This window comes from Eretmochelys imbricata, chromosome 20, assembly GCF_965152235.1.
Source record: "Eretmochelys imbricata isolate rEreImb1 chromosome 20, rEreImb1.hap1, whole genome shotgun sequence".
Lineage (NCBI taxonomy): Eukaryota > Metazoa > Chordata > Testudines > Cheloniidae > Eretmochelys > Eretmochelys imbricata.
In genome coordinates this window covers 20048858-20116918 of record NC_135591.1, presented here as the reverse complement: position 1 = coordinate 20116918, position 68061 = coordinate 20048858, and the positions used below count along the sequence as shown (strand labels likewise).

The following is a 68061-nucleotide window of genomic DNA, read 5'->3' as shown; positions in this document are numbered from 1 at the left end:
CCATGTCTCTGGTTCCCCAAGCCGGAGCCCGGCTTGCCAGCGGTGGGGAGGGGAATCACATGAAGACAAGGGCAGAGGTGTTTCCTGGACCCACCCTTGGCAGATGCTGCCATGTGTTTTCTGTGGGACCTCTGCAGGATCAGTCCTTCCTCCCCGTCGCTCTCCCGCCTTCTGTGACCTTCCAGGGGCTCTGAGCCCATCCCCGAATCGGAGCGAAATGACCCATGCGGCTCTGTACTTTGAGAACAACCCCCATTGAGGGGCTCAGCCAGTTGCTCGGCAGGAGTTGGGCATGATGCACCATGGTGCTCTGGGGGGTTTTTCTTTGCCACCACCCTCTGAAGCACCACAGAGCAGCTGGGGCTGGGGCTGGAACACCAGACCGGCTGGGCCGTGCCCTGAGGCGGTCCAGAGAATCCTGTCTAGAGGCCTGGCCGCTGACTCTTGCTCACGTGCTCAGGCTCAAACTGATCATTAGATCATTAGATCTGGGCAGAAATTGTCCCTCAGCTCAGTGATCGGGGGTGTGGGGGGGGTTGGAGGGGGGAGTGATCTGGATCTGAAATGGGGCCTTCAACTGTCCCCTACACAATGCAACTTTCCAAAGAGTTTTGCTATGACCCAGGTCGGAAACTAAACATCTTCTTGTAAAGGTGTCTTAGTGGCCCGATAAGAGCATGCCATCTGTCAAAGTCTGCGTCCCGTGTCCTCCTGTTGGGGGACACACACCGAGCGGCTTTGATGTCATAGCTTAGACACTACCCCAGAAGGTGGTTTCAATATGAAACCATCCAACCCGCTCTGAGGCTTGGTAACAATCTGTTGCTGGGGTTTATCTACCCAACGGGACGTGCATCACTGTGGATTCCTTTTCAGGACCTGCATGGACCGGTTTGCTGTGGTGCTAATTAGATTACTGCAGTCCAATCTACTTTGGCCGCTGCCTTGCTGATTTGTTGGCGGCATTGTTTAGTTTCGTGCTGCCAGTGGCAGATTCCATTTCTATTTACGAACATCAGAACGGCCAGACTGGGTCAGATCAAAGGTCCGTCTAGCCCAGTGTCCTGTCTTCCGACAGTGGCCAGTGCCAGGTGCCCCAGAGGGAATGAGAACAGGGAATCATCCAGTGATCCATCCCCTGTCGCCCATTCCCAGCTTCTGGCAAACAGAGGCTAGAAACACCGTCCCTGCCCATCCTGGCTGGTAGCCATTGATGGACCTGTCCTCCAGGAACTTCCCTAGTTCTTTATTTTTGTTTGTTAACGTCACAACCTTTAGAAAAAGGAGCCTGACTGATCTTCTTTCATTGAGCAACATGGGCTAGAACCATTGAAAACTGGGCTGGTTACCTAGGAACCAAAGCGGCTGGCTAATTAACCTTTGATCATCAGATTGTCCAACCCCTCTGAGCCCCCGGCAGTGATTAGGTTTCAGAGTAACAGCCGTGTTAGTCTGTATTCGCAAAAAGAAAAGGAGTACTTGTGGCACCTTAGAGACTAACCAATTTATTTGAGCATGAGCTTTCGTGAGCTACAGCTCACTTCATCAGATACATACAGGTATCTGATGAAGTGAGCTGTAGCTCACGAAAGCTCATGCTCAAATAAATTGGTTAGTCTCTAAGGTGCCACAAGTACTCCTTTTCTTTTGGCAGTGATTAGCGTATTTACCCTTGTAAGGGAGGTAGGAGCCATTCCCATTTTATAGAGAGAAGCTCCCACCAGCCAGCAGAGCTTGAAGACTCTCTCCGAGAGTCTGGATGAGTTTTAAGGCCTTCAAGTGTGATCACACAGACCGAGATAAGGGCAATTGCGGCTCATGCTTCCTGGTTGAGCAAGGGAGAGACTGGCCCACGGCTGGAGGGACCAAATTCCCTTTTCCTCCCCTTCCTCCTTGCAGGTTGGCACAGTGGGCCGAGGCCATGCCAGGTTCTTTCCCTCTCTGCCCTTCCTCTCAAGTGTCAGGCATTAGCCACTGTTGGAGGCGGGGCGCAGGCCTCAGCTAGGAACCGTGAGCGTGGGCCACACAGCCAAGATGGCAGGTGAGGGATTTCCAGTGGGGGCAGGGGCACGTTGGTACTGTCCCCAGGGCCAGCTCTACAGGTTTTGCCGCCCCAAGCAGTGAAAAAACTGCCACTGCGGACGGCAGAAAGAAGAAGCTGCTGCCGATTTGCCACCACGGCCGGAGGAACTGCTGCCCCACACACCTGCTTGGAACGCTGGGCAGGGTGAGGCCCTGCTTGCATTGCTGCTGCCTGGAATCCTAGAAGGGACCTCAGGACATACCTAGTCCAAACCCCTGCTCAAAGCAGGACCAAACCCCAATTTTTGGCCCAGATCCCTAAATGGCCCCCTCAAGGATTGAACTCACAACCCTGGGTTTAGCAGGGCAATGCTCAAACCACTGAGCTATCCCTCCCCCTGGTGCCACCGTCAGTCGAAAGCCAAAGGCCTCCTGACGTAACGCCCAGACTGTTAAAACCAGGCCTGGGAAACGAGGGCAGCACGGGACCAGAACTCAATGGGCCCAAATTGGTGGGCTGAAAATGAGGCCTAAGGTGTGGCCAAAGTCATGGGAGGACGGGCTGCTCTGCCCCCGGCCCGCCTGGGGGTCTCACCATTGGACCTTCGCTGTCCTGATCCCAAGAGATGTGCTGAGCAGAGCAGGCCAGAGCAGGCGACCCAGAGGACACCTCCATCTCTAGACTGGATCCCAACCACCACCTGGCATATGAGCCCTTCCCACCCCTCGGGTGGCCTTTTCCTTCCGCACCTTCTAGTTCCCCTTTCCCACTGCTCTCCTTGGGCCTTTGGGTTGCTATGGGTCTTGTTCGATAGCGATTTTGCAACATTGCGGTTAGCCCGTGACCGCAAAGAGTCAGATAAAGCACCACCCAAAGCAGCCTGACACAGGTCTGTGTTTGCTAGGTCTTGGCACAGCTGCCCAGCCCGTGTGCCAGGCTGCTGTTTATCCAGTAATGAGGTGACAAGGAAAAGTTAACTTCAAAGACAATGAACACTGCGGTTCCTGTTCCTTCTTCCCCCTCTGGCTTGTGTTTCTCTGATTTTGTCATCTAGGAACCGCAGCAACACCTGCTCCAGCCCCGCTCAGCCCGTCTCTGTCCCCCAACCAGGCCAGGCTTTAATACCACCCCAGAAGGTCCAAGAGCGGGGCTTTAAACCCCTCCCCAGCTGGGGGCCCAGGGACCCAGGGCTGTTGTTCAAATGAAAACCTTACTTAATACTCTACATTTCAAATGCTTTAACCACCCCTCCCCCTGGCTCCCCCACCCCAGCTTTTCGATATTGTTAATAAAAGGCTCCAAGGCTCTTTGCTGGTGGGTTTGCCATGTGCTGAGCAGAGTCTCCGGCTCCCAAACCCCACCCCCCCTTGGTTGAATGTTGGACGGTTCCAGGGTCGCGTTAACACCTCTGGCTCTTAGGGTCCATTTATCCCAGCTCAGTTAATCCCCCAGACCCAGCGCTGGCTGCTGGGCACAACCCGTTGGGACTGGACTAAGGGGCAGGTTTTGATCAGGGCGGGTGATGGGCCAGGGCCAGGGCCAGGCCTGGGGTGTTTTCTCCCTCCCTCAGGCGCTTTACCTCGATCTCAGAGCTTTTCTCTAGCTCCACATGAGCTATGGGCTGGACACGGGGATCTGGGTGAGATTGTCAGGCCTGGGCTATGCAGGGGCAGGGGCAGGGACAGGGTTTGGGGGAAGAACCGCCGCCCTCCAGCTGAGAGACATGAACCAGGGGAGAGTTACCCCAACCCAGACACGAGGAGGGCGCTGCAGACGGGAGGGCCCTGGTGCTTGGACGGGGAGATGGTGCTAAAGGACAGTGAGGGGACTGGGGAGAGAAGGCCCCTGAGGGCAGGGTGAGGCCCAGGCTGGCATCAAGGCCCCGGTTGCATTGCACAGACACACGGCCAGAGACAGCCCCCACCCCAAGGAGCTCACTCTAGCTCCATGTCACAGAGCCCCAGCGAAAGGGAGGTTCGGGTCCTGGGCCAGCTACGCAGGCAAAGCTTGTCCTTGAGGTGTCACTTCCCCAGCTATAAACCGGGATAACGGAGCTACCCTGCCAGGTGTTACACTTGCGATAAAGGGACGCTGTTGGCAACAGGCTGCTCTGATTGCCCGGGGTGTTGGCTGCTGAGCAGCTGTTCCACACCCAGGAACCGGAGCAGTAAAAATCTTTCTAGAACTCTGGGAGTGCCCAGCTCCATGCACCAGCTTCCCCAGTTTAGAAAGCCTCTTCCCTTTCCCGCTGGGAAGCAAGGGCAGGGGGCGGGATGGCAGGATTGCAGGGGGGTGAGATCTGTTTAGAGGCATTCACGCAGGGAGCCATTAGCAGCAGAGGGGTCGGCGTTTAGGAGTAATAGACAGGAGTCGACATTTGCTTTACTAACAGGAAGGCAGCTATGGCAGGCTGCTGAGAGCAGCGGGCTACCCCCAGCTCTGGGACGAGAGTGGGGTCTAGAGGTTAGAGTGGGGGGTTGGGAGCCAGGACTCCTGGGTTCTATCCATAGCTCCGGGAGGTGAGTGGGGTCTAGTGGTCGGAGCACAGTCAGGGTTTCTATTCTACCTTGTGCAAATTCCTCCCTCGCTCCATGCCTCAGTTTCTCCTCTCTGTAAAAGGGGTGGGAGGATGGTCCTGCCTCTGTGAAGTGCTTTGAATTCCATGGATGGAAAGCACCAATGGCTCTTATCGCCTGTGGTGGGCTCAATACTGCAGAGTCACTAATGGCAGGTACTTACCAGGTGGCCCTTGGGGGTGGACTATCCCTCCATTTCACACAGGGGCCCCAAAGCGGCTCTGTGGCTCGCCCACAGTCCGACAGGGAACTGAACCCGGAGCCAGCCCAGTGCTCTAACCACTGAGCTCTCTACCCCCTCACCTACGCAGGGGGTGCGGGAGGGAGACTGGAATGAGCTGTGGGGCGTGAGCTGATGGGAGCAAAGGTGACAGCGGAAGCTGGAGCCAGGTCATCTGAGCTGAGCGAAAGGGCATGGGACAAAGAATGCAGGGCTGGGGGGAATCTGGTTAGAGCACATTTCGGCTGACTAATAACCTGAAAATGTGATTCCCCCTGCACCCCTGGGAAGGACCGGGGCCTGCTGCACCCCAACAGGGAGGGGGAAAGGATCCAACCAGGGAATTGATCATCTCTTTGAGGGAAGGGCCAGGGACTCTGCTTCTCCCTAATAGCTGGGGAATCGTCCCTCAGAAGGGTCAAGGGCCCCATCTCTGGGGCTAGTTAAAGCCCTGCTAGGATAGGACCAGAGGTGTGTGTGTGTGGGGGGGGGGGCGTTCATATCAGTTACATTCAGCCCCATCAAACCAAGCTGCAGGGAGCGGGCTAGAGACTCGGCCCGATCCTGGAAGCCCTGACAGGCGTGTGCAGCATTACTAGGGTGACTGGCCATCCCGCTATGATTGGGACCATCCAGTATTAGGGGCTTTGGCTTCTATACGCAACTATTCCCGAACACCCGTCCCCCCGAAAAAAGTGTCCCGATTTTGCACCCTTGTTATCTGGTCACCCCGAGCGTTACGCCCATGGGTCAGCCCCAGCTCGGGCCATCAGGGGAGCAGGAATGTGGCCGGCAGCTAAAACTCCCAGCGAGGCTTCAGACTCGGCAACAGGATTTTCTGGTTTTCCGTGCAAGCCTCAATGCAGAGTCATGTCGCAAATGTACCAGATGGGAATGTGAGGATGTGCGAGTGGAAGGGCTGGGCTGGGACTCAGGAGACCAGAGTTCAGTTCCTGCCTCTGTGTCCCTATGGCACCTGGCATGAGTTATTGCCACGCTCTCTGCCTCAGTTTCCCCCCACCCCTTGTGCAGTTAGACTGTCAGATCTTTGGGGCCGGGATTGTCTCTCACTCTGTGTATGTGCAGCCTCGGGGCCCTGATCTCGGTCAGGGTCTGTGCAGCACCTGACACAACAGGGCCCTGATCTCAGTCAGGGTCTGGGCCGCACCCGGCACAATGGGGCCCTGTCACGGAGTCCCTGGGCGATGCTCTGGAACTGCTCCCCATGAAGCCAGGCAGGACTCGGGTGAAGTCTCCTCTCTGGGAGCAGACTGTCTGCAGGGCAAGAAGCTCACACAGCTTCCACCTTCCTGGGGCTGACCTCGGAGCATTCAGCCCCTCCGTGTGCTTCCCACAGTGAGTCCACCCAGGCGGGGTCCTGGGGAAGCCAGAGGGTCCTGCCCCCCAACTCCACAGTCAGATGTGACTCTCAGCCAGCCAGTAACACAGAGGTTTATTAGATGACAGGAACATGGTCTGACACAGAGCTTGTAGGTGCAGAGAACAGGACCCCTCAGCCGGGTCCATTTTGGGGGGCAGTGAGCCAGACAACCACGTCTGCCCTTCACTCCATGTCCCCAGCCAGCCCCAAACTGAAAAACTCTCCAGCCCCCCTCCTCTGGGCTTTGTCCCTTTCCCAGGCCAGGAGGGCACCAGATTCCTTTGTTCTCCAACCCTTTAGCTCTCACCTTGCAGGGGGGAAGGGGGGGAAGAAATTCTGCTCTTACCCTCTTCACCTAGGGCTTGCTCTAGAGGAACACTTTCCTGAGCAACAACAGACTCTTTCTGGGTCTCCCTTACATCCAGAATCACCTCTGGCCCGTCCGGCGGATTCCTACACAATCCCCTTTCAGGCAAACTTACAGACTTCCTAGATAAAAGGTCAGAAGCATTCTCCTTCCCTTTGCCACACACATAAGTTCAGGAATCTTTTCCTTCTTATTACAGGTTTCCACACCCTCAATAGGTAACAGGATCAAATCATCTTCATGCTCTCCTTGTGCCCTGGCTAGGATCTCACCCTGATTAGTCAGAGTTGCGACACCCTTTCCCAACCACACACTAGCAACAGGCAAAATACAAGCACCAGAATTGTCTGGTCTCGGGGATTTTACATAGACACTAACTGGATGCGACCTAGTTACAGGGCCATTCTCCCGAGCAGACACAAACTTAGGACCCTTCCCCTCCTGGGCTTTAGCTGAATCCAGAACCAGCTCTGAGACAACTGCACGACCCTCAACCATCACAGGCTGAAAGGCCCCTTCTGTTGCTCCACAGACAAAGAAGAGCCGGACACACTTTCTCCTTTCCCAGACCCACAGCTTGGGATCTCATTCCCCTGGTCCCAGCACACAAGGCTGGTCACGGACAACTGCTTGGAGACCAGGGTAGCTCCCTCCATACGCAAGTCAATATCCCTGACAGACACGAGCACGTTTCCTTCACTGTCCCACTTCTCCACCCAGCTAACAGGTAAGGTCCAGGGACACTCATCTTCCACTCTCCTCACCTTCCCACCCTGCTGTCTAGACACAGCCATCAGCTCACAAGGCTGCCTAGGCTCATCCAGACTTTCCTTACCCAGCACCTTGCCACTCCCAACAGATCCCCTGCCCTGCCTGTGTCTCCCCACTCAGCTGGGGTCTCAGCTCCCCCTGTGCTCAGCGCTGCCCTGGCTGTCCCAGTGGGGGTAGGCAGCGAGCACGCTGCTTTCCTCACTGCATCAGAGCCAGCGTGAGCCCCCTGAGCCCCCTCTCCGGTATGCAAGGGGGCGGGGAGCATCTCTCTGTCCCATCCAGCCCCAGGGGTCTGGTTACAGGCAGGCAGGTAGCCTGAGCCTAGTGGCTCCTCCCCACTGCCAGCCAGGTCATCTGCATTTTCACTGACCATTTCCCTCTCCACCGATTGGTTCCCTGGATTCAAATTCAAACCCTTGGCCGTTACAGGAGCAGGGCCTGGATCCTGTCCCAAAGAGACACAGTCACCGCACAACAGAGTCTCGCAGCTGGTGTCCTGGAGCACCCCAATGGCCAGCCAGCCCGACCCCTCCTGGGTCTGCACAGGGATCTGGGCCATAGGCAGGGTGAGGGGCTTCATCCCTGGGACTCTCACCCAGCCCCTCAGCATCTGAGGCTGCACCACCCGGGGCCTGGCAACAGTTCTCTCTGTCCCAGGATCTCGCCACCCCAGGAATGTCTCCCCATTGACCATCACCTTCCGCTCCCACTGGGGGTCCGAGGGGCCTGGCCCCAGGAAACTCCACACAGACATATAGGTTGGGGTCAGGAGTGGGAGCCTGTCCACCTCCCCACCCATCTGGCTGACGGAGTCTACGGCCTTGGGACCCAGCAAGGGAGCTAGACACCGGGGCTTTTCCGCAGGGTCCCCCTGGTTCAAATCTCCAGCCTGCTCAAAGGCAGTGAGGTGGCATCCACATCCCCCCTCCTTAACCAGGGGCAGCAATTTACTCTTGAGGTTCCCTGCGGAACTGGCCCCCTGAGGTCTATCCCCACTCACCCCTGGGGGGTCCCCTAGGCCTCTCCGCTCCCCCACCGCCAGTTCATGCTGCTGCTGCTTCTGCAGCTCTTTCTCGGGCTCTCGCTGTCTCTCACAGTCCTCTTGCTCTCTCGGACTCAGCTCCAATCCGGTCCGTCTCCGATCCCCCGACGGGGAACCCGATTGTGAAGACCCTCGTCTGGTCGGGGACAGGAGTCTTGGGGATGCCTGGCTCCCACTCCAGCTGCTCCCAGATCCTGCTATAGCCCCATTTGGGGTCAGGAATCTGTTCCTTAGAGCGGTCATCCTCCTCCAGCTGCACGATGAACTGTGCTTTGGTGAACTTTCCAACGCTCAACCCTTCCTTTCTGCACAGGGTTACAATGTCCTTCTTAAGGAGATGGTGACAGGCCGTCACTCCGCTCTTCCCAAGTTGTTGTGGACTCACAGGCCTGTGTGCTCTCAGCTCCCCACGGTTTCCAGGGAGATCCCCTCGTCTGCCAGCCCTTCTCGAGGTCACCACCTCTTTGCCAGGGTTGAGCTGCAGACTCGTCCGCCCCTGGGACCGCTCGCTGCAATCCCCAGGGGACCCTGTTACTGCAAAAGTCCTTCTCTCTCCCAGGGCCAAGCTGCAGGCTCCTCCGCCCCTGAGACTGCCCCTGAGACTGCTCACCGCAGTCCCCAGGGGGACCCCATTACTGCACAGTCCTTCTAGCTGGTCACACACTCCCAGGGGTTAACCGCACACCGAAACCGCTCCTCTCTGAGCCTTCAGCACGCCTGGTCTTCGTCAATCCCCCTTCGTTTTACTGCTCCCCAGTCACTTACTGCAGGAAGCGCCATCCATGGGGTTCAGTACATCCCACCTCTGCCACCAGTTGTCATGGCGTCCTTGGGTGAAGCTCTGGAACTGCTCCCTACGAAGCCAGGCAGGACTCTGGGGAAGTCTCCTTTCTGTGAGCAGCCTGTCTTCAGGTCACACAGCTCACCCAGCTTCCACCTTCCTGGGTCTGATCCCAGAGCATTCAGCCTCCTCTGCCCCTCCGTGCGCTTCCCACAGCGAGTCCGCCCAGGCGGGGTCCTGGGGAAGCCAGAGGGTCCTGCCCCCCAACTTCGCAGTCAGACGGGACTCTCAGCCAGCCAGTAAAACAGGTGGTTTATTAAATGACAGGAACATGGTCTAAACCAGAGCTTGTAGGTACAGAGAACAGAACCCCTCAGCTGGGTCCATTTTGGGGGGCAGTGAGCCAGACAACCATGTCTGCCCTTCACTCCATGTCTCCAGCCAGCCCCAAAATGAAACTCCCTCCAGCCCCTCCTCCTCTGGGCTTTGTTCCTTTCCCGGGCCAGGAGGTCACTGGTTCCTTTGTTCTCCAAACCTTTAGCTCTCATCTTGCAGGGGGGAAGGGCCCAGGCCATCAGTTGCCAGGAAACAGGGTGTCGGCCATTCTCTGTGTCCAGACCCCTGCACCCACCTGCCCTCTAGGGCTCTGCAATGATCATACACCCTTGCCCCACCCTCTAGATACTTAAGAACTGCCTAGGGGAAACTGAGGCACCCCCACACTATTCAGAGAAAACATCAAGAACAGTCCCGCTTGGCACAGGCCCTGATCTTGGTCAGGGTCTGGGCCACGCCCGGCACGACGGGGCCCTGATTTCAGCTGGTGACTACTGTAATATAGGCAATACTGAGCCCTTTTCCAAGTCCCGTTTGAAGCTGGCCGGGGCCGTGAGAAGTGTGCAGGGAAGGAATCACAAGCAGTACCAAAAAACAGCCAGTGTGCAATTCAAACCTAACCCTTCTTCAGCCAGACCTCAGTGAGCCCAGCCTGCCCCGGGAGCTACTCTAACCCCATCCCACAGCCCCCCTGGAAGGATAGTTCCCATGAGACACCCCCCGCTCCCGAAGCCATCTGCCTGGTCTCTGCAGACACCCCACAGCAGGGACTCTCCCTCCAAGCACTTTCCCATTCAGAATTGCAGATCCAAGGCAACTCACCTCCGGGGATCTACATGGGCTTGTTGGTTAGATGCCCCCTCTCCCCGCCCCCAGCAACAAGGCCCTGATCCACCCAGTGCTTGTGGGGCGACTGGCAGCGTGGGAGGGCCAGGGTTAAAACCAGGGAACACTGCACACAGAGCGTCTGAACAGAACCCAAGAGCCCAGGAGTGCGTGGGGGTTTGCTCCTGACCCGTTGGTCAGTGTTCCACCGCGCTGGCTGGGCCCAGCAATTCCTCCGGCTCAGTGTGCGTGAGGGCCGGGCTTTTCTTCCCACCCCTTCACAGCGAGAGAGAGAGAGAGCGTGAGATTTGCCTCTAATTTCTGTTGCAATATCTCTTACCCTTCTTATCATCCCCTAGCGGGCTCTCAGAAGCTGCTTTCCTGCTCTACCTTTCGCTCTCTCTACAAAAAGAAAAGGAGGACTTGTGGCACCTTAGAGACTAACCAATTTATTTGAGCATAAGCTTTCGTGAGCTACAGCTCACTTCATCGGATGCATACTGTGGAAAGTGTAGAAGATCTTTTTATATACACACAAAGCATGAAAAAATACCTCCTCCCACCCCACTCTCCTGGTGGTAATAGCTTATCTAAAGTGATCACTCTCCTTACAATGTGTATGATAATCAAGTTGGGCCATTTCCAGCACAAATCCAGGTTTTCTCACACACACCCCCTCCCGCACACACACAAACCCACTCTCCTGCTGGTAATAGCTTATCTAAAGTGACCACTCTCCTTACAATGTGTATGATAATCGAGGTGGGCCATTTCCAGCACAAATCCAGGGTTTAACAAGAATGTCTGGGGGGGAGCGGGTAGGAAAAAACAAGGGGAAATAGGTTACCTTGCATAATGACTTAGCCACTCCCAGTCTCTATTCAAGCCTAAGTTCATTGTATCCAATTTGCAAAGGAATTCCAATTCAACAGTTTCTCGCTGGAGTCTGGATTTGAAGTTTTTCTGTTGTAATATCGCAACTTTCATGTCTGTAATCGCGTGACCAGAGAGATTGAAGTGTTCTCCGACTGGTTTATGAATGTTATAATTCTTGACATCTGATTTGTGTCCATTTACTCTTTTCCGTAGAGACTGTCCAGTTTGACCGATGTACATGGCAGAGGGGCGTTGCTGGCACATGATGGCATAGATCACATTGGTGGATGTGCAGGTGAACGAGCCTCTGATGGTGTGGCTGATGTTAGGCTCGTTCACCTGCACATCCACCAATGTGATCTATGCCATCATGTGCCAGCAATGCCCCTCTGCCATGTACATCGGTCAAACTGGACAGTCTCTACGGAAAAGAATAAATGGACACAAATCAGATGTCAAGAATTATAACATTCATAAAGCAGTCGGAGAACACTTCAATCTCTCTGGTCACGCGATTACAGACATGAAAGTTGCGATATTACAACAGAAAAACTTCAAATCCAGACTCCAGCGAGAAACTGTTGAATTGGAATTCCTTTGCAAATTGGATACAATGAATTTAGGCTTGAATAGAGACTGGGAGTGGCTAAGTCATTATGCAAGGTAACCTATTTCCCCTTGTTTTTTTCCTACCCCCCCCCCCAGACATTCTTGTTAAACGCTGGATTTGTGCTGGAAATGGCCCACCTTGATTATCATACACATTATAAGGAGAGTGGTCACTTTAGATAAGCTATTACCAGCAGGAGAGTGGGGTGGGAGGAGGTATTTTTTCATGCTTTATGTCTATAAAAAGATCTTCTACACTTTCCACAGTATGCATCCGATGAAGTGAGCTGTAGCTCATGAAAGCTTATGCTCAAATAACTGTGTTAGTCTCTAAGGTGCCACAAGTCCTCCTTTTCTTTTTGCGTATACAGACTAACACGGCTGTTACTCTGAAAGCTCTCTCTACAGCGGCCTTTCTCATTTGTCCTTGTAACCCGCTTTCTTTCTAATGGTTCTTCTTTCCTTTCATACAGCTTGCTTCTTTCTTTCTTTCTTTCTTTCTTTCTTTCACATTCATCCATTAACCATTTCCTTTTCTCTTTCCGTTCTTTCTAGCCATTTCTCTCTCTCTCCCCCACCTCTTTCCTTCACCGTCCTCCCAGCATCTGCCGCTCACCTGTGGGCCGTGCGGTGCCGCCCGTCTGAGCCCTGCTCGTCTCTTTCTCCTGTCCTGTCCCCATCCTGGCACAATTTATTCCACGCGCCCTGGGTGCGGGGGGAAGATTGCACAAGGTGTCTGACGACAAAGTCACACACCCTCCCCACAAATTTCCTGCTTCCCTCCCTTTCCCTGGGCAGGTCCCTGCTGCCCCGCTCCTTGGGGGCAGGGGATGGAGGTGGCTGGCTGGGCACCACACCTTTTACTTTAATACATATTGTAACAGGGTGGGATGGGCCAGCCACTTTCCCTGACGTCAAGGCCCTGCTGTCACCTGGCCCCAGGTAACCAGGATCTGGGCCCCTCCCGGATGTGGGGTCTGGGTCTTGTCTGCCCCAGGGGACCTTCCCCCATCCCAGTCATGGCCAGGTGCTGGGGGTTGGTGATCAGGGCTGAGGATCAAGCACCTGCCCCTGCACCGGGAATGAGCGGCAGGATCCAGCACCTGTCAGTCTCTGGGCCGCCCCCTTGCAGCCCTGGGGCCTGATCCTCCCCCCACCAGCCCTGGGCCTGATCCTTCCCCCACAGACAGCCCTGTCTGTTCTTGTCATAACCCCATTGATTGCCCAGCGTCCCTTCAGCATCCCAGTGGGGTCCCCAGGCAGCATTGGGGCTGCTCTCCCCTCCCTGGGTTGTCACCGGCTCTGGCAAGGACCACAGCATCAGAGGTCGGAGCCAGTGCAGGGCTTGGGGAGCCAGGAGGGGCTCTTCCCTGGGGAGATTTGCATTTGGGCCTCAGGTGGAGGGCATGTCCCTGGCTGGGTCAGGGACAGCGATGCGGGAGCTGGGCTCCATCCTAGAGGTAGCTGCATTTCAGCACTGGGTATGTGAGCCCCGCAGGCTGCCCCTTTGCTGCTTTCAGGCTGGAATCTGACTCCTCCAGCCCCACCCCAAGCCAGGGGCTACAGTACGCACCTGAAGGTAGCAGTCCCCGAACACTTTCTCCCAGAGACAGGGCTAGAACCCAGGAGTCCTGGCTCCCAGCCCCCCTCTGCTCTAAGCCACTAGACCCCACTCCCCTCCCAGAGAAGGGAGAGAATCCAGGAGTCCTGGATCTCACCTACCCCTGCTTTAACCACCAGTCATCACTATCTCCTTGTCCTGAGTCGCCTCGCCACCCTTTCGACTCATCTCGGCTCCAGCAGGGGAACGTGCCATGTTTCCAGTTGCTAATAGTGATGTCCACGGCACGGCCCTGCCCTGTGCACCATAGGCCCTGGCACTGGATTGAACCCCCAGGCAGCAGGATGCACTGGCCCCATGGGGTGGCAAATACTCCCACACCCAGCACCCAGGGAAAAGCTGCTCAAGGCCAGGTTACAGCTCCTGGGCTCTCAGCCAAACACAGCCCGAGGCCCTCAGGGACCTGACCGCACGCACCACTCGCTCCAACCATCCCGGGGCGGGACAAGTAGGTAAGGGCCAAAGAGCAAGCTGCACAGAGGTCGCCCCCACCAGTAAGATGTAGCCACCTCTGGGGCAGGGTGGGGCCAGAGGGCGCATCCTGGCTGTGGGCTGCGGCCATTCTCGGGCAGAGCCCAGGGCATTGTGGGAGCTGTCCAGACGTAAGCAACACCTGCTAATTGCAGGCCAGGTCGGCTCACCCACTTCCTGGCTTCGGCAGCTGTGGGCAAAGGCCCAAGATTATTTAATGGAACGATGCAAAACTTCCTTCTTGTGTTCCCAGGAGTATCCTGGTACCCGGCTGGCATACGGCCAGGATCCCGGAGCAAGCATCCCGGCGCTGAACCTGCCTGGCGACAGCGCCCCCTGCTGGCTGAACCCCGCCCCGCTCCCTGCAGCACAGCGCCCCCTAGCAGGGGCAGTGGCATCTCCTGGGTTCCAGCCAGTTTGGAGCTGAGTTGCTGGCGGCTGAGCCCGGCCCCCCAGTTCTCGCGCACCCGCAGCCATCCCTGCCCAGCCCAGCTGCCCGAGGCCGGGCGGGCGCCGAGGCCTCCCCCCGCCGGGGCTCGTTGTTCGAGGGAGCGGCGTGACAGGGTGAGGAGCCCAGTCTGGCCTGTGGCAGAGAACAAGCCAGGCAGGAACCAAACCCCCAGCCCTGCTCCAAGCCAGAACCGTGAATGCCCCCACCTCTCGCCCAGACCCCACCTGCTGCCCTTTCCACCCTGGGGTGGCCCCGTCTCCCCTGCACCTGGAGTCCAGGGCAGCACCAGCCTGGGCAGGGGAACAGCAGCCTTTCCCTCCCACCATGCCCCGCTGATGGGGCCCTCGCTCCCGGGCGGCACTCCAGCTCCGCTGGGGGGGGGCAGGGGGCTGCTCTAAGAGTGCTTTAGTGATGCTCACAGCCCCCACATCCCCTGGGGCCTGAGCCCCCTAAACCTGGGGGGGGGGCTAATGCAGAGCAGTGGGGGGGGGCCAGTGCTCAGGACCCCATTGGGAGTTGAGGGACCTCTCCCAAACTGGGATTGGGTGAATCTCCCTTGCTCCCCCGAGCCGTGCCTGCAGCAGCCTCTGGGCTGACTGTCCTGCTGGGCCTAGCCCATGTCCGTCCGAGCTCACCCTCTCCCCTGCTATCCCTCCAGCACCCGCACCCCAGGGGCACGGGGAGGGGTAAACGGGCCCCGGAAGAGAGCTGCCTGGCCTGAGGTGCCCCAGGAACCGGTGCCCTGTGATGCTGAGGGCAGCGGGGGGGTGGGGGGAGGTTGGGAGCTGGCCCAGGGGGGAGCCCAAACCAAGCTGCACCCGCAACACACCAGCACCATAAGCTGAAAGAACCAGGCGGCAAATCGAGCCCCGCTCCCTCCCTTTCGCCCGTGAGCCGAAGGGTTAAAACCCTGCGAAGGGGACACAGGTTGGGAGAGGTACTTAGACCCACGCGCTCCTGTTCAAGTAATCATGGATTTCCAACACCCCAGGCTGGCTGGCAGCCGACGGAGCGAAAAATCACAAGGGCTTAAAGAACCCCAGCCCAGCACCTCAGCTGCCCAAGAGCTGCGGCTTCCAGGGACGGCTGCACAGATTCGCTCACTGTTGGCTAAACAAAAGCCGAATGTCTCCTGTGATCACAGGACTCCGGGAGCTGGAGATTTGTGGGGGAACCCAGGAAATATGGCGAGATTCATGAACACGTGGGGAGAGGCAGGGCTCCCCCCTCACCACACACACACTGATGGAGCGTCTCCAAGGCAGCTAGAGAGGTTTATTGTATCTGTACATCTAAGAGCCCATGTTCACAGTGAGACCAGAGTCGGAGGAATCTCTGGCATTAAGAAGTCCCTTGGCCCATGTCCCAGGCCGGGGAGGGGGGGAGCTACATTCAACCAGTGGCGCGCGGGGAGGGAGGGGGGTGCCAGTGCATTTCCCAGCATGCCTGGCCTTGATCCTTTAACGGGAGGGGTGCCCACACGGACACTCCAGTCCCTGTCCCCAACCCGGTCCCAGCGTGGGAACGGGGAGCTGCCTGCGGGGAGCGGAGGGGCGCACAACCAAATCCAAGCTGGAAGAGAGACTGGGCCTGGGCTGATGCCAAGGAGAAATGCCGTAAGGGCCTTGGCATCCCAGAGGGCGCCCCCAGCCTGGGGGCCGGATTCCTGTCTCTGGGGCTGGAATGCAGGTGGCGTGGGACCCGTCTCAGCCGGTCAGAGCTGCAGGAAGCATGGGGCAGCGGGCACAGGCATAGCAGGGCAGGCCTGTCTGTCTGTCCCTTGGGGTTCCCAGGAGGGGGCACAATTCTCACAGTGCCCGATGGGTCAGGGCTGCCTGTGCTGGGAGGGACAGGGCTGCTCTTTCCAGAGCCAATGGGAAAACACTGGACCTGGAACGGGCACGGCCCCCCCGGTGCCAAGTTTTCTCAGGGCAGCGCCCCCATGGCTCCGGGAGCCGTATAGACTGGGGCCAGGATCGGGCCCGGTGGTGGCAGGTGCCCGGTGCCCTGGGAGCAGATCTTGGCTCGGGGGCTGGCAGAGTCCATTGCCGAGCAGGGGGTCACAGTGTTGGCACGTGTCTCCTGGCTGGGGTCACAGATGGGTGCTGTCCTTCAGGTCCTCGGAGTGGCTGACACTGGCTTTCCGGCTGGGGCTGCTGGCAGAGACCAGGGTCAGGGGGTCGGGCCGGATGAGATACCTGTGGGGAGACAAAGGAGATGTCGGAGGGGCCAGGGGCCAGGCAGTCCCCCCGCCAGCCTTCGTTCCCGTCCCCCCGAAATAAGCAGGCCAGCTATACCCCAGCACCTCCCCTCTCTGGGGGGGCTGCTGAGCCCAGCCCCCCTGGGCCCATGGGTGGGGGTGCTCCCTCACCAGGGGACAGCTGGGGGGATCCGGATGGGACTGGGGGCTGTGAGGAGGGCTAAGCCCAGCGTGGATTTGGCCCAGGGCTGAGGATTGAAGGGGAAGGGTGTAGGAGAGGGGGGAGCAGCCGCTTGCAGCTTGGGCAGAGGGTGTGGGTGCCCCCCAGAGAGCAGCCCCCGCCCCCCGCTGGCCGTGCCCCCGGCACTCACACCACGTCGTTGATTTCCAGCCGCGTGTCAGGCGAGGGGTTGAGCAGGATGTAAGACAGTGTGTTGCCTTGGTCCATCATGTCCACTGCAAGTGGGGGGGAGATGGTGAGACCCCTGCCCGGCCCCCCAGCCCATCCCTGGGCGGAGTCAGCCAGGCCAGTATCACCCCCAACCGCCGCTCAGACCCACGGGCCCAGCCCACCCAGACCTCCCCCAGCTCAGCCCGCCCGGACCCCGCTCCCAGCTCAGCCCCCGGGCCCAGCCCGCCCGGGACACCCCCCAGCTCAGCCCCTGGGCCCAGCCCATCCGGGACCCTGCCCAGTTCGGCCCCCCGGCCCAGCCCACCTGGGACCCCGCCCAGCACGGTCCCCGAACCCAGCCCCCGGCACCCCCCAGCTCGGCCCCCGGGCCCAGCCCCTGGCACCCCCCAGCTCGGCCCCCGGGCCCAGCCCCCGGCACCCCCGAGCGCGGTCCCCGAGCCCAGCCCCCGGCCCCCCCAGCGCGGTCCCCGAGCCCAGCCCCCGGGACCCCCCAGCTCAGGCCCCGAGCCCAGCCCCCGGCACCCCCCAGCGCGGTCCCCAAGCCCAGCCCCCGGCACCCCCCAGCGCGGTCCCCGAACCCAGCCCCCGGCACCCCCCAGCGTGGCCCCCGAGCCCAGCCCCCGGGACCCCCCAGCTCAGGCCCCTGGCCCAGCCCCTGGCACCCCCCAGCTTGGCCCCCGGGACCAGCCCCCGGGACCCCCCAGCTCAGGCCCCGAGCCCAGCCCCCGGGACCCCCCAGCTCAGGCCCCTGGCCCAGCCCCTGGCACCCCCCAGCTCGGCCCCCGGGACCAGCCCCCGGGACCCCCCAGCTCAGGCCCCGAGCCCAGCCCCCAGCGCGGTCCCCGGGCCCAGCCCCCAGCTCGGCCCCCGGGCCCAGCCCCCGGCCCCCCCCAGCTCGGCCCCCGGGCCCAGCCCCCGGCCCCCCCCAGCGCGGTCCCCGAGTCCAGCCCCCCCCCAGCTCGGCCCCCGAGCCCATCTCCCGGCACGCCCCAGCTCAGGCCCCCGGGCCCAGCCCCCGGCCCCCCCCCGCGCGGCCCCCGGGCCCAGCCCCCCCAGCTCAGGCCCCCGGGCCCAGCCCCCGGCCCCCCCCGCGCGGCCCCCGGGCCCAGCCCCCCCAGCTCAGGCCCCCGGGCCCAGCCCCCGGCCCCCCCCGCGCGGCCCCCGAGCCCCCCGTACTGTAGCCGGCGGCCGAGAGCCCCAGATGTCTCATGCGGGTCTGCACCAGGGCGCCGAGCTCCTGGCGCTCGGAGCGGCGGGACAGTGCACGGCGCTGCTGGCTGATGCGCTCGGCCGCCGTCTGGCTGGGGCGGCGCCCGCCCTTGCGGCTCAGCCGCCGGGCCCACTGCAGGCTCTTGCGGCGCAGCAGCGGCTGCTCGGCCGGGTCGCCGCCCGTCGAGTCGCGGGGCCCCCGGCGGCAGAGGCGGGCGCCGCGCGGCTCCCGCGGGTCCTCGTCGTCCTCCGCGCTGACCGAGACCTGCGGCTGGGGGGGGCGGGGGTCAGCGCGGGGGGGCCGCGGACCCCCCCACCCGGGGGATCCGCGGTGCTGGAGGTGGGGGCGGGGCACAGAGGAGTGGGGACCCCCTGCCCCCCACGCCCCGCCCTGGAGACCATCCCGTGGCCCCTGAACACACTGGAGGGGGATGATCCTGCTCCTGAAGGGGGGGGGTGAGCGTGAAGTGGGGGGGCCCCAGCCCTGCTCCGGGGGAGGGAGCCCTGATCCCGGGGGATGGGGGCCCAGCTCTGCTCCCAGGGGGAGAATGGGGGGCCAAGCCCTGACCCCGGGGGCGGGGGATGGGGGCACAGCTCTGCTCCCGGGGGGGGGGGAATGGGGGCGAAGCCCTGATCCCAGGGGGCCCAGCTCTGCTCCCAGGGGGAGAATGGGGGCCAAGCCCTGATCCCGGGGGGGGATGGGGGCACAGCTCTGCTCCCGGGGGGGGGGATGGGGGCACAGCTCTGCTCCCGGGGGGGGGAGAATGGGGGCCATGCCCTGATCCCAGGGGATGGGGGCCCAGCTCTGCTCCCAGGGGGAGAATGGGGGCCAAGCCCTGATCCCGGGGGGTGGGGTGGGGGCACAGCTCTGCTCCCGGGGAGGGGGGGAATGGGGGCCAAGCCGTGATCCCAGGGGGAGAATGGGGGCCAAGCCCTGATCCCCGGGGGCCAAGCCCTGATCCCAGGGGGAGAATGGGGGCCAAGCCCTGATCCCAGGGGATGGGGGCCCAGCTCTGCTCCCAGGGGGAGAATGGGGGCCAAGCCCTGATCCCGGGGGGGGGGATGGGGGCACAGCTCTGCTCCCGGGGGGGGGGAGAATGGGGGCCATGCCCTGATCCCAGGGGATGGGGGCCCAGCTCTGCTCCCAGGGGGAGAATGGGGGCCAAGCCCTGATCCTGGGGGGGGGATGGGGGCACAGCTCTGCTCCCGGGGCGGGGGATGGGGGCCAAGCCCTGATCCCGGGGGGGAATGGGGGCCAAGCCCTGATCCTGGGGGGGAGATGGGGGCACAGCTCTGCTCCGGGGGGGGGGAAATGGGGGCCAAGCCCTGATCCTGGGGGGGGGGATGGGGGCACAGCTCTGCTCCGGGGGGGGGAATGGGGGCCAAGCCCTGATCCCGGGGGGGAATGGGGGCCAAGCCCTGATCCCGGGGCGGAGGGGAGGGGGGCACAGCTCTGCTCCGGGGGAGGGAATGGGGGCCAAGCCCTGATCCCGGGGCGGAGGGGAGGGGGCGCACCTCGGCGGCAGAGAGCAGGTGGCAGTCGGTGCGGTAGATGCCGATCGGGATGTCGCCCGTGCTGGAGCAGAGCTTCTGGTAGAGGCGCCCGTAGGAGCGGATCCACAGGTCGTCCTCGGTCACCTTCAGCTGCGGGGGAGAGAGATGGGTCACCCTGCGGGGGAGGGGGCGTCCCCCTGCCCCCCGAGCCTGCCATCCCCTCCGCCATGCAGCAGTGACTGCTGCCCCCCTACCGGCACCTGCAGGGGGATGAGGAGCGAGCCCCACACCGAGAACAGAAGGGAAAGGGTGGGGGAGACAGAGAGAGGGGGGCCGTGTGTAGGGACTGAGGGCAGCATGAGGGGACCGACCGGGGGTGCCAGTTCAGATTTCGGGGGGCAACTTTAACTGTGATGCCAGGCCGGGGGCTACTTAGGGACCTGAAAAGTGTTTTGGCAGAGAACTTAGCAATTAGCTGACAGGAGCCCTGGATCTAATTCCTATAGAAAAGAACAAAGATTCAATAAATATTAGACCCATTCAGCCTTAACACTAACATGTTCTGACACCTCGTGGCAAGTCACCTAAGGGACACTGGTTAGGTTTAAATATTTAAAGTTTATTCTTACTTTGTTACTACTCCACTCTTAGTTGTCTCTTTTCTAGGAAGAAATATGGTGTCATCTTGGTGGGTTTGGAAAAGTGGCATCAAAATTGTGAGCTTATATAGGGAGAAATAATCACAGAACTGGAAGGGACCTAGAGAGGCCGTCCAGTCCAGTCCCCCACACTCAAGGCAGGACTAAGTATTATCTAGACCATCCCTGATAGGTGTGTGTCCAACCTGCTCTTAAAAATCCCCAATGATGGAGATTTCACAACCTCCCTGGGCAATTTATTCCAGTGTTTAACCACCCTGACAGGTAGGAAGTTTTTCCTAATGTCCAACCTAGACCTCCCTTGCTGCAATTTAAGCCCATTGTTTCTTGTCCTTGTTAAGAACATTTTTTCTCCCTCCTCCTTGTAACAACCTTGTATGTACTTGAAAACTATTCTCATGTCCCCTCTCAGTCTTCTCTTCTCCAGATGAAACGAACCCAATGTTTTCAATCTTCCCTTACAGGTCATGTTTGCTAGACCTTTGATTATTTTTGTTGCTCTTCTCTGGACTTTCTCCAATTTGTCCACATCTTTCCTGAAATGTGGCACCCAGACCTGGACCCACTACTCCACTTGAGGCCGAATCAGCGCAGAGCAGAGCAGAAGAATGACTTCTCGTGTCTTGCTTACAACACTCCAGCTAATACATCCCAGAAGGATGTTTGCTTTTTTTGAAACAGCGTTACACTGTTGACTCATGTTTAGCTTGTGATCCACTATGACCCCCAGATCCCTTTCCGCAGGACTCCTTCCTAGGCAGTCATTTCCCATTTTGTGTGTGTGCAAGATTGTTCCTTTCTAAGTGGAGCACTTTGCATTTGTCCTTATTGCATTTCATCCTATTTACTTTAGCCCATTTCTGCAGTTTGTCCAGATCATTCTGAATTTTAATTCCATCCTCCAAAGCACTTGCAACCCCTCCCAGCTTGGCATTGTCCGCAAACTTTATAAGCATACTGTGTATGCCATTGATCATCTAAATCATTGATGAAGACATTGAATAGAACCGGACCCAGAACCTATCCCTGCGGGACCCCACTCGTTCTGCCCTTCCAGCCTGACTGTGAACCATGGATAACTACTCTCTGGGAACGATTTTCCAACCAGTTATGCACCCACCTTATAGTAGCTCCATCTCGGCTGCATTTCCCTGGTTTGTTTGCAGTTACCTGTGTGCAGTTAACTGTCTCTCTGGGGCTAGGGCAAGCGCTGTGAGCAGACCTCAGGTGCAAAACTCAGGGGGGGCCAGAGCCCCCGCTGCCCTTCCTAAATGGCACCCATTGGACAGACAGAAGACTGCATGTGGGGACGGATGGATGGAGGGCTGTGTGAGGGGACCGATGGACAGACAGAAGGCCATGTGAGGAGATGCATGACTGGCCGGACAGATGTGTAAAGCAGAGGGATGTACAGGACAAGTGAGAGGCAGGCAGAGGGATGCAGACACAGATACCCAGATGCCAGGGTGAGGGGCAGGTGCCAGGCAGCGTCCGGCCGGGTACTCACCGCGCACAGGAAGCCGGAGCCTGGCATGGAGTCGAGCCCCAGGAGCAGGCGAGTGATGGAGATCATGTAATCCTTCACAAACGACTGCAGGACAGGAGGGAGGGTCAACTGGGAGCTTTCTGGGCCACCCCCTGCCCCCGATTCCCCATCTCCCCTTACTAGCAAGGAGGGGATGGGAGCAGATCTCACAGTGCAGATTGGTGAGGCCAGCCTGGCCCCTGGACCCAGCACAGCAGGCTCTGGGCTGCCCCTGCCAGGGCTGCAGGCTGGCATGTCCTATGGTGGGGTGAGGGGGGCTGGAACGTCCCACATGGGGACAGGCTGGCACATCCCACACAGAGGGGGGAGGCTGGCACGTCCCAGGTATGGTGGGGGCAGGATTGGGGGGGTTACCTGGTAGAGAAAGAGACAAGGGGATGCAGGGCTGGATGTGGGGGGGCGGGGCTCCCAGTAGCAGGGAATAGTGGGTGTCCCCAGGGAGGGTACCTGGGGGCAGGGAGGGGAGGTCCCTTGGGGGGTCCGCAGGGACGGGGAGGGGAGGTCCCTGTGGATGGGGGGGGTGATGTTCTGTACCTCGTGGGAATACCCTACACCCCCATGTTTATCCTGTTTGTTTCTTCTACCTGAAGCAGTGCGGTTGGTTTGAAGCGTGTCAGAGGCTCCCCTTGTGAAAACAAGCCTGGTACATCTCAATTTCTTTGTTAAATTGATGAACTCATAGAAGCTTGCAGCGTCCAGCAGCATAACTGGACAGTGCAAGACAAGGTTCCTAGGGTTGTGTCCAGGGCTGGAGATATTGGCCAGTGTCATTCGGTTGCACAATCCAAGGAGTAGCTTCCATGCCAGAGGCTGTGTGTGAACAGCCCAGGAGTGGGGGTCCTCACAGCAGAGCAGGGTAAGGCTGGCTCCCAGGGTCAAGAACTGGAGTGACCGAGCAGATCACCGGTCCGGATAACACCAGAGGGGGACGTCACAGTGGCAGAGCAAGCAGGGTGTATGTGCAGCTTGTTACTCCAAATGAAGTTCACACTTTAAGCACTGATATTTGTGATTTTAAGTGAGTCTTAAGCGCAGTGGTTAAGAACAGTCAGGAGGAGGTCAGAGGTTTGTTATTTTCTGTTTGCGTATTTCGGGAAAGGGAAGTTGGAACAGAAAAGCAGGAAAATGAGTGAAAGCAGTGAAGCGATTGCGAAGTTGGAGCTTTTTAGCCTGAGATTGCAGACAAGGAGCGGGAGCACCAGAGATTATTGCAACTGAAAGAACTGGAGATAAAAGAGAAAGAGAAAGAGAGAGAGAGAAGAAAGAGAGAGCGAGCAAAAACACCAACTGGACCTGCTAGAGAAGCAGAACCAGAACCTCCCGACCCCGACGACTCCCATCACGCCAAAAATCCACAAGTGGGAACACTTATGTCCTGCATTCAGTGAGGACGATGGTATTGCTGAATATCTGACTGCCTTCAACAGGCCTGTATGTAATACCAGAAATCCTTGATAAGAGTTCCTACTCTGATAGAGAAACTGATGGATGCAGCTCCAATGCCTGTGAGAACAGAGGATTTGAGACCTGGAAGTTGCAAGGTGGTCGTTTGGTGGGAGAGCTGTGGGGAAAAGGTGAATCTGATTGAAGGGTAAACACACCTAGCCCAGAGAGCGCGGATCACAGCCCTCTAGTCTAGGGGGCAGGGAAGGACTCAGTGCTGGAGGGGGAAACACTCGGTAACCCCAAAAGGGAAGCTGGATTTTCTGCATGTGTACAGTCCTGGGGTTGGGAGACCACTCCCCAAAGGGCCAGCCAATGTGCAGGATCCCCCTGAACACCTACCTTGCCAGACCCTGAGGCACCAAAACTCCAGAAACATGATTAAATTAAGAGCCCACACAGAGGGGAACACTGGAGGGAAGGAAAAGCCAGTGACTGATTCCATGGGAGAGAGTCAAAGGACACCATGGGTAATGAAAAAACTGACCTCAAACCAGACTATCTGAACAGAGGGCGTGGTATCACCTGTAAACGTCCATCTGTGATAAAATGTTTGGTATTAATGTTAAGTTTTGGGGATAAGAATTTTGACACGGATGTTAAACCTTATGGGAACGCTAGTTCTCAGTTAATACATGTAATCAGATTCAAAGCATATCACAGCAGAGAAACCATAACAAACCTGGTTTGCTGTGTGTGAAAGGGGAGACTGAGGCACGCTGCCTCATGGCCATAATAGCTGGATGCCAAGAGAACTATAACACAAACTGCCTTCGAGCTAGTCAGTGACTAACCCTCTTGCAGTAAACTGAGGGGAGATGTGTGATGCTCTGTACCTCGTGGGAACACCCTGCACCCCCATGTTCATCCTTGTAAAATGATTGTGTGGTATCCAATCCAAAGGTTGTCATGTCGGGTGTCTTCGGAAGGCTCATGATGCACTGAGCAGTTGTTATAGTAATTGTTGTTATAGGCTGTAATTTCATGTATATAGTTATGAGGCTAAAAAATGTGCCCTCATGGCTTAAAACAGGGCCAGGCAAAACTCTCTAAGAGCAGAGGGGCAGTTCACACCTCATCAGGGCATGTATGGGACAAACCCAGCCCAGCCTCACAGGCAGAAAGGACACTAGTCTAGGCAGCAACAAAGGATCTGTTGGACTCTGGAGTGAGTCACTGCCCTTCCTTTGGTCAGTCAGGGACGGCAATGAGGTAATGCTCCCCTGACCCTGAAGTGGGGAAGGGGGGCAAAGCCAGGAGGGAAGAAAGAACGTGATAAAAGGAAGAGATGTTTGCCAGGCTCTTCCTCGCTCTCCCACCTCCATCGACAGACACCACCACCAAGTGACTGAAGCGCTGATCAAAGGGGAGAGCCTGGCTGAAGGGCAACCACCAGCCTGTGGTGAGAAGCATCTCAGTTTGTAACAACATTGGAAGTGTTAAGATCATCTTAGAATGAGTTTTGCTTTTATTTCATTTGACCAAATCTGACTTGTTGTGCCTTGACTTATAATCACTTAAAATCTATCTTTGTAGTTAATAAATCTGTTTATTCTACCTGAAGCAGTGCGGTTGGTTTGAAGCGTGTCAGAGACTCCCCTTGGGAGAATAAGCCTGGTACATCTCAATTTCTTTGTTAAATTGACAAACTCATGGAAGCTTGCAGTGTCCAGCAGCATAACTGGACCAAGGTTCCTAGGGTTGTGTCCGGGGCTGGAGATATTGGCCAGTGTCATTCGGTTGCACAATCCAAGGAGCAGCTGACATGCCAGAGGCTGTGCGTGAACAGCCCAGGAGTGGGGTTCTCATAGCAGAGCAGGGTAAGGCTGGCTCCCAGGGTCAAGGATTGGAGGGATCTAGCAGATCACCTGTTCAGATAACCCCAGGGAGGGTCCCCAGGGGCAGGAAGAGGGGTCCCCAGGGGCAGGGGATTTCCCCAAGGAGGGTCCCTGGGGGCAGGGAGGGAAGGTCGCCAGGGGAAGGTCCCTGGGAGTTGGAGGGGGGTTGCTGGGGGTGGGGAGGGAGGGTCCCTGGGGGAGGGAGGGGGGTCCCCAAGGGCAGGGGGTCCCTGGGGTACCTGGTAGAGCAGTGTGTCTAGCATGCTGACGCTGAACACCTTCCCTGCAGCGAAAGGCAGGCGGAACATGAACACCAGGTTGGAGCCGTTCTCCCGCTCCTTCTGTGGGGACAGAGAGCGAGTGAGTGGGGTGCAGCGGGCCAGGGCACAGCAGGGGACAGGGAGATACAGGGGGGCAGCACGGGGCAGGGGGTGCAGGAGGCCAAGGGGCAGGGGTGCAGCGGGGGGCGTGGGACACAGCGGGGGGCAGGCGGGAGCAGCAGGGGAGTGTGGGGCAGCGCAGGGCCGGCCAGGCCGTACCTTCTCCAGCTTGGACAGGGCCAGCGCGTGGCGATCCTTGGCCTTGAACTGCATGAAGCGCATGTTGGCCGGGTGCGTCAGCTCGGTGATGATGTTCAGGCCTGGGAACAGCCTGCTCCGGGCACAAAGACAGGGTCAGACGGGCTCCTGAGCCCAGCCCCCACCCCCTGCTCTAACCACGGGACCCCGCTCCCCTCCCAGCGCCGGGGAGGGACCCCAGGCATCCTGGCTCCCCCAGCCCCGTACCTGAACAGCGTCTGGACGTTGACGATGGTTTTGGCGTCGGCCATGTAGTCCTCGTCCGCGATCATGGAGCTCTCCTTGTCCACGACCACCATGCTGGCAGCAAAGGTCACACCGCAGTGCAGCAGGTCGTCCAGGCTGGGGGGCGGGGGGTCAGCTGTTGTGCCAGGCAGTGCCGCCCCGCCCCACACCCCTCCTGCCCCACGTGTGCCCAGCCCCCCCCCATCAGCCCCCACTGGCTTACACCCCTGGGGGCCTCCAAAGCTACCCGAATTAGAGGGGGGTGAGGGCACAGGGCTCCACGACGCCAAGCGGATGGGGGCAGGCAGGAGGGGGCTGAGCTGGCCCACGCCACCGGCCCCCCAGCTGAGGCCGGGACCGTGCCCCAGAGCCCAGGGCCAAAGCAAGCGTGGCCGGAAATCCAAAGGGGACGAGTGGTTCCGCCTCCCTCCCTCCTGGGTCTGCCCCAGCCCTTGCCCCGGTCTGCCCCGTGCAGCACCTACTCACTTATCGATGGAGCCCACCATGTAATAGACCAGGGGGAACCAGCAAATGGCCTCCAGGAAATGGGTCTCTGGCCTGCAAGGGAAACGGGGGACGGCAGTGGAGGGGCAGACAGGGGGAGGGGCGTATCCCTGCTCCCACCCAGTCTGCATTACTCCACCCCCACCCCCCAGCCTCTGCCCCCCAACCCCACACCCCCAGCCTCTGCCCCCGCCCCACGGCCTGTACCCCCACATGTCCCTGTCCCACTCCCTCTGCCCAATACCCAGTGGTGTGCCGGCGAGCCCAGCACCCGCTGTCTGTCCCTGACAGCTCCCCCTCTCCCCCCAGCCCATGCCTGTGCCCTGGTGGCCCCCTCCTCGACCCCTTTACCCGGGGCAGGTCCCTCACATGTTCTCCAACAGCAGCACGATGGGGTTGAGCTCCTTGCGGGGCCGGTAGTACGCCCGCAGTGGCACGATGAAGTTGTACAGCCCGTTGCCGGCTCTCTCAGCCGAGACAATGATGAGCTTGTTCTGGAAGTGGTAGGCGCGGGCGTCCTCGTACGGGTAGTGGTGGCAGCTCTGCAGGGCCAAGCGGGGTTCGCCGGGGGGACAACCCCCCCTCATTCCCTGCCAGGGCTGAGACCGGCGCCGGGGACCCCCCAGGGATCTGACTTGGCTGGGGGTACAGCTGGCTTCTGGGGTGCCAGCACGGCAGGGGTTAAACCCCACCGATCCCCCAGCCCAGAGGGGACATGACCCATCCCCCATTTCCCACCAGCAAAGCGGGGGTTAAACCCCACCGATCCCCCAGCCCAGAGGGGGCATGACCCATCCCCCATTTCCCACCAGCAAAGCGGGGGTTAAACCCCACCGATCCCCCAGCCCAGAGGGAGCATGACCCATCCCCTATTTCCCACCAGCAAAGCGGGGGTTAACACCACCGATCCCCCAGCCCAGAGGGGGCGTGACCCATCCCCCCATTTCCCTCTGATCCCCAGCTGGAGACCTGGGGCTGAGGTGGGGGGGTGACCCCCTCCCTGTTCCTTCCTGGATCTATAAATTGGTGGGGGGGTTGTATCATCCTTTGCTCACTTGTGCCCTCTCACCTGCAGCCTCTTAGGGGGGCCAGCCATGTGTCCCTGGGGTGGCCCCAGGGGGTCACTGGGGCAGGACAGGGGCCCCTGGGATGGTGCTGGGGGCCCAGCCCAGGGCCCCTTGGCATCGCCCCCATGGGCGTCTTGCCCAGCCCTGGTAGTACCTTGTCCAGCCGCAGGCAGCAGAAGGGGATCTTCTCCTGGACCAGGTGGCAGAGGGCGGGGGAGCTGCCGATGTAGGGGGAGTTGGTGGGGTAACCCTTTACCCAGCTGGAAGACCAAGAGAGAGGGGGAAGGAGGAGCTGGGGGGCAGGGAGAGGGGGAGGCCAGGCCTTTGGGGGGCCTCGCTCCTCATAGCCCCAAAGCGCCAAGCCGGGCGCATTGGAGCTGAGCAGGATACACAGGCATCCCGCCAAGCCGGGCAGCTTCTTCCAGCTGGGTTAGTGCCACGGGGCATGGGTGTCTGTCTGTGCTCTGGGCAGCCCTTAACTCTTGGGGGTCCCTCGTGTACCCCACACCGCACGCTCACGTGCCTGGAGACACACACACATGCTGTCATTGGCAAACCCCCCTGGGGTCTCCCATACCGGGGGGGAGCATGTAGGCATTGGGGGATTGCGGCTTCCGACCCACGGACAGCCACCTCCCTCCCCACTGCTATAAACATTTTTTCCCATCGGGACCCTGCAAGGGGCGTTGCAGGTCCAGGCCTGAATTCGCGGGGGCAGCACCGGGCGTGCCCCAGAGGCAGGTCCCTACGTGCCCCACTCCCCTCCGTCCCCATGGCCTCTCCGTGGACGGGGCCAGTCAGGATGCTGAGACCCCCCCAGCTCGAGCCACGTCACACAGGGCCCCGTGGCAGGCACGGGCGGGCAGGTCCTTACGTGCCGGAGGCGGCTGCGGCGCCGTCAGAGTGGGTGGCCTCGTCCTCCGACTGGTCGCTCAGCAGGTCGAAGGCGGGGCTGGGGATGGCGTCCACCACCTCCAGGACGGGGGCAATGCTGCGGCGCTTCTCAGTGCCCGCCGGGTCGCCCGGCAGGCCCAGCGTGGTCCCGCCCACGCTGTCCGGGCTGCTGCCAGAGTCCGGCAGGTCCATGGCCACCGTCCCTGCACGGCCGGGGGGCAGGCGGGTCAGGGCACTCTCGGGCGGGGGCAGGACCCTGAGCCCAGCCGTCCCGGCTGCCCCCACGTGCCTCCCCCAGCCTGCAGGGGGGCATCTGGGGCCGATTCTGTGACACGCCCCCCGAGTGGGGGCAGGCTGAGCCCCAGCAAACTCGTATCACATGATGCCACCCAGCTGGGCTGGACTGGAACCCGGCCCCAGCTGGGCCCCGCCCCACCAGCCACCTGGTGCCCCGCCCCCCTGGTTCGGAGAGCAGGCAGCTGGGCCTGTGCTGGGTGGGGATTGGCTGCGGCAGTGCAAAGGGCTGGCTGGGGATTGGTGGGCCCCATGCTGAGTGACGATTGGCTGGGGAAGTGTGAAGGGCAAGTGGGAATTAATAAGGGAGAGTGTGGCCCAGTGCTGGATGGTGATTGGCTGGGGTAGTATGACAAGCCAGCTGGAGATTGGTGGGAGTTTGGCAGGGCCCCATACTCAATAATGACTGGCTGAGGAGGGGTGAAGGGCCGGCTGGGGATTGGTGGGGCACTCTGGGGGGAGTCCCATGCCGGGCGGTGATTGGCTGAGACCTGACAGGCCGGCAGGGGACGAGGGGAGAAAGCTGGGGCTCGGTGCTGAGTTCCGATTGGCTGCAGCAGGGTGACGAGCCAGCGGGGGATTGGTGGGGAACTGGCGGGCTGCGTGCCGGGGGGCGACTGGCCGGAGAGGTGTGAGGGGCCGGCCGGGGCTCACCCATGCTGGCGATGACGCTGTGCACGGGCAGGCGTGTCAGGCCGGGGTAGGCCGGGGTGGGCAGCCGGCTCGGGCGCAGATGCTCCTGCTGGCGGAAGATGAAGGCCGAGTTCTCCTCCTTGGAGATGTTGATGTAGAAGCAGGTGTCGGAGGAGGCCAGGATGTGGCAGGGCCCCGGGTTCAGCAGGATGTTGTTCTTGTCCTCCCGGCACACGCCGATCAGGCACACGCCGTACCTGCCGGGGCAGCCGGGGTCAGCGCCTGGGTCCCCCGGGAGGGGGCTCAGCCCTGCGGAGCTGGTGGAGGGAGGCGTGTGCAAGCCAGCTCGGAGCTCCTGGGGGTGCAATAGGCGTGCAGGCCTGGCTGGGTGTAAGTGTGCTCATGAACAGAGACCACGCGCAAGCTGGATCATGCGTGTGCACAGGGGTGCGTGTGGGCGAGGATGTCTGCGCACGTGCAAGGGCATGCAAATGTGTGTCTGCGGGTGGGGCACGAGTGTACGTGTGTACGTGTGTGCAAGCACACAGAAGAGTATGCCAATGTCTGCAAGTGTGTGCATGAGTGTACAAGGGCATGTGTGAGCATGTGCAAGGGTATGCACCAATCAATCAGTGTGTGTGAGCATGTGCACCAGGGCGTAGGCTTGCCCCCCTGCGTGCAAGCACCTGGAAGGGTCTGCCAATGTGTGTAAGCGTGGGCACAAGTGTATGAGCACGTGTGTGAGCATGGGCACGAGCATACACATGTGCGTGCATGTGCAAGGGTACGCCAGCGTGCCGGCATGCGGAGGTGCACACGCGGCACATGGAGCCGCCCTCCCCGGGCCCCGCGCACCTCTTGTGGGCGTGGAAGGAGGCATAGGTGAAGCTCTTGCCCTGGTATTGGCCCAGGAACTTGCTGTCCCCCAGCCGGACGTGGTAGACCTCGTTGGCCGAGCAGCGGCTGTACATCCTCTGCCATTGCTCCGGGGAGGCGGGGCCGTCCCTGAGGGGGGAGAGACGCCCCCCCATGTGCATCACAGCCCTGGGGTCGGGGGGGGCCCTCCCCCGACCCCCGCCCAGGAGGGAGGGGAGCCCTGGCCTGTGGACTCACCCCCGGTGTCGCTGGTGCCTGGGTCACGGCAGGGAAAGTCCATGGGGCTCCAGCCATTCACAGAACGCAGGGGGGGATGTCCCAGAGCTGGGCAGGGTTGGGGCCCCTCCCTCTGCTGCTCGCCTGGCTCTGGATGCGGGGGCTCCAGCCGGGGGTCGGCCCCAGGACGAGGGGCCCCAACGTCTCCTCCTGGCCCGTGACCCAGAGGCAAGTGCGTCCCCTCCCCCCGCAGCACGTCACCCACCCAGGCCCCAGCCCAGACTCACCTGGACAGGGGTTGCCAGGGGCCCGGCCGTGGCTTGAAGGGCTCCATGGGGGTGGTTCTGTCCAAAGGCACCAAGGGGCAAATGACAACCGACCCCATCCCTGCCACCCCACCATCCCCCACCCTGGCAATCGGCTCAGGCTCTCTGCACACTCAGGCAGATGCGGCTGGGGCTGGTCTCCCCACCCTGCTGCTGACTCCTGCCTCCCCCAATGCACCTAATGCTGTTTCCTCCCCCACCCTGGCACTGGCTCCTGCCCCCCTTCTTTCTCAGTGCTGCTGTGGGGGGGCACAGGAGGTCTCCAGGGCAGGAGGAAGTGCTGTGGGGCTCCCTGGTCCCACCCTACCCTTGACTGCCTTCCCTCCCAGAAGAGTTTGAGTACTGACCCCAGGGTGGGTGGAGAGACCTGTTGCTGGGGTGTGATTGGCAGGACCCCTAGAGCAGTGGGGCTGAGAATCAACACCCCACTGGGATGCACTGGGTGGGTTCCCCCCAGCCCGAAAGCGACTGGCTCAGGCTCTGTGCAGACCAGGCAGCGCTGCTGGGTCTAGTGCAGCCCCAGCCGGGGGCGGTCAGCCAGCGACGGGCACCGCTACTCACTGTCCCCGCGAGGTGTGGATCAGCAGCGTGATGAGGGTGGAAGTGGCTGGACACACACAGTTCAGAGCCAACATGGCGTACTTGAATTCTTCTTCGCAGACCACGTGATCTGCAGAGAGAGGCGCACACGGGCTGGGAGCCAGGGCCGAGGCTGCCCCGGAGGAGCTGGGCCTGCTCCCCCAGCTGCTTGCTTCCTTCATCCGTCCCTTCCTTCTTCCCTCCGTCCGCCTATCATCCTGCCTCTGCCAGCTCTCCGTCCACCCAGCCACCCGACCACCTTCCCTCCTTCTCTAGCTCTCCGTCCATCCCCGTCCACTCCTCTGTCTGCTCTATTCATCTACCCCCTGCCTGATCCCTTCCTCCATCCCCGTCCACTGTGTCTGCTCTATTCATCTACCCCCTGCCTGATCCCTCCCTCCATCTCCGTCCACTGTCTGATCTATTCATCTACCCCCCGCCTGATCCCTCCCTCCATCCCCATCCACTGTGTCTGCTCTATTCATCTACCCCCTGCCTGATCCATCCCTCCCCATATACATCCCCATCTCCCCACTTATCCACCCTCATTCATAACCCTCTATCCAGCCAACCCTCCATCCCCCCATCCCCATAGACATCCCCCATCTCTCTCCTCTCCCCCGTTGCCGATCACTGCAGGAGCATGGGGCAGGGGCAGGAGAGGGTGCCAGGGGCACAGTGGAGGCAGAGACAGGACAGCGGGGGCCGTGTGGGGGCACCTCACCTGCGAATTTGATGTGGAACTTGTTCTCGGGTTTGAGGATCTGCACGTACAGGGGGCAGTTGGGGGCAAAGTCCTTGACCGCCCAGGCCCTCAGGATGGTCTGATGATCCTGGGGGGGTGGGCAAGATGGGGCAGAGTGTCACAGCCAGGCCAGCCCCCTCACGTTTCCCCCAGCCCCCTGGGTGCCAGGAGGGATCACGCCTCCCCCCAGTGCCTCCCCACAGCCCCCAGCACCCTGCTGCGCAGCGTGGTCCCCAGAGACCCAATCGGCCTGGCGTGGACACAGCGACCCACGCAGGGCGCCATGGCTGGGAAATGCAGACAGCCTGGCAGCTGCTTCCCGCTGCCCTGCACCAGGGGGTCTCAGCCTACCCAGGTGGGGTCCCTGCGGAGGATGGAGACCCGGACAACACGGCCCCTGCCAGCGCGTATCCCAGAAGCCACTGCAGGAGAGCTGTTGGCCCAGCATCCAGCGCGACGGGGCCCTGATCTTGGTCGGGGTCTGGGCAGCGCCCGGCACGACGGGGCCCCGATCTCGGCCGGGGTCTGGGCGGGGCCCCGATCTCGGCCGGGGTCTGGGCAGCGCCCGGCACGAGGGGGCCCCGATCTCGGTCGGGGTCTGGGCAGCGCCCGGCACAACGGGGCCCCGATCTCGGTCGGGGTCTGGGCAGCGCCCGGCACGACGGGGCCCCGATCTCGGTCGGGGTGTCTGGGTGCTACCCTGTAATAAATACCCCTCCCCCGGTACTATCTTTAACCCTGTGCTGGGTCCGGCTGGGTGGCCCGCAGGGCGGGATATCTATGCGTGGCACCTACCGCAGCAATCCGGTCCCCCTCGAAGCGGTTGCTGAGGATAAAGCAGGCCTCTGCGTCATCCATCCTTTAGCGTGGGGAGAAGAGACTGGGGATTAGCAGGAAACCAGACCGCAGCGGGGCAGCTTAGACCACAGATTAGCTGTGGGGAGCAAAGTGGCTGGAGACAGGATGGGACTGGACCCCTTGCTCCCCCATTACAGACAAGGGCAGCTCCCTGCCCCGGCACCCCTCCCTTCAGAGACAGGGTGGGGCAGGGCCCCCCCTATGGGTCCGCCAGCTGGCTGGGGGGGGGCGGCCAAGATTTTCTGACCCCACTGGCCAGTTCCATCGATTCCCTCTGTCATTGGCCGACGGGGATGGGAGGAAGGGCCCCCCGAGGCATGGGGCAGCCCCGCCTGGCTGGCACTCACTTGGCCCGCATGAGGTCCTGGTCCTTGAGGGCCGAGCCCTGCAGGAAGATGACGCGCTGGGACCAGAGCGGGATCTGCAGCACCCGCCGCACCGCCACGTCCATCTCCGTGGGGCACAGGATCACCACATAGTAGTCCTGCCGGGGAGTCGCGGGGCATGGTCAGGGCACGGCCAGCCCTCTACGCCACCCCCACGGCCGGCCCCCCGGGCCAGCCCCCCCATATCCCAGTACAGCCAGCCCCCTGTGCCAGGTACCTACACCTCCCCGGCCCGGCCCGCCCCCTGGGCCAGCCCCCCCATACCAGCCTCTATCCCAGCATGGCCAGCCCCCTGTGCCAGATACTTACACCTCCCCGGCACGACCCGCCCCCTGGGCTAGCCCCCCTATGCCAGCATGGCCAGCCCCCCCATATCCCAGTACAGCCAGCCCCCTGTGCCAGGTACCTACACCTCCCCGGCCCCGCCCGCCCCCTGGGCCAGCCCCCCCATACCAGCCTCTATCCCAGCATGGCCAGCCCCCTGTGCCAGATACCTACACCTCCCCGGCCCGGCCCGCCCCCTGGGTCAGCCCCCCCATACCAGCCTCTATTCCAGCATAGCCAGCCCCCTGTGCCAGATACCTACACTTCCCCGGCACGGCCCGCCCCCTGGGCTAGCCCCCCCCGGCCAGTCCCCATCCCACTATGGCCACCCCCCTCCATCCACCACCCCCACCCCACCTGCTCCCTCCCAGTTTCCCTTTCCCCTCCCGCACCCTTCCATGGGGTCCGGAGGGTTCAGGGAGCGCAGAGCTCCAGCCATGGGCTACGCCAGCCCTTCGCCTGCCCGCTGAGCCCCTCTGAGCCCTGCACAGCAATGGGCAGCCCCCGCATCCAGGGAGGGTGCAACGCGCATTGCTAGGCCAGACCCCCCGCACCCACACGGCCGCAGAACAGTGCCAAGGCACCGGCCCATTGGGGCCCCCTGGAACAGCCCTCCCCCCTCCCCCCACAGCGCCGTTCCCCTGCACCTCCCCAGCTGGGATCAGGGCTCAGCGCCCCCTTGTGCCCACAGTGCCCAGCTCTTCCTGCTGCAGCACGGGGTGGGGGTCCAGAGCTTCACTCTATAGGGGTCGATGCTGTGATGTTCCTGACGTGAACTGGGACCGTGTAGATCATTGTTGCAACCGAGGTCCAGTAGTGGCACCAAAACGTGTATAAAGGGGGTCAAATGAGGTGTCTAAGGCGAGGTGATGGTTGGCTGGTTAGGACTGTGCTGTCTGGGTGCGTGTATCTGTTTTGAATGTGAAGTTATCAGTATTGACTCTGTCCTGTCTGTAGCTCAAACCTGCGCTCTGCTTCCGGGGGACGCCCCAGACACGCTGGGGTCAGCTCTGCCCAGCCTGCTGGATGGCCCAGTAAGGACCATCAGCGACACAACTGTCCCATTGCGAGAAGGCAGACACGCCTGGGGACTCAGCCGGGCAGGCAGGGACCTGCCCATGGACCGAACTCTGAGGTGTTTCCAGGCCATGGGCTGGGCAGCTTGTCCTTGGGACAAAGGAAGCAGAGGCCACCTGGCAGGAGACTGTACAAAGCTACTGCAGCTCCTCCACCTGGTCGTCTGTCCTGCTGCTCACCTCTGGAGGGACGCTGCTACACACAGAAGCTCTGAACCCGGGACCGAAGGACCCCTCCCAGCTGGGGACGTTCTCCAGAGCCTTGATTTGAACCTGCCGCTTATTCCATCCCTGCTACAAGCCTGACCCGAGAACTTGGCCGTTACTGGATGGGACTGATTCCATTTCACCAGCGCTGGCTCTCACCAACCTCGGTTTCCTTTGATCAATAAACCTTTAGCTTTTAGATGCTAAAGGATCGGCAACAGCGTGATTTGTGGGTAAGAGCTGACTTGTCCCGGGCTCTGGGGCTTGGTCCGTTGGATCGGGAGAACCGTCTTTCTTTTACTGGCGAATTGGTTTTCATAACCGTGCGTCCCCACAGCGAGCGGCGCTGGTGGGGATCCTGGGAAACGGGCGCGTCTGAGGGCATTGCCGGCCTGACTTGTGGTTAGCCAGTGGGGTGAGACCCAAGTCCTCGCTGGCTGGCGGGTTTGGTTTGCCTTAGTTTGCAAAAGCCCTGCCCTGCTCTCAGCAATGTGTCCTGACTTGGCACCTCTCAGTTGGGTCCCACCAGAACCAGCCTCGTTACAGATGCCCCCTGCCCCACACCAGCCCCGGGCTGGGTCTGAGCCTGCAACCTCCAGCCCTGCGGTGGAGGAGCGCCCCGCGATCGGGCAGCAACAGTAACCAACTATCTGGTAGGGCACCGGCCCCTCTGCCAGGGGTACCCAGGGTCTGCCCCCTCCCCCGCCCATAAAGCAGCACAGAGCCAACAGCGCTCCATACAGGGCATGACGCCGGCATCGGGACTCCTGGCTTCTACTCCTGGCTCCACACGCTGGAGTAAGGCACCGCCCCTCTCCGTGCCTCGGTTTCCCCTTTGTCTACTTACAGTGGTTACCCCCATTTATCCTGAGAACCCAGGATCGGGCCCTGACAGCTTCCAAAGCATGTTTTTCCTGGAGTGGGGAGGGGGGCATTGAGTCAGCTACCCCACCTATGCCCCCCCCCGAGCCCAGCTGCTGGTTCGATTCCTGGGCAAGGGAGATAAAATGGGTCGCTCTGTTCCCTCTGCCCTCCTCCCACTTAGGCTATGCCAGGCACAAAGGCCATGCATGACACAGTGCAGTAGTCTGTGGGGGTGTCTCATTTGCATATATGAATATGCAAATCACCCATTCTGTTAGTTGAGGGCGTTGCTCCTGATTTGACAAGGAGTGAGCATGCTGGCAGGCGGTGGGGGGGCGGTGGGGAAGGGACAGACCAGAGTGTGCAGAGAGTGTGGGAGCGAACATTCACCCCCCCCAACATTGCACTGAACTCCCCAAAACCTGAACTGGACCCCCAGATTTTCATGTCCAAATCTTCCCCCAAGCCCCATGCTGATCCCTCAAAACCCTGCCTTGCCCCCAAGCCCCACACTGACCCCCCAAGCCCTGTCCTGTGCCCCAAGTCCCACACTGATCCCCCGAACCCTGTTCTGCCCCCCAAGCCCCATGCTGACCCCCCCAAGCCCTGTCCTGCCCCCCTAACCCCACGCTGAGCCCCCCAAGCCCTGTCCTGCTCCCCAAGCCCCACGCTGACCCCCCGAACCCTGTCCTGCCCCCACAACCCTGGCCGGGGACAATGTCTGTGCAGAGCTGGGACGTCAGGAGTGCCAGCATGCCATCGCCCCCAGAGCAGCTGGCACCATCGGTGTCTGGGGGGGCTGCAGAATGCGGGGTGAGCTCCTTACCCCCCCGTGCGCCCCGCAGCCTGGCGCCCCGCCCCCTCTCACCTGCAGGCGGGGGTGGGCGTAGAACTCGTTGAGGAAGTCCATGAGCAGGTCGATCTTGAGGGAGCTCACGCACAGCACCACGTGCTTCTCCGTCTGTGCCCGGTACCGGCTGTAGTTGCCCCCCGACTTCTGGCGCTCCACCCATAGGAAGGCCAGCTGCTCGAACTGCGAGAGAGGGCGGGGAGCCGGCCTTAGGGGACGCGCGCCCCTCCGAGCTGCTGCTGGCCCCAGCGCAGCGCTAGGGGGCACTGTGCCACCCAGAGCAGGGCGGGGGCTCGGCAGGGGGCGCTGGGCTGCGGGGGGCCCTGGGCTGCAGGGAGCAGGGCGGGGGCTCGGCAGGGGGCCCTGGACTGTGGGGAGAGGGGCAGGGGCTCGGCGGGGCACTGGGCTGCAGGGGGTGGGGCGGGGGCTCGGCGGGGGGAGCTGGAGGGAGCAGGACAGCGGCTCGGTGGGGGGCGCTGGTCTGTGGGGAGAGGGGCAGGGGCTTGGCGGGCGGCTCTGGGCTGCGGGGAGAGGGGCAAGGGCTAGGCAGGGGGAGCTGGGCTGTGGGGAGAGGGCGGGGGCTCAGCGGGGGGTGCTGGAGGGAGCAGGATGGGGGCTCAGCGGGGGGCACTGGGCTGCGGGGAGTGGGGTAAGGGCTTGGCAGGGGGCTCTGGGCTGTGGGGAGAGGGGCAGGGGCTCGGCGGGGCACTGGGCTGCAGGGGGTGGGGCAGGGGCTCGGCGGGGGGCGCTGGAGGGAGCGGGACAGCGGCTCGGTGGGGGGCGCTGGTCTGTGGGGAGAGGGGCAGGGGCTTGGCGGGCGGCTCTGGGCTGCGGGGAGAGGGGCAAGGGCTCGGCAGGGAGAGCTGGGCTGTGGGGAGAGGGCGGGGGCTCAGCGGGGGGTGCTGGAGGGAGCAAGATGGGGGCTCAGCGGGGGGCACTGGGCTGCAGGGAGTGGGGCAAGGGCTTGGCAGGGGGCTCTGGGCTGTGGGGAGAGGGGCGGGGGCTCGGTGGGGGGCGCTGGACTGCAGGGAGGGGTGCTCAGCAGGTGGTGTGCAGCTAGGAGCAATGTGAGGGTACCTCAGCACTGGGCGAGGGATCCCTGTATAAACAGCCCCCACACTCCACCCCAGAGGTGGCTGCATCTCGGTGCCGGGCGAGGGGTCCTCGTGTATGGTGCACGGGCTGGAAGCAGGCCCATACCATGAATTTGCTCTGGGTTCCCGCCCCCCATTCTGCTCTGGGCCCGGTCATGCCAGCGCCAGGGGGTGGGCTGGGCCCGTGGCTGCTGCCAGCTGGGTTAGCCCCCTTGGGCTGGGATCCCACTCCTTCCTGGCGGGGAACGTGTGCACTGAGAGTCCCTGGGCCTGGCAGCACGCCAGTGGGGTGGTACCTCTGGAGCTGGGAGTGAGCGTGGGGGGTAATGGGGAGGCAGAGGAGCTGGCAGGCCACTTCTCGGGAGGGGGGTCTGTTCCCTGGGGCTGAGGAGGCAGGAAGCTGCACGGACAGAGTGATGGGGGGCGGAATCCCAGCTGCTGCAGGTCCCTGTGGGGTGGAGCAAGGGCCCTGCCCCCTCCCTCCTGCTAGAGGGGCGACCCCCCCCCAGCTCCATCTTTATCCCCCCACTAGACCTTCAGCACCAGGAAAAGCCGGCAGCCTGTCTGGGGGGCCCTGTCTCCTGCCTTGCACTGGGGCATCCCCAGGTCCCTTGCCTGCGGGGATGGGGCAGGGGGCCCTGCGGCTCTCACCAGGCTCCGGGCTCCCCAAAAACTGGCTGTTCCTGGCCCTGGGAGCTCTAATCCACCTCTCCCGGAGCTGACAGACGGCAGGAGCCAGCACTTTGTGTCCTCGCCCGCCCCCGTCACCATGTGAGGCCAGCTGCTGCCAAGCCACCAGGCGGGGCTCCCCACACGCCAGCTCCAGGGCAAGGAGACGGGTGGGAAGTACCCGGCACCCTCCAGCCCTGGCCGGGACCATGGACACACAATGCAAACACGCAGCCACACGCAATGCATATGTAGCCAATGGAGCGAAGGCCACTGATGCCAGCTGGGGATCTGACTCGGTGGATCCTGGAATTTGCCTCCTGTCTCTGGGCCCAAATGCAATGGTGCCGGAAGCACCGGGGGCGGTTCCCCTCCGGGGTTGATCTGGGGTGACCCCGCTGGAGCTGCGTGCTGTCTACACCAGGGCAAGGGAGCTCAGCGGGCCCAATGTGCAGTGGGCCTAGGAAGGAGCGCCCCGGGGCTGGAGCTGCGAAAAGGCAGCGGAAAGGCAGGTCGCCCCTCCTGGCCTGCGGAGAGAGCTCGGCTGCCTCCCTGGCTCCAGCTTTCCCCCTCTGGATTCTCTCCCACCCGCTGCACTGACCTGCCCCCCTGTCACCCCAAGTGGCTGGACCCTGCTTCTGAGGAATCCAGGGCCCACCCCGGCCGGAGTCATTGTTTCTTCCCGAGATGCCACGGCCAGAAGGACCTGGTCTGACCCCTGCCCAGTGCAGGACGGCCCTGAGCTCATTCCTGGCTGGCCCCGAGCAGAGCCTGAGCTCAGAGCCGCCAGGGACAGAGACCCCACCGCGCCCCCGGGTTCATTCCCCTCCCTGCCAAACATCGGCACCGTGTGGCCAGCTGGAACTCGGCCAGCTTCACCCTCCAGCCGCTGAAGCCGGCTCGACCTTGGCTGCTGGACTGAGGAGCCCGTCAGTAACCGTTGGCTCCCCGTGGAGGCCAGGTGCCCCCCGTGTTACGCTAACGGGACCGAGCCCCGGGGGTGCACCTGGCTCCCCAAGAGTTCGGGAGTGACCCGACCCGCAGGTCCCGCTCTTCCCACCCACCCCTGCCCGTCTGGGCAGCCTCCCGCCTGCCTGCAGCTCACCTGGATGGGCAGCACAATGAGCGCCACGCAGATCATGATGACGACCAGCAGCTGGGAGGGCCAGATCTTGGGAGTGACGTCCCCGAAGCCCACGGTGGAGAAGGTGACGATGCAGAAGTAGAGTGAGTCGAAGAGGGTGAGGTTGTTGCCTGCGCGCTCCAGGTGCTGGATCCCACAGATGCTGGGGGGGAGCCACCGGTCAGCGTCACAGCCAGGATCATCGGGATCGCTGGCGAGTGACGTGCCCCGCCTCAGAGCTGGCTGCAGCAACGCAGCAGGGCGGGGAGGGGCATCCCCACGCTGACCCCGGCAGGCGGGCGGGGGCACAGCGTGCCAGGCGCTCAGCCTGGGTGGCTCTGGGGGTTTAAGTCTCCGGGCCCAAGGGGCAGGCGGAAAAGGCCCAGCTGGGCTGCTGTCCATGGTGCTGCCACTGACCTGCCCCTGCCAGCCCAGCTCCACCCACGCCCCACTGGCCCCCAGGGACGCCGCTGAGCCCAGAACCTTTGCTCCTTCAAAGCCCGGCGCACGGGGCCAATAGGGCCACCGGGGGGGCTGCGCTCAGGCCCTGAACTTGAGCCAACCTCAGCGTTGCCCCTTCCCCAGCCCAGCTGGTCTGAGCGTTGTCCCTGCAGCTGGGGAGGGGCAGGGCCCCAGCGGGCGGGGCAGGATCCTGCCTCCACTCACCCCGGCCCCACCTCCCCGGGACCCCTCCCAGCCCCCGCTGCCCGGGCCCCACTCACCAGGTGAACATCAGGCAGACCAGGGTGCAGACCAGAATCAGGACCTGGTTAAACATGGCAGAGTGCGTCCGCTGGATGGCGCGGTGGAGATCGTTCTGCTGGGACGAGAGGCGGGGGCTGGGGGGGCGCTGAGGGGCCAGGCGCTGCCGTCCCCTCCCAGCCGGCAACCCACGCACGCACACTGAGCCCGGCACACCTGGGACAGCAGCAGAAATCCCAGGCCCAGCGGGTACACTGGGTGCTGCTCATTGGCATGGAGTGTGCCCCGGGGGTGGGGGGGGCGCAACTGTCCCCCAGGGGCCCTGCAGGACGGGGCCAGGGAGCCTTTTGCCACTCAGCTGGGATGGGTCTGTCTGAGAAGGGCCAGCACAGAGGCAAGGGGGGAGGGGGGCCAGAGCCGTGTCCCCCACCCCTGGGTGAGCCCCCCCTTCCCCAGCCTTGAGACTCACAATCATGTTCTCCAGGGCGTGCTTGGCCAGCCAGCAGTTCAGGAACACCGGGATGAAGAGATTGCGCAGCGGGGGCCAGAACACCTGAGCAGAGGAGGGGCCGGGGGGAGGTTAGCAGTGGGGGGGCAGAGCCCCCCCCCAGCACAGGACAGACCCCTCCCAGCAGCAGGAATCTGCCCTGCCCTGTTATTTGCTGGATGTGGGAGGCTGAGGTCTGGTCAGGGCGGGGGAGGGGATGGTGTCTTGTAGGGATCCCACTGCTGCCACCATGGGCCCCTGTCCTAGGACAGCAACATGCCAAGGGTGTGGGGGTGATGGAACGAGGGGGCGGTTATTGAGGGAAGCAGCGAGATAAGGGAGGGGCTGGGATGGGGTGGTTGGTGGGGAGAATGGGATGGAGAGGTTAGCGGAAGTGGTGGGATCTAGTGGGGCAGAGTCTGGGGGTGTAGTGGGGGAAGGGGGTTAGTGGGGCAGGGGATATAGTGGGGGAAGGGGGGATGGGGAGGGGGCCCCTGGCTCAGACTCACCGTGATGAGGAAAGGTGCCGTGTTCATCATCTCCAGCATGAAGGGAACCCGCAGAACCTGCTCCCACAAGTTCCCCTGGCGATGTGGGAGAGGAAATCAGAACCCAAGACCCTCCCAGCAGGAACAAACAGTAACTGATCCTCCTGCCCCTCATCCCCGGCCCCCAGCCACGGCCCCCTCATCCCTCATGGTTGGTGGGGAGAATGGGATGGAGGGGCATCGGCTGCCCTGGGCTGGGCTAATGGGGGGCTGGGGGTCGGGATTCAGGAGACCAGCTGAGCTGTGGGGTGCAGGATGAGCAGTTTCCCGAGGTCGTCTCTACACGGCTCTATCAGTCTTTCACCAAATTACCACAGTCTGTTGTAAAGCGGGGGGGGGGGCCTCCACGGTGCTTGTCTCCCCCCTGGTCCCACAGCTTTCATGTTACTGCTCAAAGCGGGGAGGTCGTTAAAAGAAACGAAGGGGAAAGATCTGGGAACACCCCCCCCCAAGCCACCTGGGCGGAGAACTGGCCTTGTCAATAACAAGACTTGGGGGGGCATTAAATACATCTACCCTGCCCCCCCCGCCCCCGGCTTCAGCCTCTCTCCCCTCCAGTCCCAGCCCCACTCCCCCCATCACCAGGGAATGGTCCCTCCCTGCCCCCTCTCTGCCCATCCCCCCCGCCAAAGAGCTCATCACTCCAGGGGTGTCTGCCGGCTGCCCCGGGCTGGGGGCGAGTTCCCACGTATTGGGGGATTGGGAATGGGCTGGAACCCCGAGGGCCAGATCCTGAGCTGGGGTAAACCAGGGTGGGTCTATTGATTTACACCTGGGCAGAGTCTGCCCCCCCTGTCTTGTTCAGAGGGACCCCCCTGCTGTAGCAGGTGATAGCAGCAGAAAGGCAGAGATCCCGGGAGGGCGTCAGAGGGGAGGCAGCTGCGGTACCCGCCTCCCAAAGAGAGTCCAGTGCCAGGGATTCCTGCCCCCGGGGCCCACTGCGGGGCAGGGGAGTTGGTTCAGGCCAAGGCGATTTGCACGGAGAAGCCCCCCACCCCCTGCCCCTGCCCCCCGGTTATACCTTGTAGCCGAGATACACCAGCAGCATCGTCTCCAGGAAACTGATCAAAGCCACCAGCACCTGGGGGTGGGGAACAGAGGGGGGGTCAGTAAGGGAATGACGCTGACAGCCCCACAGGGAGCCCAGATCTTTCCCCACCAGCGCAGGGCCTTGGGCCATCGCAAGGGACTGGGAGGGGACCCCAGCTCCTGCCAAGCAGCCGGCAGTCCAGCAGGCCCCAGGATTGAGGCTAAGATTGTGTCATGGGTATTCACGGCGCCCGTGACCCATCCCTGACTTTTACTAAAACTGCCTGTGATAAAATGGGCAGGAACTGGGCAGCCGCGGGGTGGCTGGGAGCTCCGGGGCCTGCACCACCTGAGGGTCCCCCTGCCGCCCGCGGCACTGGGGAGCTGCGGGGATCCCCCTGCTGCCCATGGCGGCAGGGAGTTTGGGGGCCTCACTGCCTCAGGTGGGACCCTGCAGCTCCCAGCCTCCGGTGCTGATTCACGGAGGTCTTTGGAAGTCACGGAGTCCATCCGTAGCCGTAATGATCCCCTGGGCCCTTGGCCAGAGGGCAGATATTTCACATCAAGGCTGCCGCTGCTTTCTCCACCCCCACCCCCACCCCCAGGCCGGCTGGGGCTTCGGAGTCCTGGGCCTTCCTGGCTTCTGCTCTTCGGGTCAGATTGGTTCCCTTGCCCCTTGTAGTGCCCTAAGCTGTTGGGCACCATCTGCCCAGTGGCTGTTAAACTTTGCCAGGTGACCATGCCCCACCCCAGAGGTGGCTGCATGTCTGTGCTGGGTGAGCGATCCCTGTGTAGCGCTGCTGCATGGCTGTTATACAGCAGCTGCATCCCACCCCAGAGCCAGCTGCATTTCAGCGCCCAGAGAAGCAACCCCTGGGATCCTTTGGGAGGAAAGCGGCTGGTGAAATTGCAGACACGCCACCTCCCTTGATAACCCCTGTGACCAGCTCAGTACCCTCCCAGTGGCAGGGGTCCCTCCATGTGTCCATCACACCCCCAAGGCAACCCCCCCAATACTGGGACACAGACTCCTAGGCACCCACAAGTCACTAACCCCCATGCGCTCCAGCCTCCTGCTGCTCCCCCTGGACACCCCCACTCACCTGCAGCCCCCAGAGGGGCAGAGGCCTATTCACCCAGATAATCGGAGTCCTGGAAGAGAAAAGCCACACTGAGGGCACGCTCCAGAGCTCCCCAGCCCTGGCCCAGCCAGCTCGGCGTCTCCGGACACTTACCAGTCAAATTTATGCAGGTGGTGAGCAGAGTGGTTTTGCCTGGGGCAGCCCCAGCTGGAAAAGCAGAAGGAGACAGACAGACAGACAGACTTCTGAGCCCCTGGCCATCTCTCCCCGGAGACGGAGGCCAGTCACCGGGCCGGCCCTGGTTTCTGCCCCCCACCCCAGAGTGCCCGCTGTGATCTCCATGCCGAGGTTGCTCAGACAGCCTCTCCTGCCCTGCACGTGCAGGCGGCATGTTCCTGGCCGGGGGGAGTGACTGGCGCCCCGGGCCGAACCAGCAAACCAGGTGGTGCCCGCGGCAGAGAGCATTCTGGGTAACGAGGCATGTGGGTTCTGCCCATGGGGCGCCCGTGCCCACCCCACCCTTTCTGTGCGGTTCCCGGCACGGTGCTGCCTGTCTCTACTGGCTGCCCTCAGCTGGGGGGCTCTGAGCTAGTCACGGCCGGGATGGGGGGCCTCACTCACCAGCCCCCTCGGGCCTCCTGGGGGTCGTCCAGCAGCACCCGGATGATGTACAGGAGGCAGCTGAGCAGCTTGAGAGAGAAGTTAAACAGACGCACCCGCAAACCTGAAACACACACGGGGGATGAGACTGGCAGTGCCCCACGGGCCACACTGGGGTCAGCACGGACTGCAAGGGCAGAGCCTCCACCCCACTCCCTACAAGGGAACCCAGGAGTCCTGACGCCCAGTCCTCCCCGCTCTGACCGCTAGACACCACACTCCTTCCCAGAGTTAGATAGAACCCAGGAGTCCCTGCCTCCCCCCTTCCCCCACTGCTCTAACCACTCCCAGAGTTGGGGATAAACCCAGGAGTCCTGGATCACACCCAGGGATTCCTGCCTCAAGCCCACATCTTATGGTGAAGCTAGAGCTAGCTGGGCACCAAGAAAGACAGAGTAACGCCCATGAGGCGAGGGAGTTGATGGGGCCAGAGGGGAGAAACAGGAGGTTCCTGGGGGCTCCGAGCTGTGTTTCAGTCCCATCCCCTGTGGCCCAGGCAGATCCTGTTTGGGGCCCCGGCAGCTGTAGACCCACAGAACCGTCCATCACTGCGGGCTGGCCACACCCTGCCCTAGCCATCCAAGACTCTGCACCGGGCCCCCCCCCAAAACCCCTCCCAGGACTCAGGGCGGCCAGAGCGACTCACTGGAGCGCTGGTTCTTGATGAAGAAGAGTTTCAGCCGCTCCTTGAAGGTGTTTTCGTTGATGTAAAACGCCACCTGGACCCTGCGAGAGAGATGGGGGCACAGAGTCAGCGGGGGAAGAGCTGAGGCTGCGGGAACCTGCCTGCTTGGAACGGGGCTCCGAGCCCTGGTGATTCCGGGCAGATCCCAGCAGCCTCTGCTGGGCCTCAGTCAGCACCAGAGACAGCTCCCCAGGGTGCCACCTTCCCAGACACAGTCCAGGGGCTTTTATCCACACAGCGCCGCCGGGAGGCAGGGCAGGATCAGTGACTCACCCATGGACACCCCAGGGAGTCGGTGGCAGAGATGGGTGGCCACCCCAGATCTCCGAGTCCCGGCCCAGTGCCTGCATCACACGCCTGGCCACTCCCCCTGGGGTCCTGTCGGATTGGGGTCCCCCTTTGCCTTGTGTCTTGGGCAGGCAGAGCCCGGCTGCTCCGGGCCCCCACCCCAGCGCATCACTTACTGCTGGGCGCTAATTGACTGGCAGGACCATAAGCTGGACTCGCTTCGTTTGGCCTCCACCGATCGGCATCTCGTTAGCTGTGATCACTGAGCCAGAGAGGGAGCCCGGGGTGGTACCAGGCCAGTGGATGCCAGGCTGGAGGGGTGGGGGGAGGGATGCTGACAGCAGCGATGTGCCAGGACACAGGGAGGAACCAGACATTTGGATTCCAAAGCCCCCTGCGCCGCTGTCTGCCCCCAGAAGAGCAGTGGAGATTGGTCCCTGCCCCTCGGCTCCGCTCCAGGCCCGTGGGCGGAAGTGCTGGCTCCGAGACCTGCGAGGCTCCACCAGATCAAGGGCTCAGGTTATGAGACCAGCCCACAGTCCCGGGCTCCCCCCAGCTCTGCTGGTGCCCCACAATTCCAGCCCGCAGCCCCCGGCTGCCCCAGCCCCGGGCTGCCCCCACACCTCGGTTCTGACCTGCAGCACCTTCCCAAGTAACTCACTACGTTCAGAGACATCCCTCAGCCTGAGCCAGCTCTCCGGCCTCCCCCTTGCCGGACAGGAGCTGATAGGCTGCTCCCCAGCTGCTTGCAGGGAGACTCAGCCCAAACCCTCCTGCATCCCCACGGCGCAGCCCTGCTCCTAGAACCGGCCATCTCTCCGCAGGTGCCACATCCCACCCCGGCCCCGTGCCCAGCCACAGGCCTGGCCGAGCGGCTCCCAGCTCCCCACACTGGCGCATTGTCACTCCCGCTGGGCCACGAGGCACCAGCTCTGGCAACCTGTGTCCTCAGGGCAAGGACCGTCCCCCGTGCCAGAGCTGGGAAGAGAACCCAGGTGTCCTGCCCTGCCGCACTAGCCATGGCAGGCGGCCATCTCCCCACCGCCAGCGAGCGGCTGCCTGACGTCTGCTGCGGGGATGCTCAGCTGCTGGTCTCTTCCCGTCCCTCCCCATAGCAGCTGCCCCCTTTGCATTGGTCAGGGACCCTGCACCAGTCACCCCCATCATAGGACAATGCGCCAGGAGGAGGGAGGCAGCACTGTAATTTCAGGCACTCCTGCTTGCTTGAAACCCAGGACTTGGCTTTTCCCTGGGAACCAGTGGGCATGGGGGGGCAGGGCTGGGTTATAGCTCTGCACTGAAACCTGGGCCCAGCACCTGGCATCAGTGCGTGAGAGCAGCCTCGCGACATTCATCCACCAAACGTACAGAATTACTTTTCCAGCCCTCGTAGTTTGCAAAGGAAAACTTTAAAGAACATCAGAACAGCCATCCTGGATCAGAGCAGGTCCCTCCAGCCCAGTGTCCTGTCTTCCGACAGTGGCCAGTGCCAGGTGCCCGAGAGGAAATGAACAGAACAGGGAATCATCCAGTGATCTATCCCCTGTCACCCATTCCCAGCTTCTGGCAAACAGGGGCTAGGGACACCGTCCCTGCCCATCCTGGCTCACAGCCATTGATGGACCTGCCCTCTAGGAACTTATCTAGTTCTTTTTTGAACCCTGATATAGTCTTAGCCGTCACAACATCCTCTGGCAAGGAGTTCCACAGGTTGACTGTGCGTTGTGTGAAGAAATACTTCCTTTTGTTTGTTTTAAAGCTGCTGCCTATTCATTTCATTGGGTGACCCCTAGTGATTGCGTTATGAGGAGGAGTCAATAACACTTCCTTATTCACTGTCTCCACACCAGGCATGAGTTTACAGACCTCTGTCATATTCCCCCTTAGTTGTCTCTTTTCCAAGCTGAAAATTCCCAGTCTTATTAACCTCTCCTCATACAGAAGCTGTTCCGTCCCCCTGATCATTTCTGTTGTTCTTTTCTGAACCTTTTCCAATTCCACTAGATCTCTTTTGCGATGGCGTGACCACGTCTGCACGCAGGATTCAAGGATGAATACTGGATTTGTACCATGGATTTCTATAGAGGCAATGTGACATTTTCTGTCTTATGATCTATCCCTGGCTTAATGATTCCCGACATTCTGTTCGCTTTTTTAACGGCCGCTGCACACTGAGCGGATGTTTTCAGAGAACTCTCCACAATGACGCCAAGATCTCCCTCTTGAGTGGTAACAGCTAATTCAGATCCCGTCATTTTATGTGTACAGTTGGGATGATGTTTCCCAACGTGCATCACTTTGCATTTATCAACATTGAATGTCACCTGCCATTTTGTTGCCCGGAGGATGGGAGGGCATGTGAGGCCACAATGTCTGCCTGGGTCTGCAGAGAGCCTGAGCCCATTGCTGTGAGATGGGGAGCTGCCCTGAGTGTGACTGTCGCAGGGACACCGGGGCAGGGGCAGGAGGGACACGTCCCTGACTCCCCACACACACACACACCTTTCAGGACTCACCTGGCAAGGAAGGTGCCGTGCCAGAGCCACAACCCTGTGGGATTTAACTCAGGGGCTGACTCTCCCCTGCCCCCCAGACAAGCCAGCTGGCCAGACAGAGCCTTGGCACTAGGCATTCAGAGTCAGGGCAGGGCCAGACCAGAGTCAGGGTGGGGGCAGACCACCATTCTCAGAGTAGCCATGGCTGGCGTGACCCACGCCAGGAGGACAGGCGGCCTCCGGGATGGAGGTAGAAACCTCTAAAGGCTGGGGTGCCAGGTCCCAGGGACATCAGAGGCCCTGGGGCACCAGTCCCCAGGGCTATTTCACCAAGAAGCCACTGAGCTGGTGGGAGTTGTCATCATCAAGCTGGTCTCCTCGCGGAGAGAGGCCCTGGTTTGTTATCGTTGGGGTGGGCAGAGCCGGGCGCCGGTTTGTTATCGTTGGGGTGGGCGGGACCGGGTGCCGGTTTGTTACCGTTGGGGTGGGCGGAGCCGGGTGCCGGTTTGTTACCGTTGGGGTGGGCAGAGCCGGGCGCCGGTTTGTTATCGTTGGGGTGGGCGGAGCCGGGTGCTGGTTTGTTATCGTTGGGGTGGGCAGAGCCGGGCGCCGGTTTGTTATCGTTGGGGTGGGCAGAGCCGGGTGCTGGTTTGTTATCGTTGGGGTGGGCGGAGCCGGGCGCCGGTTTGTTATCGTTGGGGTGGGCGGAGCCGGGTGCTGGTTTGTTATCGTTGGGGTGGGCGGAGCCGGGCGCCGGTTTGTTACCGTTGGGGTGGGCAGAGCCGGGTGCTGGTTTGTTATCGTTGGGGTGGGCAGAGCCGGGCGCCGGTTTGTTATCGTTGGGGTGGGCGGAGCCGGGTGCTGGTTTGTTATCGTTGGGGTGGGCGGAGCCGGGCGCCGGTTTGTTACCGTTGGGGTGGGCAGAGCCGGGTGCTGGTTTGTTATCGTTGGGGTGGGCAGAGCCGGGCGCCGGTTTGTTATCGTTGGGGTGGGCAGAGCCGGGTGCTGGTTTGTTATCGTTGGGGTGGGCGGAGCCGGGCGCTGGTTTGTTATCGTTGGGGTGGGCAGAGCCGGGCGCCGGTTTGTTACCGTTGGGGTGGGCGGAGCCGGGCGCCGGTTTGTTATCGTTGGGGTGGGCGGAGCCGGGCGCCGGTTTGTTACCGTTGGGGTGGGTGGAGCCGGGCGCCGGTTTGTTACCGTTGGGGTGGGCAGAGCCGGGCGCCGGTTTGTTACCGTTGGGGTGGGTGGAGCCGGGTGCTGGTTTGTTACCGTTGGGGTGGGCAGAGCCGGGTGCTGGTTTGTTATCGTTGGGGTGGGCGGAGCCGGGCGCCGGTTTGTTACCGTTGGGGTGGGCGGGACCGGGTGCCGGTTTGTTATCGTTGGGGTGGGCGGGACCGGGTGCCGGTTTGTTACCGTTGGGGTGGGCAGAGCCGGGCGCCGGTTTGTTACCGTTGGGGTGGGTGGAGCCGGGTGCTGGTTTGTTACCGTTGGGGTGGGCGGAGCCGGGTGCTGGTTTGTTACCGTTGGGGTGGGCAGAGCCGGGTGCTGGTTTGTTACCGTTGGGGTGGGCGGAGCCGGGTGCCGGTTTGTTACCGTTGGGGTGGGCAGAGCCGGGCGCCGGTTTGTTACCGTTGGGGTGGGTGGAGCCGGGTGCTGGTTTGTTACCGTTGGGGTGGGCGGGACCGGGTGCCGGTTTGTTATCGTTGGGGTGGGCGGGACCGGGTGCTGGTTTGTTATCGTTGGGGTGGGCGGAGCCGGGCGCCGGTTTGTTACCGTTGGGGTGGGCGGAGCCGGGCGCCGGCTTGTTATCGTTGGGGTGGGCGGAGCCGGGCGCCGGCTTGTTACCGTTGGGGTGGGTGGAGCCGGGTGCTGGTTTGTTACCGTTGGGGTGGGCGGAGCCGGGCGCCGGTTTGTTACCGTTGGGGTGGGTGGAGCCGGGCGCCGGTTTGTTACCGTTGGGGTGGGCGGAGCCGGGCGCCGGTTTGTTACCGTTGGGGTGGGTGGAGCCGGGCGCCGGTTTGTTACCGTTGGGGTGGGCGGAGCCGGGCGCCGGTTTGTTACCGTTGGGGTGGGCGGAGCCGGGTGCCGGTTTGTTATCGTTGGGGTGGGCAGAGCCGGGTGCCGGTTTGTTATCGTTGGGGTGGGCGGGACCGGGTGCTGGTTTGTTACCGTTGGGGTGGGCGGAGCCGGGCGCCGGTTTGTTACCGTTGGGGTGGGTGGAGCCGGGCGCCGGTTTGTTACCGTTGGGGTGGGTGGAGCCGGGCGCCGGTTTGTTACCGTTGGGGTGGGCGGAGCCGGGCGCCGGTTTGTTACCGTTGGGGTGGGCGGAGCCGGGCGCCGGTTTGTTATCGTTGGGGTGGGCGGAGCCGGGCGCCGGTTTGTTACCGTTGGGGTGGGCAGAGCCGGGCGCCGGTTTGTTACCGTTGGGGTGGGCGGAGCCGGGCGCCGGTTTGTTACCGTTGGGGTGGGCAGAGCCGGGCGCCGGTTTGTTACCGTTGGGGTGGGTGGAGCCGGGTGCTGGTTTGTTACCGTTGGGGTGGGCGGGACCGGGTGCCGGTTTGTTATCGTTGGGGTGGGCGGGACCGGGTGCTGGTTTGTTATCGTTGGGGTGGGCGGAGCCGGGCGCCGGTTTGTTACCGTTGGGGTGGGTGGAGCCGGGCGCTGGTTTGTTACCGTTGGGGTGGGCGGGACCGGGCGCCGGTTTGTTACCGTTGGGGTGGGCGGGACCGGGCGCCGGTTTGTTACCGTTGGGGTGGGCAGAGCCGGGTGCTGGTTTGTTATCGTTGGGGTGGGTGGAGCCGGGTGCTGGTTTGTTATCGTTGGGGTGGGCGGAGCCGGGCGCCGGTTTGTTACCGTTGGGGTGGGCGGGACCGGGTGCCGGTTTGTTACCGTTGGGGTGGGCGGAGCCGGGCGCCGGTTTGTTACCGTTGGGGTGGGCGGGACCGGGTGCCGGTTTGTTACCGTTGGGGTGGGCGGAGCCGGGCGCCGGCTTGTTATCCTAGGGTGCACAGACCCCTATAGTGTTTCGTTAGCATAGGGTCAATCATGAGCAGCTGCATTCACCCGTATGGTAATGGAGGGTCATGCAGAGGTCCGTGTGCTGGTTTGTTATTGTAGGGTCTCTAGGTGCTTTGGGGGCTGAGCCACCCAACCCTATTCCGCAAGTGCCGCCCTGCATCAACACCCCCCCTTAAACCTCCTCACCCGGGCGCCAGCCCCCGCAGCACGACTAAACCAATCGTCCCCCCCATCAACACAGGTAGCCTCAGAAACCCCAGTCCTCATTACACCCGGCTGCCAGGACGCAGCCGTGAAGAACAGCCCCCAGGCTGATCGTCCCCACCACCTGCTCCCAGTTACGGCTCCCGTGGCTGCTGGCAGGGGTGCTCCGAGCCGGGGCGCTCGCTGCAGCTCACACGCCAGACAGGCCCCATATTTCAGCGCTCCCTGCCTGGCCCTGGGGCTCCCGGCTTCCCAGCCGCAGCGCAGCACAGGGCGGGGCTGATCAAATCAACCTCAGCCACAGGCCTCGGTAAACGTGTCCTGCCGGTAAAACCCACTTCAGTTGGACGCCTGGGCCCAGCGCTGGTGTCAGTCTGGATTCAATCGGGACAGTTAGGGCCTGATCTCGAGTGTTCCCCGCTTTCCGAGGGGGGCTGGGGGAAGGCTCGGGGGGTGTCTGCAGGTGGGGTTCATGGACCCAATGCAGGGGAAGGGTGGGTGAGTCAGGAGGGGTAGAGCTCGGAAGGGCCTTGGCAAGCAGTGAGTGGTGGGCAGGGGGTGGGGAACCAGCTGGTGCAGATGTGGGGGATAGGAGGGGGGACGTGGCCCCTGCCTGGCCCAGCTGAACACACAGTGCTGGGGGCAGCATGGGCAGCTCCCATAGGCCCCTGGGGTGACTGAGATCAGAAACCAGCCCCCAACCCCCCCACTTCAGGCCAGGAAGTCACACCGGACCTGCCTGCCCCGGGTCTGCTGATGCTTCCAGGGCTTTATCCAATTGGTTCTGCTCCATCTGCGTCTGCCCCCGGGGCCCAGCTGTGGGGGACGTGGGTCACCTCTCCAGCTCACCCTCCCTGGGCCGGCGGGGGCAGGGGCACCAACGTATCAGGATCCAGGGGGGCAAGGGGCCGGCTCAGCCCCTCCGGGGGTGCCCTGTATCCATTGCAGGAGATGCAGGCGGAACAAAGCTGTTCATTCCCGCTGTCAGCTGCTCTCAGCGTTCCGCTTAGCACAGCCCTCGCGCCCAGAGCCAGCCTTTGCCCCACCCAGCCCTGGGGCACTCAGCCACCAGCAGATCCCTTCCCCCCCATGCACCCCAGAAAGGCCCCGGGGCTGCTGCCAGAGCAAGGCCTCCTGCCCGGCAGGGCTCCGCCAGGTGCAAAATGTTGAACCGGCTGAGACACACGCCAGCCTGGGAGCAGATGACCAGAAGGGACCGTTGTGATCAGCTGCTCTGACCTGCTGCATGCCCCCCTCCCCCAGATCATTCCTAGCGCAGACCCTAGATAAATGCTCCCGCCACCACATCACAGCTAACTGGCCAAGAGTGCCCCCTGTGACGAAGCGGGACTGTTCTTAATGTTTCCTCTGAATAGTGTGGGGGTGCCTCAGTTTCCCCTATGCATTTCTTAAGTATCTAGGTGGTGGGATAAGGGTGTATGATCATTGCAGAGCCCTAGAGGGCAGGTGTGTGCAGGGGTCTGGACACAGAGAATGGCCGACACCCTGTTTCCTGGCCACTGATGGCCTGGGCCCTTCCCCCCTGCAAGGTGAGAGCAAAAGGGTTGGAGAACAAAGGAATCAGGTGCCCTCCTGGCCCAGGAAAGGGACAAAGCCGGGGGGGGCGTGAGGGGGGGGAGGCTGTTTCAGTTTGGTGCTGGCTGGAGACATGGAGTGAAGGGCAGACGGGGTTGTCTGGCTCACTGCCCCCCTCAAAATGGACCCAGCTGAGGGGTCCTGTTCCCTGCACCTACAAGCTCTGTGTTAGACCATGTCCCTGTCGTCTAATAAACCTTCTGTTTTACTGGCTGGCTGAGAGTCCCATCTGACTGTGGAGTTGGGGGGCAGGACCCTCTGGCTTCCCCAGGACCCCGCCTGGGCGGACTCACTGGGGGAAGTGCACGGAGGGGCAGAGGATGCTGAAGGTGGAAGCCGGGTGAGCTGTGTGTCCTGCAGACAGGCTGCTCCCAGAGAGGAGACTTCCCCGGAGTCCTGCCTGGCTTCATGGGGAGCAGTTCCAGAGCTTCGCCTGGGGATGCCGTGACACCTTTGTCTGTGGTGGCCCTCAGTCCTCCCTTTGTAAGAGGGTGGGAATGATCCTTGGTGAGCTCTCTGGGGGAGGGACGGTCTCTGGAGACCCCTGGAGCTGGGTTGTGGTCTGTGCGCACTACAGCCGGATACACCTGATTAACCACAACAGATCTTCTCCAGCTGTAATTTCCACACAGCCTCTGCCTGCTGGGCCAGATCCAGGCTGGCACGTAAAGCCCTGGAAGGTTCCCCTAGCTGGCACCAGCAGGCAGCCCCGGGTACCTGCTCAGGCTGCAGAGATCTGGCTCCAGGCGGCCTCTGCCCAAGGGGAAGGAGCAGGGGCGACGGGGGGGGAAAATGAGTTGAGGTTGAAGAGGATATCCCCCCCACTCCTTCCTGTCCGTCCCCCCCGCATCTCCCTGCAACAGCCCGGGGTGCAGCTAAGCTACCCCCGTATCCCTCGCTCCAATGATCAGGCGCTGGAGTCAGGCAGCAGCTGGTGACTGTCGCTGGAAGCAGGCTAGGAGGAGGAGGAGGAGGGGTGTGGGTGGATTGGGGGATGGGGGTGGGAAATGGGCTTCAGGGAAGCTCTGAAAACACCCCCCCACCACCACCCCCCAGTCTGGGCTTGCAGCTTCGTTAACCCCTTAGGAGCTGCTAGATCCCAACAGCCCCAGGCCACCGAGACTCGGGTCACTGGAAGCACAGACCCAGACCAGCCTCACGCTGGGCTTCCCCCTGCCCCCAAGCTCTGCCAGTGCCCCTCACTCCTGACCTGCAGCGCCCTGCTGCTAACCCAGCCCCAGGCTCCTCCCACCCCCCCAGCTTCACGGGTGCCCCTCACGCCCGACGTGGAGCCCCCCTCTGTCCCAGCCCTGGGCTCCCCCAGCCAGCTATGCTGGTGCCCCTCACCATCCAGCCCCAGAGCAGCAGGGACTGGCTGGCCCAGGGGGGTGGGGAATGGGACACGAGGCCTTTCCCCTCAAGGGGACAGCGGCTCCAATCTGACCCCAGGGGCAGGGTCTCCAGGGGGACTGGCTGGCTCAGCCGAGAGGCTGGGGACTGCATGAGCCATGGAGCGTCCCCCGGGGGATCCCTCAGAGCAGGGCTGGGGGTGGGGCACCCAGCCGCTGCCTGGAGTCCTTGCCCCCACATGGTGCAGCAGGGGGGCTCTCACTAGGGCAGCCTGTGCCCACACTGGAAGTGCCCCATGGACACGCGACACTGTGGGGAAAGCCCCCAGTGCCTGCAGCGGCCCGGGGGGACACTGCAGCACCATCCCATGCCCCATGCATGCCAGTCAGCGCCAGGGAGACCCCCGGGGACACCAGACAGAGCCCCACGCACAGTGCCCCACGCACTGCCCCAAAAACCCACCCCGTCCCCTGCCCTGCCACAGGGAAAGCGCCCAGCTCCACACACCCTGCGGGACCTGCCCTCATGCTCAGCAGCTCCACACAGAGCCGCCGAGGCCCCTGCTGTGCCCAGGGGAAGCCAGGCAGCCCCCCGGGAGATGCAGCAGCCGCCAAGGACCCTGGGGCGCCAGGTGACACCTCAGGCGCTACGGAGAGCCACCGAAAGCCAGCCGGTGGCCCCTGCCGCTGCCCAGAACCACCCAACATGGGCTTCCCGGTGTCCCCAGGACCGTGCCATCCATTCTGGTCCGGAGCTTACACCTTCCCCAAGAGCTGGGGGGAGAACCCAGGAGTCCTGGCTCCCAGTGCCTCCTGCTCTAACCACTAGACCCCACTCCCGTCCCAGAGCTGGGAACAGAACCCAGGAGTCCTGGTACCCCACCCCCCAGATCACCAGACCACGCTGCCGCTCCCTTCCGCCCTGAGGTGACACCTCCCCATTTGTCCCCATCCCTCCGGCTGAGGGCCCAGCAGCGGCAGGCGACACTGGCATCAGCAGGGGCAGGGAGCATGGGGGAGGCTCTCGGGGTGGTGGCACCGATCAGGGGAGGGAGATTGAGCCCCCCTACCCTGTCCTCAGAGAGGGAATGGGGGGCAGGAGAAGACGAGGGGCCACCCAGCAGAAATCACGCACCCAGCTCCCAGGGCAAAGTGCTTTGGGCAGGCGGGCAGCAGACTCAGAGCCCAGGCCGAGAGCCCAGGGAGGCTGCGGCGGGCAGCACGGGAACCAGGGCACGGGGGCCCCGCCCCAGAGAGCCCGACGCCCCCAGGACTGCCTGGGCACAGCTCGCACCAGAGGTGGGCTGGCAAAGCTGGAGCAGGGACCAGCCTCTCTGGGGCCCCCATCCAGCCCGCCCCGCGTGCCCCTCGCCCAGACCCCCCACCCTGCCAGTGCCCCGTGCGCCCCTCGCCCAGACACCCCACCCTGCCAGCGCCCCATCCAGCCCGCCCCGCATGCCCCTCGCCCAGACCCCCACCCTGCCAGCGCCCCGTCCAGCCCGCCCCTCGCGCCCCTCGCCCAGACCCCCCACCCTGCCAGCGCCCCATCCAGCCCGCCCCGCGCGCCCCTCGCCCAGACCCCCCACCCTGCCAGCGCCCCATCCGCCCACCGCGCGCCCCTCGCCCAGACCCCCCACCCTGCCAGCACCCCATCCAGCCCACCGCGCGCCCCTCGCCCAGACCCCCCACCCTGCCAGCGCCCCATCCGCCCACCGCGCGCCCCTCGCCCAGACCCCCCACCCTGCCAGCGCCCCATCCAGCCCACCGCGCGCCCCTCGCCCAGACCCCCCACCCTGCCAGCGCCCCATCCAGCCCACCGCGCGCCCCTCGCCCAGACCCCCCACCCTGCCAGCGCCCCATCCAGCCCACCGCGCGCCCCTCGCCCAGACCCCCCACCCTGCCAGCGCCCCATCCAGCCCGCCCCGCGCGCCCCTCGCCCAGACCCCCCACCCTGCCAGCGCCCCATCCAGCCCGCCCCGCGCGCCCCTCGCCCAGACCCCCCACCCTGCCAGCGCCCCATCCGCCCACCGCGCGCCCCTCGCCCAGACCCCCCACCCTGCCAGCGCCCCATCCAGCCCACCGCGCGCCCCTCGCCCAGACCCCCCACCCTGCCAGCGCCCCATCCAGCCTGCCCCGCGCGCCCCTCGCCCAGACCCCCCACCCTGCCAGCGCCCCATCCAGCCCGCCCCGCGCGCCCCTCGCCCAGACCCCCCACCCTGCCAGCGCCCCGTGCGCCCAGACCCCCCACCCCGCCAGCGCCAGGGGCCCCCCGCACCTCTCGTCGGCCTGCCAGTCCCCCAGCAGCAGGTCGCGGAAGCGGTAGCGCGGGGGCAGGGGCAGAACCTCCTTCTCCAGCTCCGCCATGCCGGCTCTCGACGCCGCCGTCCCGCCGGCGCTCGCCTGCGCCCCGGCGGCTGCCGGGCACCGGGCGCCGCTAGCCAGGGCGGCCGGCTACGCCCGGGGCCCAGGGGCACGGCGGGGCGGCGCGGGCGCCCCGGAGCCGCTCGCCGCCGCCGCCCGCTGCCCGGGCTGGGGAGGGAGGCCGGCAGCGGGCGCCATCGGCCTCGGCTCGCCTCGCCGGCCGGGGGGCGGCAGGTGCCCGGCTCCTGCAGCAGCCTGGGAGCTGCCCCCGCCCTGGCTGCCCCCCGGGGCGCTGCCGCTAGCCCACGGCCCGGCCCCCGGCGCTGAGCGCGGCTCGGTCTCCGGCAGGGCCGGCGCGGGGCGTTTCCAGCAGGAGGGGCCGCGCCGACCCGCCCCTCGCCGGGGGGCTGCTGCCCGGGCTCCCTCCCTCTTAACCCCTCGGGCTCCGGGGACAAGATGCTCCTCCCTGCCCCGCTTCTAACCGCTAGCCCCCACGCCCCTCCCAGAGCCAGGCTAGAACCCGCCCCCCCCAAAACCACTAGCCCCCACTCCCCTCCCCGAGCTGGGGAGAGAACCCAGGAGTCCTGCCTCCCACCCGCCCTGCTCTAACCACTAGACCCCCCTCCCCTCCCAGAGCCAGGATAGAACCCGTCCCCCCCAAAACCACTAGCCCCCACTCCCCTCCCCGAGCTGGGGAGAGAACCCAGGAGTCCTGCCTCCCACCCGCCCTGCTCTAACCACTAGACCCCACTCCCCTCCCGGTGGTGGCCGTGAACCCCTGGCGGCTGCATTCACGGACAGCCTATCGTGCGCACTCAGGAAGAGACTCCAGCTCCTGGACCTCTCTGTGTGCGCCCCTGCGTGTGTCTCTCCCCCAGCACCATGGCGCCCTTCCTCTCCCCTCTCGCACCCAGCTCCCCCCCCATCCCCCGGCCCTGTTCTCTGCCGCTTCTCCTAGGCCAGGGCACCTCACCCCCACCCTGCCCTCCACGGCGAGCTGCTTACACTGTGTCCGTGCATCACGCCAGGTGCGGCCTGGCATAGGAGATACCTTGCAGGTGGGCCCAACCCATGTATGGCTTAACCCCTTGGTTGCCAACTGCTCTACGTACCTGGGTCCACCACAGCTGGAAGCATTGCCCTGGGCTGGGGATATGTGCCAGGGGAGTGCCCGCCCTGTGATTTTGATGGCCCAGGCAGGGGGACCCCGGCAAGGCCGGTCTCTTTCCCTGGAGGGTTTGCAAAGCTGAATGTGCCCAGAACTGAGGAGCTGCAGCACTACCCTCTCCTACCTGCAGCCCACCAGGAGCCCGGGCAGTGCTACCCCTTCCCAGCACCCTCACCCCTGGGCTCCTTCCCGGGCTGGCAGGGACAAGAGGAACCCGGCTCAAAAGCAGGATGGATGGAGCAGGCAGGGTTAACAAATGCACCGGATCTTCCCAGCCCGCTGCTTTACCGGGCACAAGCCAGGGGGGCGGGAACAGGAACCCACCAGGGGGGAGTTGCGTTGGGTGGCTTAGAGAAAGGGGGCCTCGGAGCCAGGACTCCTGGGTTCTTCTGGTACCCGATCACCCCTCCCCGCAGCAGCCCCTGCTCCAGGACAGCAGAAGCCAGCGCAGGGTCCCCATCAGGATGCCAAGAGCACTGACCGTACAGCCCCCTGCACGCACCCAGCAGAACCTCCCGAGCTCGCTGCAGCGCCACCAGGGCCCCGCTTTCGCCAGGCACCTGCTGCCACCTACTGGCCGACGGGGGAACCTCCCATTCCCAGCGGCTGGCCCCCCGGGGATGCTTTCCCCATGGAACAGATCACAACCTGCTGGGGGGACCCCCCTGGGGCTGGGCTTGGGGAGCGGGAGAGGCAGGAGTGGGGGCTTGGAAGGGGATGGGAAACGCACAGCGCCACGGGCCGCAGCCGCTCCTGTTCTAGGCACCTCGGGCGCTGCCCCATTTGCCCTCCCAGCCTGCTGGGGAGGCAGGGCTATTAGTGCCACTGGACACATGGGGAAACCGAGGCACGGAGACACTACACCACTGGCACGAGATCACACAGAGAGGCTGCAGCACAGCAGGGACTTGAAGCCAGGTCCATGAGGCCTGGTCCATGAGGCCCCAGCTGGTATCCTGGGCCCTGCTTCCCCACCCCCGCCCCCAGCCCAGTGCATAGGGACTGGGGCACCCCGTAGGGTCTGTAACAGGCTGCTGCTGGAGAGTGGCTAGATCTTCCCTGAGCTAGATAGTGGTGGATAGTGGTGGTGGGGGGCCCCACCCACAAGCCCAGCTCACCTCCAGGCCTCGGCCACGTCAGCAACCCTCAGGCACCAAACAGGTCGGAGGTGAGCACTAAAGCTTTCCCCAGACAGCACAGGCCCAGCCCTGCCTCCCAGCGCTCCTGTTCGCTCCATGCCCAGAATGGGGGGTGCAAGCACTGGTGCTGTACCGCTGTTGAACAGATGCCATGTCCCACCCCAGAAGTGGCTGCATCTGAGCGCAGGGGCAAAGGACCCCTGTAGAGACCACCCCTGCACCACAGCCTAGAGGCGGATGCTCTTGAGCAGGTTCAGACCCAGCACAAGGGATGCAGAACAGCTCAGGTGCTCCCTCCCACTGTCCAGGCTGTAAGGGGATTTGCCCACCCTTCCATGTCACAAGCAGGCATGTGCCCTGCCATGTAGGTGTCTCTGGCATCCTGCAGCGGATCCAGGCAGAGGGAGGGGGATGTCGTGCACCTGCCAGACCAGACCGGTGTGGAGGGGCCCAGTCTTTGCCCCAAGCCAGCCACACCCCCACAAGTCAACTCCCCACGACAGGCTGATCCATCTCCACTGGCAGCTTCACAGCCTTTATTGGGGGCTGATGGGCAGTGCCCGGCCCAGTGGGGAGCAGAGCACCTGGCTCTGCCTCGTTAAAAACCCAACCGTTAATTACAAACCGTGTACAAATGGGGGACGGGACAGTAAAACAAAAAGAAAGCTTAAAATCATTCCCAGGCCCCCTTCTTAATGAGCTTGGAGGCTGCTGGGTTTTAACTCTTTTGACCCCACAACCCAGGCCCTGGCACTGCTCCTGCCACGAGCCCGATCGAGGGCTCCCGCGTTACCCAGAACCCTTTGCACAGAGGAGCTCTGTGCTGCAGACTCACCGACCCCCCCTCGTCCCATGGTGGAGACGCTACGAAGAGCCGTCACCGCTGGGCATGGGCATCAGAAGATGGGGCCGGCTGGGCTACAGGTCTGACCCCTCCGACTCCCGGGGTATCTGCTGGGGGCGGGAAGAGCTGGGATAATCCAGGTCAAGAAGAGATTCTCTGTGCTCCTCCAAGCTCATCTTCTTTGGAGGGGACAGGGAGTGAAAAACAACCTCCCCCCCCACCCCCCCATCACTCCAGGGTGATATTGACCGAGGCCAGGGCCTCCACAGCCCATGGCGGGTATCGCTCCCGGCTGCCATACATGGTTCTCATGAAGTCCCGAACGAACTGCGGGAACCTCTGCTCCACGATGCTCTCCCGGATCGACCGCATCAGATTCAACTGTAGGGGAGGGGAACAGATTACACCCTGAACAGCTCAGATACTTCCCACGTCCCCTCCCCACCGACCGGGGACAGACCCAGGGGCTCGCCACACACCCAGAACCCGCCTGGCTCCCGGGAGGAAGCAGCAGCAAATTTAACAGCCCTGCTGCGCCCCCCCAGCCTCCAGGGCTGTTAACGCCCGGCCTAGAGGGCAGCACTCCGGCGGGTGGCGCCCTGGGGACCCACCTGGTAGGCGATGTTGTGTACTGTGAGGAGGTGCATGGCAACCGTCTCGCTGCGGACCAGGGCATGCAGGAAGGCCCGGCTGTACCTGGGACGGGGAAACGTCATGGTGAAGGAGGTGAAGGCCCCAGGAACCGACCCTCCTGGGGCAGCCTCGGAAGGGACAGAGCTCGAGAGACGCATGGGAGCCCCTGGCGACGAGCCACAGCTGAGAGAAAGGCTGGGATCGGGGGTCAGTACCCTGGGGTGAGGGCAGCTCTGTCCTCCACCCCCCCTCACCAGGGCAGGAGATCCGTGCCGAAGGTGGGGACCCAACACCCCCCACCCCCAAGCACCAACTCACTTTGAGGTGCCCAGCACAGCAGCTGGCTCCCAGCCCATCAGCGGGGCGAGGTGGCCGCCACAGGGAGGGGAACGACCCTTGCCTGCCCCCCTCCCCCGACCCAGGGCACGCACCTGCGGCAGGTGGGGCAGTTGCAGTTCTCGTCGATGGGCCGGAAGTCCTTGGCGAACTGCTTGTTCTTTACTGGCAGGGAGCCCCAGGGCACCAGGGCCGAGCCGAAGCGCTGGGAGGGAAAGGATCCGGCTGGTCACTGGGACTGTGGCCAACAAGGGGTTATGGGGTGGGGTGTGTGATCCCAGTTACCTGCCCATCACTATGGGGCATCCCAGCAAACAGAAGAGCAGCCCAGGGTGTAGACAGACAGACTGACCCCCCCACCCCCACCCTGTTCCTTGAGTGCAGCCACTCACCGCTGTCCGGGTGGGGAAGACGCAGTCAAACATGTCGCAGCCCAGGGCAACGCAGACCACCAGGTCCGTGGCATAGCTGGGGGTGGGGGAGACGACAGCTCTGCAAACTGGCCCGTGAGCACATCGGGTCTCAGCCTAGGGCCCCAGACACCCAGCACAAACCTGGGGAACCTCAGTAGAGGGAGCGAGACGACCCAAGGCCCTCTGGAGGGCAGGGTGAGGCACATGGGTGGGGAAGGGGTGTTAGAATTGGGGCCCTGCCCTGCCGGAGCGTGGGCCATACCTGCCAGCCCCCGGGCATCACCCTCTTGGTGAAGGGTCACATGCTCCCCTCCCATGACCCAAGAGGAAGTGGGGTAACTAGGCAGCCATGTTTCGGCTTCAACTTGCACACTAGGCCTCAAGCGCCTGAACCCCCTTGGTTCCCCGCATGAGGCACTGCTGCCCCAGGCACCTGAAACCCCTAGGTTCTGCAGCATGAAGCACCCCAGCAGCAGCAGGTGCTTAGTAGACGGGACAATCCCTGAGCCCAAGCGGAGGGAACCAGTCCCCCGAGATGCCAAGCCCAGTCGAAAGCCCCAGAAGAAGGGGGGAGCCAGCGAGTGGATGCTGCTCGGCGTCGACACCTACCCAACCCCCATGAGATAGCGGGGCTTCCCCCTGGGGAGATGGTCGGTGCTGAGGGTCACCATCCTCCAGAAGTGATCCTTCGCCTCACCGCCGCTCAGCCCCCCGATGGCGAAGCCGGGCACGTCCCGCTGCGTCATCTCTGGGGATGGAAACAGAGCTAGGAAGGTCCCGTCCCTAAGGGGGAAGGGGTAGGGCAGGATCACTCCTACCCATGCCCTCGTGAGGGTCTCCACAGGCTAAGGGGGAAGAGGCAGCTTCTACACCCCCTTCCTTCGCCTCACCCCCAGAGCATGCCCCCATCCCACAGGGTTAGTCCCCTCCAGCAGCTCTAAATCCTACCCCAAAGCCAGCCGGGAGCTTCCCGCCACAGGCATCATGGCCCCACACAGCTCCCACGACCACAGTAGGGCTGGCGAGCCCAGACCAGGCCCTGCCCGGCTTCCCGGCAGCTCTGGAGAGGGGAAACCGCTCAGCAACACAGGTACGGCCGCCCGAGATTGGGCCCGTGCCAAGGAGCTCACGGTCTATCTGGACACGGGAAGAATTACCATTGTCCAGATGAGAACTGGGGCCCAGAGGGAAGCAGGGACTTGCCCACGGTCATCCCAGCCCCCAAGTCCAGCCCATCCATCTCCGGGCTCAGAGCATAGAGACCAGCTGTTACCGGAGGGAGCAGAGCCAGGTCTCCGTTACCTTCTAGACACTTGGTTCGGAGGGCAGGGTCCAGCCCACCCTGGATGATGGCGAAGAGGTTCTGCTCATCGGGTTTGCTGTTGGCGGCAATGCAGCGGTCCAGCCAGCGAATCGACCTGCAATGCACCCGGCCCGCTCAGTCCCTGCCACCCCACAGGAGAGTTGGAGACAGCGGGGCCTCATGGATAGAGCCCTGGACTGGGACTCGGAAAGGCTGGGTTCTGTTCCTGGCCCTGCCCCCCAACCTGCTGGGTCACCCTGCGCAAGCCGCTTCACTGCCCTGTGCCTCAGTTTCACCATCTGTAAAACGGGGATAGTAATGATAGGGACCTGCTTTGGGAAGCACTTGGAGATCGATGGACACACAGCTCAGCCACACGGGGGGGGGGGGGGGGGGGCGGCGCGAACTAGGCGAGACGGGAACGCCCTCCACCTGCCCACAGCTGGGACCTGCCGGCGGCGATGAGGCTCCGGCCTGCCCAGGGTTAAACCCACCCCGTGGAGCGAATGGGGCGAGGAGCCTGGCACCCTACCAGGCTCCTAGGGCGAGGGATAAAGCAGGGGGTGGAGGAGCCCAAGTGGGGCGCTTGCTTGGGGAAGGCTCAGCTGGGCATTATCCGCCAGCCACAGAGGTGGGGGGGCGCTACAGAGATTGGACAAACCTGTACATGGCTTCCTCCACCCGGGGCCCCGTGACGGTGCTGCTCACCACGTCATCCAGCTGCATCATGATGTCTGAGCCTAGGAAGGGAACAGGGAGAGGCAGCCTGAGCCAGGAGCCTGCGGCAGCTCCCACTTGCCTGGGGAGGGCCCCGCGAGCCAGGGGAGGGCCAATCTCTAGGTGGATGGCTCTGATTCTCTGCCCTGAGCTTCACATCCCCTCCCAGAGCCCAGAACAGGACCCAAGACTCCTGGCTCCCAACCCCCTGCTCTCCACTGCAGCCCACTCCCCTTCCAGATCAGGGAGAGAACCAGGAGTCCTGGCTCTCAGCACCCCCAACTCTAACCACTAGACCCCACTCTGCTTTAACCAAAGGAAAACCATCCACAGCACTTAATGTCTTCTGTGCTTTGAAGACGTTAAGAAGTGGGGGTGGGGGTGTTATTTACCCACCCCTCTGGGAGCATCTGGCACTTGACGTGGTCTGAGATCCACCAGACTCATTCCACTAAGCAGCCAGCCGACGGCCATGACTTTCCGTCGTTCCCGCCGCCGGCAGGATTCGAAGGAACCAGAGTGACCCGTTCCCTGGTATCTCGCGACACTGGCGTGGCAGTATTCGAGGCCACATGCAACCCACGGAAGCAACACACCAGGGCTCAGCCCCACCGGGAGCTGGATTTCCACAGGCAACAGGGGATTAGGGTGGCAGAACGTAACAGAAGTGGGGAGGTCTGGCCAGAGCTCACCACAGGGCCTGAACTCCGTGTGGAGCTTCAATAACCACAGGAGCGGATCTCACTTTCCCACTTCTTCCCCCAGAGCACAGCAACCCTCCCGTACTGCCCCAGGGCACTGGGATAAACACTCCCAGATGAGCGCCCCACCCTGCCCCGGCAGTACAGCACTGGGGTCAGCACTGCCTCCAAAGGGACAGTGCCCCCCACTGAACCGGGGCTGCAAGGGCGAGTGCTCCCTCCTGAGTTACCAGCTCAGACTCAAAATTCTTTTTCTAGGTTGGTCTGCACCTTGGGGATGCCTTTTTAAAGGATGGCCCCATTGTGTACAGCCACTGGTAGGCACCAGGGACCCAGCCAGCGGCTCCCAAACAGCACAAGTTACCCAGCGTGTTCTGGATTTCAATGGATTTCTCCGGCGTCAGCAGGATCTCTTCCCCATTGTACGGAGACTGGAAGCGGACACCCTCCTCCGTCACCTCGGACAGCTCCACCAGGGAGACCATCTGGAACCCGCCGCTGTCCTGCGAACAAGCCCATTGAGAGCTAGAGAATACCAGGCCAGGGGGTGCTGAGATTTAGGTCAGAGATACTGTCTAGGGGTCACAGGTGCAACATAGGGAGAAGGGAGGCTGGATAGCTTGAGGGAGGGGGACGGAGACTCCAGGCCTCTGCTTTGAGCCCACTGCAGGCTGACAGTGGCCCATCTACCTCAGTTGTTCCATAGGCCCCCATCACTGGAGCATCTGAGCACTTCAGTCATTAGTGAGCTTCCTTACAATGCCCTCTTTACAGATGGGCAAACTGAGGCACAGGTAGTCACTGACTTGTCCAAGGTCCCGCAGGGAGTCAGCGGCAGAGCCAGGAATCAAACCCAGATCCCCCAAGTGCCAGACCACCGCCTTCACCACGAGGCCGCTTGCTAGTCATCCTCTCCCAGGTGCTCAGTGAGGCAAATGGCGCTAAACAGCAGCCTCAGAGGCTTCCCCGCTCGCTGCTGGGGGCAAGGGGCCCCGCTGGGGCAGCACAGAGGCATGTTAGCCACGGGCAGGAGCTTGCCCTGCTGGTGCCCAGGCTGAACCTTTAGATACATAGTACAGAAACCGCTTCAACGTGGGACGTTCCACTAGCACTAAAGGTACACTCTGTATTATCTATTAGGTGTATTACGGTAGCACCTAGGTACCCATCGTGGCCCATTGTGCTAGGGGCTGCACATTATGTATTACGTGTATTACGGTAGCACCTAGGACCCCATGGCTGTACGAGGTGCTGTGCAAACCCTGAACAGAGCAACAGTCAAGAAAAGCCCCAGATAAGAAAGGGTTAACACAGGGGAAACACACCGGGTCTCCATGCTGCAGCCCAGCTCTGAAATGTCATGGCACACTGCCGATAGGGGCCCCAATCCTGACCACCCACCCTGCCCAGAGGGGCCCCCGATTCACCCCCCCCCAGAGCCAAGCTCCCATGAGAAGCTGCCAGAGTGCCTGGCTTCTAACCTGCTCCCCCTCTCACCACCAACCCACAGGGATCAGGCCTCTGAAACCCGCCTCCTCGCCCAGCCCTGGTGAGCCCCACTCACCGTGAGCAGGTTCTGTTGCCAGTTCATGAACCCGTGAAGGCCGTTGGCTTGTTTGATGAGCTCAGGCCCCTGAGGTGGGTTTAGAAGGGTGGGAAAAAGCTTGGTTAGAAATTTGAACACAGGCCCAAGGATTCTCCAGAAATCAGAACTCCAGAAGCACCAGCTAACGCCCCCCCCGCAAAAAAAAACAACAACGAACAGGCTTTTACATCCACCCCACAGACTACACGGAGATTGCAGGGACAGGGGCACTCACTGACCTCATGACCACGTGGCAGGTGAGCAGGGAGGGTCAGACAACCACAAGCCTCACTCATAGCCAGGTGGAAAAGTGTGTGTGGGGGGGGAATTAGACCCCTGGGTGGGGGGGGCGGTCGCGCACCGGCCTCTCACGCCCGAGAGGGGGTGGGGGGGCGGTCGCGCACCGGCCTCTCACGCCCGAGGGGGGGGGTGGGGGGGCGGTCGCGCACCGGCCTCTCACGCCCGAGGTGGGGGGGTGGGGAGGGGCGGTCGCGCACCGGGCTCTCACGCCCGAGGTGGGGGGGTGGGGAGGGGCGGTCGCGCACCGGCCTCTCACGCCCGAGGTGGGGGGGTGGGGAGGGGCGGTCGCGCACCGGCCTCTCACGCCCGAGGTGGGGGGGTGGGGAGGGGCGGTCGCGCACCGGCCTCTCACGCCCGAGAGGGGAGGGGGTGGGGTGGGGCGGTCGCGCACCGGCCTCTCACGCCCGAGGGGGGGGGGGCGGTCGCGCACCGGCCTCTCACGCCCGAGAGGGGGTGGGGTGGGGGGGTGGGGGCGGTCGCGCACCGGCCTCTCACGCCCGAGAGGGGGTGGGGTGGGGTGGGGGGGGCGGTCGCGCACCGGCCTCTCACGCCCGAGGGGGGGTGGGGTGGGGTGGGGGGGGCGGTCGCGCACCGGCCTCTCACGCCCGAGGGGGGGTGGGGTGGGGTGGGGGGGGCGGTCGCGCACCGGCCTCTCACGCCCGAGGGGGGTGGGTGGGTGGGGGGGCGGTCGCGCACCGGCCTCACGCCCGAGGGGGGGGGGGGCGGTCGCGCACCGGCCTCATGCCCAGGTGGTAGGTGTTGCCCAGGCAGATGCGGCAGCCCAGCCCCTCCAGCTGCCGGGCCGTGATCCCCTTCATGGTGCCCTGCGTGCCCACGGGCATGAAGACCGGGCTGAGCACGGGGCCATGCGGCAGCCGCAGCTCGCAGGCCCGGGCCTTGCTCAGCCCGCACTCGGCCACCACGCGCAGGGACAGCGCCGGGCCGCGGCTGCTGGGCGCCGCCATCTTGGCCGGGAGTCACGTGACGCCTCCCTAGGCGCCACCATCTTGGGTACGGTCACGTGATTCCGAGCCGCCCTCGTTGCCTGGGCAACGCGGGAGCGGGGGTCGCAGCGCAGCTGTCATGTTCAGGCTTCAGCCTCCCCACTAGGCCCGAGCCCCCTCGTGCCCCAGAGTGATACCCCCCCCCCCTCTGACCCAGGCCCCCTGCTCCTGCCCCGAGCCCCCTCGTGCCCCAGAGCGGTACCCCCCCCACTCTGGCCCAGGCCCCCTCCTCCTGCCCCTCCATGGCCCGAGCCTCCTCGTGCCCCAGAGCAATACCCCCCCAACTCTGGCCCAGGCCCCCTCCTCCTGCCCCTCCATGGCCCAAGCCCCCTCGTGCCCCAGAGCGATACCCCCCCGCTCTAGCCCAGGCCCCCTGCCCCTGCCCCCCAAGGCCCAAGCCCCCTCGTGCCCCAGAGCGATACCCCCCCCGCTCTAGCCCAGGCCCCCTGCTCCTGCCCCCCATGGCCCGAGCCCCCTCGTGCCCCAGAGCGATACCCCCCCCCCCGACCCAGGCCCCCTGCTCCTGCCCCGAGCCCCCTCGTGCCCCAGAGCGGTACCCCCCCCCCACTCTGGCCCAGGCCCCCTCCTCCTGCCCCTCCATGGCCCGAGCCCCCTCGTGCCCCAGAGTGATCCCCGGCCTGCTCTGGCCGAGGCCCCTCGCTCCTGCCCCCCATGGCCCGAGCCCCCTCATGCCCCAGAGCGATCCCCCCCCCCAGCTCTGGCCCAGGCCCCCTGCTCCTGCCCCCCATGGCCTGAGCCCCCTCGTGCCCCAGAGCAATACCCCCCTGCTCTGCCCCAGGTCCCCTGCTCCTGCCCCCCATGGCCCAAGCCCCCTCGTGCCCCAGAGCAATACCCCCCTGCTCTGCCCCAGGTCCCCTGCTCCTGCCCCCCAAGGGCCCAAGCCCCCTCATGCGCCAGAGCAAAACATCCCCCACTCTTGTTCCCCCCTGAGCATCCAAGCCCCCTTGTAGCCTAGAGCACAACACGTTTGCTCTAGCCCCCCAAAAAGCAAGATACTGACTTACAGAGAAATCACCTCCCTAAACCTTATTAGAAAGCAGCTGGGGTTGGTTGGGGGGGCCTAATAAGGGGCAGATTGAATTAGGTGTGGCAAGGGTCAGGTGTGAGGAGTCAGGTTGCTGAGTGAGGGCGTCAAGGCTCCTCGTATATAGGGCCAGGGGTGGCAGCTTCAGGCGTCTGTCAGGCAGGTGTAAAGGGAAAATAGCTGGGGGGGTAAGTAAGGTTTAGTTTTATTTTATTTTTGCTTGGGTGGCTAAGGTTTCTACGTAGGCTCTGCTGTGCTCCATAGAGGAGTGCAGGAATATTAGTCAGGTAGGGGGCTTAGTGGGGTAGGATTGGTGTCAGGGTATTTTTCTACAGCCCTAGGGTTATGGGTTTTTATTCCTGCTGTGAATAACTTCCAATACAGGGTGTAAGAGGAGGCCCATTTTGTGTGGACTGCAGCTAACTACAGGACTAAAACTTGGGGCAGCCCTTGCAATGAGGGATGTCTGCCTCTAATCCTTCCTAGGGGGAGATGGCTGGGTGTGTTAGTTATGACTGATGACCTTGTTGAGGTAGGGACTGTCCTGACAGGGAGGCTGGTGCTCTTCCTTAATCATGGCAGGTATCTGGCCCTGCAGCAAGGTGGGAATGGCATAGCCTCTGTGCCTACCTAGATCAGGAGGTGGTGAGCAAGAGCCCCAAGCGTGTACAATAAGGGAGGGTATTGGAAAGAGCCTGCCAATTTCTACTCTCCATCTTGTAACACAAGAGCATGGGGACAATTAAAATGCAAGGTGGCAAATTCAAGATGGATAAGAGGAAATACACTTCCAACTGCTGTATAATTAAACCGTGATATTTATTGTCCTA

The 68061-nt window shown here is 62.8% G+C and overlaps 2 protein-coding genes across 4 annotated transcripts; both read right to left on the bottom strand.

Moving 5' to 3' along the window:
- Positions 1-16420: 16420 nt before the first annotated feature.
- On the bottom strand, positions 16421-56046 carry LOC144277516 (potassium channel subfamily T member 2-like). 3 transcript variants are annotated; one of them, XM_077838339.1, is made up of 28 exons: positions 55958-56046; positions 44694-44773; positions 44009-44111; positions 43409-43457; positions 42298-42357; positions 41238-41312; positions 40711-40794; positions 40262-40356; positions 39522-39702; positions 36672-36836; positions 33294-33430; positions 32884-32947; positions 32068-32176; positions 31326-31434; positions 30202-30351; positions 29368-29603; positions 28400-28622; positions 27680-27785; positions 26828-27000; positions 26441-26512; positions 25937-26071; positions 25691-25802; positions 25391-25492; positions 21832-21915; positions 19687-19815; positions 18139-18442; positions 16922-17006; positions 16421-16548 (listed from the first exon to the last, which is right to left on the bottom strand). In XM_077838339.1, exons 1-28 carry the CDS (start codon positions 56044-56046, stop codon positions 16443-16445), a joined length of 3417 nt encoding a protein of 1138 aa, XP_077694465.1. In that variant the 3' UTR covers positions 16421-16442. The 3 variants fall into 3 exon arrangements, with proteins under 3 accessions (XP_077694465.1, XP_077694466.1, XP_077694467.1); XM_077838340.1 differs by lacking the exon at positions 26441-26512; XM_077838341.1 differs by lacking the exons at positions 26441-26512; positions 30202-30351 and having other exon boundaries at positions 18139-18447; positions 19671-19815.
- Positions 56047-58869: 2823 nt separating this feature from the next.
- On the bottom strand, positions 58870-66147 carry QTRT1 (queuine tRNA-ribosyltransferase catalytic subunit 1). The gene is made up of 10 exons (XM_077838361.1): positions 65917-66147; positions 64862-64930; positions 63662-63800; positions 62541-62619; positions 61879-61994; positions 61186-61324; positions 60556-60631; positions 60259-60368; positions 59806-59890; positions 58870-59575 (listed from the first exon to the last, which is right to left on the bottom strand). Exons 1-10 carry the CDS (start codon positions 66145-66147, stop codon positions 59423-59425), a joined length of 1197 nt encoding a protein of 398 aa, XP_077694487.1. The 3' UTR covers positions 58870-59422.
- Positions 66148-68061: the final 1914 nt, after the last annotated feature.

What these genes read in the sequence shown, in the direction of transcription:
- LOC144277516 (XM_077838339.1), bottom strand. Translation starts at nt 56,046, where the DNA reads ATGGCGGAGCTGGAGAAGGAGGTTCTGCCCCTGCCCCCGCGCTACCGC. An exon ending in ACGCCCACCCCCGCCTGCAG is followed by an intron (nt 33,431 to 36,671) that starts GTGAGAGGGGGC and finishes ACTCCCCGGCAG; the next exon opens with GACTACTATGTGGTGATCCT. An exon ending in ATCCACACCTCGCGGGGACA is followed by an intron (nt 30,352 to 31,325) that starts GTGAGTAGCGGT and finishes CTCCCCCCTCAG; the next exon opens with GGACGGCCCCGCCTCCCCGG.
- QTRT1 (XM_077838361.1), bottom strand. Translation starts at nt 66,147, where the DNA reads ATGGCGGCGCCCAGCAGCCGCGGCCCGGCGCTGTCCCTGCGCGTGGTG. An exon ending in ACCACCTGGGCATGAGGCCG is followed by an intron (nt 64,931 to 65,916) that starts GTGCGCGACCGC and finishes AACCCACCTCAG; the next exon opens with GGGCCTGAGCTCATCAAACA. An exon ending in GGCAACAGAACCTGCTCACG is followed by an intron (nt 63,801 to 64,861) that starts GTGAGTGGGGCT and finishes GCTTGTTCGCAG; the next exon opens with GACAGCGGCGGGTTCCAGAT.